This window comes from Amblyomma maculatum, chromosome 5 (genome assembly GCF_055883805.1).
Source record: "Amblyomma maculatum isolate TAMU_Amacu chromosome 5, ASM5588380v1, whole genome shotgun sequence".
Classification (NCBI taxonomy): Eukaryota; Metazoa; Arthropoda; class Arachnida; order Ixodida; family Ixodidae; genus Amblyomma; species Amblyomma maculatum.
In genome coordinates this window covers 51,632,758-51,704,846 of record NC_139348.1, presented here as the reverse complement: position 1 = coordinate 51,704,846, position 72,089 = coordinate 51,632,758, and the positions used below count along the sequence as shown (strand labels likewise).

General features: G+C 45.1%; 2 protein-coding genes across 2 annotated transcripts; one reads left to right on the top strand and one right to left on the bottom strand.

Annotated features, from left to right (window-relative positions):
• The first annotated feature begins 16,157 nt into the window (after positions 1-16,157).
• LOC146188301 (uncharacterized) lies at positions 16,158-18,060 on the top strand. The gene is made up of 2 exons (XM_084605024.1): positions 16,158-16,228; positions 17,469-18,060. Exons 1-2 carry the CDS (start codon positions 16,158-16,160, stop codon positions 18,058-18,060), a joined length of 663 nt encoding a protein of 220 aa, XP_084461150.1.
• A 10,422-nt stretch (positions 18,061-28,482) lies between these two features.
• Positions 28,483-35,987, bottom strand: LOC146188300 (uncharacterized). Its single transcript, XM_084605023.1, has 3 exons — positions 35,970-35,987; positions 29,432-29,591; positions 28,483-28,805 (listed from the first exon to the last, which is right to left on the bottom strand). Exons 1-3 carry the CDS (start codon positions 35,985-35,987, stop codon positions 28,555-28,557), a joined length of 429 nt encoding a protein of 142 aa, XP_084461149.1. The 3' UTR covers positions 28,483-28,554.
• Between the last annotated feature and the right edge of the window lie 36,102 nt (positions 35,988-72,089).

The following is a 72,089-nucleotide window of genomic DNA, read 5'->3' as shown; positions in this document are numbered from 1 at the left end:
ATCATCCACCACCACTCCTACTCGGAGCGCACGCGATCGGCAGGCGCCGAGTCACTGCCATTCCGAGCTACTCGAAAGTGCCGTTTTCGTCACATATGATAACTAATTGTTCCGCTCGGACGGTCCGCTGTCCAGTCCGATCGTCTGAACAGAGAAGGTAGTGAGTAGTGAGTTACCAGAATCATTTCTTTTTTTTTTCTGACGCTAGATGGCTTGCAAAGGCCTTTGCGAACGCCTTCATTGCGCAGCGGAGCGAGCGCTCGTTCGCCGTCGGCGGATCCCTAGAAATCGTTGCACCTTCTTTCGACGGCGCCTTCTCCCTGCGCTGTACTGTGTATGTACAGGATGGTGGCGATCTCGAGCTACTTGCTGGTCGTCCGCCGCACTGAAACGCTTGCGCATGATGTTTTCTTGGCACGGCCGGGGCAAGGGTATTACAGCATTTGATGACGCCAATGTGAAAACGGGAGAACTATGTGGCCCGTTGCGCACAGCAGCACTCTACAAGCACTCGTAGCACCATCCCATCGGCGCAATTGGCTTAGCTTGGCGGCTTGGCTCCATGGCTGCTGAAATCTTGTGAGATCTCGCGAGATTACGGCAAGCTGGACGTCACGCGGCATACGTCTCCAGAGTACGTCTCCAGCACCTGTACGTATCGGCAGTTTTCACGCATGCGCAGTAGGCGTCCGATACGTCTACGTCTGTACGTCTCCGTGAGACGTAATACGTCTCCGGTAAGCTAAATCTCTCTACTATCTATTGGCATGCATACCGCGTACCGTTCTCACGTGCTCGTTCTGGATAAGGTGGTAATTATGCTTTGCTTCCGCTGTAGACGGTTACTCAAAAGCGTTTGGAGAGGAGGGAGCATGACACAGCAGACGTGTATTCATAAAAATACTTAGTCTGAATTCACATAACGATTAAAAACGAAAGGTTTGAGCAACATGCAGAAGTGAAAAAGTAACTTGTATTCATACGTCTGGTGAACGTTATCGGGTACTGGAACGCCTATTAGTACGCGCTGAAAAGTCCGGCCCGACACACGGTAGAGAGACATATCGAAGTAAATAAACGAAACACAAACGTGCGTGTTTCGTGGTGCGCACCCACAGGACAAGCATTCTTGTAATTTTTTTCACTGCCTGCATGCCATGTCAGTTGTAGAACGGTTTATTGTAGCCTAAATTTTCAAAAAACATTATTCGCTGAAGAGAAAGCGCAACATCAATTTCTTCAATCGCTGTTTTTTTTTTAGGGGGGGGGGGGCACTGCTGTTGCATATGGTTATGAACGGTATAAAATCCCTTCTCAGCAGATCATCAGAAGTGCCGGAATTCGCTTTTCTTATTTTTATTTTGATCACTTACAACACTCAGCTTCTATGGTCAACTTTGCAGAAATGCTGCCGTGGACCGTACTGCACTGCGTGGAAATAACAGTTTCGAATGCAGACAACATAACATAAGCAAAGCGACGCCGCTGAGAGAACAGCTGGGAGCATTTCAGTGCGATAATAAAAAGACAGCATAGCAGAGAAGCGCTTGCCTAGAAGTAAACAGAATTACCGGATTCCTTCGGCCCACACGCAGTGGCAGTGATGGGGCTGTGTGTGTGTGTGTGTGTGTGTGTGTGTGTGTGTGTGTGTGTGTGTGTGTGTGTGTGTGTGTGTGTGTGTGTGTGTGTGTGTGTGTGTGTGTGTGTGTGTGTGTGTGTGTGTGTGTGTGTGTGTGTGTGTGTGTGTGTGTGTGTGTGTGTGTGTGTGTGTGTGTGTGTGTGTGTGTGTGTGTGTGTGTGTGTGTGTGTGTGTGTGTGTGTGTGTGTTTGGGAAGGGGGGGGGGGGGTTGATGTATGCAAGAAAATCGAGCAGCAAAGTACGTAGTGAGTACAGCTTCTCGGACTGCAGTTGCAAGACTTTTGAGTCACTTCGATTCTTTTTGTGAAAAAGGCCTGACATTCATACTGACCATTTCTTATCATGCGCATGCTCAACAATTTTCAGCTCCCATACTTGCTCACCATTCCAGGCGAGAATGGAGAAGTTCGCTTCAAGAGCTTTTTACGAAACGTTTCCTTGATCATCGCGCTGACAAGTTGCTGGAGAATAATTAGGTGCAGCGAAAGTCCATTCCAGGCTTTCAGAAATGCACATCGTGTCTCTCCGCCTGTACTTCTCAAGCCAGAATGCCTGGTCAGGTTTGCCAGTGTCCTTTTGTGCCAGAATAACATATAGCGCGAAAGTGCTCTAAGGTGGGTCCGCAGATATCTCACATGCCTGTGCGCACTCTAAATACTGGCTGGCAGGTTTTCGTGCCTCTGCAGCTGAAGGTAGGCAGGCGAAGGGAAACATCCCTTTGTCACACTGCCATGGGATGCATTGTTTGGAGTAGGGGTCGGGTGGGGTGAAAGGGGGACTTGAATGAGGAGAACCAGTCAAAAAAGGAGGAAGAGAAGAGATGTACACCAGGACAACTGAGGTAGCCCATTGTCCACGGGCAGGGACTGAGGCCAATGACCTTCGCAAAGCCCACCGCCCCTTTGTAAATGAATTTTCGCCAAGGTGAGCTTGGGCAATACAGCCGGGCAAGCGCATTTTGTAGTGTGTTTTATTGACTAGTCTATCCACCTCAGGAACAAAGTGATGCGCCAAAGCAAAATCTTCCCGAGGCAGGATAAGCAGATCAACAAAATTACTCATCATCATCATGACTATAAACAATACACAGTAAAAGTCTCTGATATGCTTCAGACATAATAATTTGCCTTCTGCATCAAAACGAGGGTGCATAGCCCTCAGGACGAAGCGGCAGTTTGAGCCAGTTGGTAAAACAAATGAAAACAGGACGTAATAGGAACACAGCTTGTCTTGTGTGCCTTTCATGCCCTTGTTCCTTTTGAGCTAAAACTCCCTCTAAACATAATATATCAAGCAGGCATGTTTAGCCGCATTCGTGCTACAAAATGTGTCAAAACGCGCTCTGAGAAATGTCATTGTTTTTGTGAGGGGACAAACTTCTAATAATTTCAAGCTGATCAGATTGTTGACGCGACTGCTCCTTCCAAAATCTATCTCAGCCTGTGGCAGGCTGAGATAAAACTTATGTATATGCATGTAATGTTTCGTTTTTTCTTTCTTTTTTTTTGCAGTACGAAAGCAAAACCTTCATAATTCAACCTTACAGAACCGCGCACCATGTACACGTACAGCGCAGTGGTCGCCGATAGCCTACATAATGTCCTTGTTTTCGGTAAAATGAGCCTGGCAAACTGGAAATTTCTTGCTTGTTTTGGTAGGGTATGTCCACACCACTAACCAGGCCGGCTTACTCTTTTTTCAACTCTGTCCAGGAGACGGTCACAGGCGCTAAGGCTAACGCAGGTACGCCTCGGGGCGTTTTTGCGTGCTTTTGTTGTGCAAGGTTTTACTGAGTTTTATCAGAAAATCATTTTCCGTTGTTTGAAAGAGTACTGAACAAGGGTAGAGAGGGAGCCTCAGTTCCCAAGAGCAGCCAATGTTCCCACAGGTAGACTTGTGCAAAAAATCATTAGTACTTTACACATTTTTTTTTTCATAGGGATAGGAGCAGTGCCTTTCCCAATGGTGCAAATCTTTTGTTAGTATAAGTATAGTATACAAGGGCCACATAAATATTTTCCATCATATCGCACCTTTCTATTTTTGGTATCCACTTGAGCTATTGTGAATGTATGTCGACGATGTATCATCAACTCGCTCAAGCTTCCACTCTATCAAGAAGAGTGAACAACAATAAAACGAGGTGACGATCAACGTACTTTTCATTTACGTTACGCACATGCGGTCATGGCCGAATCGAGCGGCGGCGGTCCGCGTCGCTGCTCAAGGTCAGCCCTGGTAAGGAAAGCTAGCACCCCGCAATCCTGCTATCCGCTGTAGTCAAGCTAAGAACAGGTGAACCCTTCCCCCTGCGCACGCGGGGAGAAAAATGGGGCTTTGAAAACCCACCCTCCAACAAAAGAAAGTTTCTCTACAAAGCAAAGGTTGGGTAGCTCGGCCAACTGGGGGCAATGCCGGCAGGCTCTTTCTCAGTCCTGAAGCAGTGGCATAGCCTGGTGACAGGATTTGAACAAATACCAAGATGGCCGCCGTGGGACCCCCGCCTTAACCCACGGCCGGTCTCGAGAAAGAGCGCGCTCTCTCCCTCGAGACCGGCCGTACTTAACCATGCTACTTGACAAGCTGTGTTCCGCAGAGGACCTACTTTACGCTCTGCTTTAGTGCCGCCGCGAATTAAGCCCGGCATAACCCGTGTCGGGTATCCCCTCCCCCCCCCCCCTCCCCCGAGAATAACCCAAAGACCCCAACCGAACCCCGTCTTCCGTACTCCTCCATCCCCTCCCAACCCCTCAGCAGCAGAAGTAGAGGGGATGCGGCACGCCGGCAGTTCCGCTCGGACGAATGGACAGAAGCGGATGGGTGGATTTCGCGCAGTCGGCGCAAGGATCTGCGAGTGCTGGGATGCCTGTGCAGTGCGATGCTCGTCGAATTGGCGCCGTTTGTTGCTCGACGTGCGCCGTGGACTCCGTCGCCGATACACGTGCGTTCGCTGTCGGAGCCGTAAAGTGATGACCTGGCGCAGCAGCTAATGCCTCCTACGGAACACACAGGATTGCGCCGTGCTCCCGTGACTCTGCGGCATCTTCCTACGCTCTCCTCACGTGAGTGACGACACTTTTGGGCACGCTCATTTGTCCGTGCCAAGCGGTAATATCATTTCGAATGTTTTATTCTGTAGCCCGAGAATTATTTCCCGCTCGCGCTATGCGAGAGCCCTTTCCATGTTGTTCTTTTTTCGTTTGTTTAGTACGTGAGCGGATTTGGCTTTTCGCAACCAGATCATGGGGCGGAAATCCAGATGGTGCCGTATATATGATCCTGAAAACAGCGTCAGCCAGAGATAAGCAGGTTGGAATTCACCCTAACTTGTCTCCGCTTCGCTATAAGACGCAGCATGATATTTTTCGGAGGACACTCCTGAATTAATGATTGCTTAAGCACGACGTATAAAACTGAGAGCTTGTCCACGCACTACGTTGTTGGCAGCACTGGCGTGCACTCGCGCGTTTACGGGATACAGTTTTCAGACATTGTTCCGTCAAAACAAGGTTCCAGGGACGTTAGAAGACATCTGTCTAACATAGGAGGTCCTAACCTTTACGTCCCCTTTTTCATATTTTTTGTCTTATCATCTTCGGAAGAGGCACGTTCACTTTGGGCCAACATGGCGATTTATTCGTGCTCTGGCACGTGTTCCCTTTTGCAACGGTGTCTGTCGGGTCGTCTTAACTCTCATCCTCGCGACGTTCATCATGTTTTCCGTATATGATGTCCGTGCTTTCATTACAAGCACAGAAGCAGCGCCTATTAAGAATGGTTGCCGTAACACTGTTGACGGCGTGTCCACCTTCGCGTCATCTTTTCATTATTTTCGTGCGCTTACCTCGCGACAATGCGGGACAGTGTAATCCTAGCATTTTCTTGGCTATAGTAGCCATCCTAGATTCGAAAAAAACTTTCCACGTGGTGATTTTCTACATGCCTGTGCGAAAGCTTGCGTCAGGTATGTTTCCAGGGGCCGTATTACGGGCCGCTCTACAACTGAGAGCGCTATAAAACGCCCGCTCCTATTGGTCGCAGTTGCCATCTTGAAAAGTTGCGTCACGGGATGCTGCGATTGCGTCGCGGAGGCGAAAAAACAGATGACGTTGCGCATCTAATTATGCCCGTGGTTTTAGACTAGAGTGCGCGTGGTATAGAGCGCGATGAGGCGGCCATAAACGCTTTAGAGCGAAAATGGCGGCGGCGTTCGCGGTGTAGTGGTGTGAGTGGTGGCTGTGGCGCTGAAGCGGCAACGAAGGTGCGAACAACGACGAAGGGTGGCGTGTGAGAATGTGTTCTACTTGTTCGGCGAGTTGTTTCGACTCCTATTTCGACTTGAAAATGCGAAAGCGGAATTGTGGTGCGACGAATGCACCGGTGAACTGTGATGAAGCTCGCAGTCGACCGCTCTGTCTGTGCGTCTGCCATGTGTGCTCCGATTTTTTTTTTTTTGCCTCCGGAGGTTTTCAAGTGTCTGAAGGCAATCGGCCTCTGATAACTGACGGCGAGTAAGTGCGTGCATCAAATGGCTGAACTCAACTGCTGTAAAGTTGGCGCTGAAGGGTGTCTCCGCAGTACACCAAAAGCAAAAGGTGGGAGCGAAGACGACGTACAGTACACAACGAATGAAAACGAGCGAGGTTGGTAGTGTACGCTCAACCGCGTTGCTTTTCCCCGTGTTCGTTCTGACGGAACCAATTGTGTGTGAGACGTTCGTGTGGACATGAAAGTTTATTTCGCCTGTGCTCCGCGGTGATTCTTTCTTTTGTTTCTGTTTCTTAAAGAAAAATAAACAAAGCCACGATTACACTGCCTTCGATATAATTTCTCCACGCATTTAAGACAATCACACAGTACCTTGACTTCAGACGATGTGCAAAAGTCGGCACTAGCCGTGGAATCAGCTGTTTTACTGAAAAGAGCCATTTGCACGGTTTGGATGGATGGATGGATGGATGTTGTGGCCTTCCCCTTTGTAACGGGTGGATATTACATTATAACAATATCCTGGCCTGGATCACTTTCACCTACTGCACACTAACACTTACAGGTACATAGATACAGATTAACATTTTCATCTACTATTTTGGTCGCACTGTCTTCCACCACTCTCTCAAGCGGCACTTGGTCTTGGCCACCTCTTTGAATTGTCTTGCGCAATCAGAAGCGCCGCGTATACTGAAGCCAAGTGCCTGTGGGAGTGTAGTGCCCTCTGTCGGCGCTGGTGTGAGGCCCGCACACTCGAGAACCAAGTGGTCGATAGTCTCCTCACTCACTCCGCACACTCTGCACACCGTACTTCGCACACCAGCATCGTAGCGCTGGCGATAGATCTGAGTTCGGAAGGCTCCGGCTCGTGCCTCGAAGAGGAGGCTGCTAGAGATGTCGTTGTCATAGAGGGGTTCTCTCTAGAGCTTAAGTGTGAACTTTCCCTCCATGGCCTTCCTCCAGCGCTCAGTTTCCACCTTTCGCACCTGAGTCTCAACAGCACTCGCCCTCTTTCGCTCCGTCTCCTCTTGTACTGGCTGAGAATAGAAACCGTACTTCCTGTGGAGTTGCTGCAGTCGCTTCGTCCATCTGGTGCGGATCCCATTACGGTGGACGTAATCGAACACTTGTCGCGCTAATCGGTGTGGACGCATGAGTCTCAGCCTGCCGTCATACGACGCCTTGCTTCGCGCTTCTCGCGCCTCAAAACTAGACCAACCAAGGTCGCCTTGAATTGCCTCGTTTGCAACGTTCCCATGGCAGCCCGGAGCCAGCCTTCCAACAGTACGTTGACTGCGTTCCAGCCATTCGCGGGTAGGTGCTGTAGAGCATACCACCGCATTGGCAAAGGTCAGGGCAGGGACGTGAACCGCCTTCCACAGATCCCGCACCATAAGAAAACGGTTAAAGCCCCACAAGCATCTCCTGCGAAGGATGTTGCCAGCCCGCTGGGATGATCTTCTTAAATGTAACTCATGCCCAGCAGTATAGTCAGATTCAATCCCGAATGTCACTCCGAGGTAGCGGTACTCTGTAGCTTGAGGAAGCGGCGCACCTTTTGGCAACATCAGGGGACAGGAGGGCTCCGGCCCAGAAAAAGCAAGTACGGCCGATTTTTTGGCATTGAACTGCAACCCAAGAGGTGCCAGTGCTTCAGCAGAATCGGTGACGAGGGCTTGCAGGTCTTCCGCGTCCCCTGCCAGCAGCACAATGTCGTCAGCAAACACCAACGCTGGCAGCACTTGTCGTTCCCTGATGCCTTCGTTCATCCGCTCCACTAAGAAGCCAACACCCGACGCCAGTAGCCGCCGCTCAACACTCGCCGTATATAGCATATATAACAAGGGTGACAGTGGGCAGCCCTGTTTCAGACCCCTACCCACTACCACCTCGCCCGACCAGATGCCATTGAGGGTGGCTTTCACCGTATTGTTGGCATAGAGACGTCGGAGCATCTCTGTCCAGGGTTTGGGCATTCCAATTGTATCCAGATGTTGCAGCAGTTGTTCCTGGGGGACGCTGTCATAAGCCTTCGCTACGTCCAGGAAACAGCTCACCACCCCTCTTGCCTCTTTACGCGCGATCTCTACGCATTGGCTTAAGACATACAGATTGTCTTCTAGGTGGCGGCCACGTCGGAACCCATTCTGCAACTCGGTTAAGTGGTTGCCCTCTTCCGCCCACCCGGTCATCCAAGCCTTCAGGACTTGCGCGAAGACCCTGTACAGCACGCTGGTTATAGTGAGAGGCCGATAGTCGCGCAAGAGACCGGCATCACCGCCCTTTTTTGGCAGCAGGATCACTCTGCCACGGCGCCAGTCTTCTGGAATAGGGCTGCCTGCCAGTATATCTGTGAAGATACCGGCAAGCTGTGCCCGCGCCTCATTGCCCAGGCTTTTCACGAGCCCCGCAGGGATGCCATCTAGCCCTTGAGCTGTGCGCGCGCTAATCCGGGCGATTGCTCTATCGATGGCTCCCAACGACACTGACCAGGTTTCTTCTTCCCTATTAGCCCTCCCTGGCTGCTCACAAGTTGGGGAACTCATGCAAGGCTCCTCAAGTGCTGGTGGTGCCGCGTATAACTTGCGTATATGCTCGGTCAATGCATGATGAAGATCAGCCGTCTTTGCCCCACTTGACTCGTCTCGGATTTCTGCCTGTGCCGGCCTGCCATCCTGTCGTGCCACATACATCCAGAATTTGGACGCTTCTCCCTTCCCAGCGCTCTTGATGTCCTGGAGCGTCTTATGGTTGGCTTCGGCTATTTTCCGCTGCGTAATGGCCTGCATTTCCCGCTTTCGAAGCAAATATTCTTGCCAACTTCTCTGAACATCTTCGCTGTCAGGATTCCTAACCGCCCGACGGTGCTGTCGGTTGGCAAGACGAAGGGAACACAGCGCTGCTCTAACCTCCCCATCCCACCAGTTTTTTCTACAGACCCCTCGACGCGCATTGGTTATCTTCACATGCTTCTGCATAATGCGGCGAAGTTCACTGATGTACTCTTCATACGAGGCTGCCTCTTCTCGGTGGGGGCTAAGCTCAAATTCGTGGGCCACTTGTTCTTGTTTACCTCTGCCAGCGCGCCCTCGTGGCAACAAAAGCTACCCACGAGAGCGTTTAATTGCAAAACTGTAGCTGCTTCTTGATTTTTTTAATGACGTTGAACATAAAATGCGGCTTCTTGAAAAAATAAAGCTTTAGTTCATTTATTCACACGCTATGTGCATATAAAGTTAGCAAACGGCTCCTTGACATGCGAATACACCTCTTGCCGTGAAAATAAGCGGCCCGGGGCGGCACCCTGGCGATCATTGGTTGATTCCAAATCTCGTCACGGCGTTGTCATTTTGACGTCACGCTCTAAAACTATAGAGCGAGTCCCGTAATTCGGCCCCAGGTCACTTCTGACGTGTTGATGCTCATCTGACTCTCCTCATTTTATTCATTGGGCACGAAAATCTTGTCTGTGCACCAAGCTAGAGTTAACTTTACACCAACCATTCCAACCGGTCACAACGCTACATTGTCGTCGCGAAGAGAGCTTTCGAATTTTTTCATGGACTGTAAACTCACATTCCTGAAGAAAGAGGAATGCGGATATCCGCGGGCACCTATGCTGTGTTCCATCCCTGACCATGGGGGTCATACTGAGGAATATTTTGTTCGCACTTGGCGCTTAGGTACAACAGGAAAATAATTTGAGACGAGAGAAAGCGGAGATAAGGACGATGCTCCGCTCAGGGGAAAAGAGACGGAAGAGCGTTCTCGAGGGGGGAGGGGGTTGCTGTCAGCAACCCAACAGGTGCGGGAGGCAGCCGCCTGCAGTCCAAGCTCAGAAATGCTGCTTGCTTTCCCGCTGGTCGATTGAGGCGGCGTCTTCAAAAGACGAAGTCTGTCTATAGGGACCGGGCGCCCGTTGTATGGCGCCACCGTCGCCTCGGCGGAACAGCGCCGCCCGCGGCGGAGTGCCAAAACAGCGGAATGCCGAGGCAGCTGAGCGGCGGAGTCGTTTCCGTTCTGCGAGGCGTTTTTGAGCCTGTCCGTATACCCGTCGTTTTGCGGTGTGGCTTTAAGAGCTTTGATCTGCTTTGAGTATTCGCAAGGAGTATTTTTTGACCGGGAAATCTTGAAAATGAAAAGGGCCGTTCTCGGCAGGGCGTGCGTGTTTTTTTTTTTTTTTTGAAACCGCCCGGCGCATGGTATTTCTGTTATATACTCGTAAATGCAGCGCGCGTGATTTCACCATGCGCAAGGAACACCTTCGTTAGGCATTTGTAAAGGCAACTTCGAAGACGGGAATTGCGCCTGCACTGCGCGTCCATCTTATATTAGGTCTAGTCGAAACCTGCCTGAAGATCAAATACCGCCGAACCATGTAGCCGTGGCGCCGTATTAGTGGTAGTTGTAATGGTCAGCATTCATGTAAATGAAAGATGCTGCACCTGTCTTTTTTGGTGACAGTATAGGCTCAAACGATTCAGAGTAGAATAATAGCAAATGACATTCCAGTTTCAACCTCGCAACGAGAGCTGTAAAAGGAGAAAAATAAACAAGCAAGACAACAGTAGGATCATATTTATGGTTGGAATAGCAAACACACATATACTTCCAGGACCTCCTACACAATTACGCTACAATAGCTCACTGAACCTGGCCTTGAGACTATCAAACTTAATCATAATATAAGCCAAATGAGTAATACCACCTCAGCATCATTTTTTCATATACGACAATGCTCTTGTTGAACACGTCAGAGCTGCTACATATAATTGACTTAGAAAATATTATACTATACATGCCTTTCTCCCGACATGCTGCGGAGGTTGTGAAAAGAAAAAAAAAATTAAATTTCCTGCTAGCGTTCTCTCAGCGCAGGAAGTTCAATGCGATTGACCGCACCTGCCTTGAACACCTGAAGGCAATAGTCCAATACTGTCAAACTGTTAAATACAATCGAAAAAAAAAAAAACACGCAGTGTGATGTAAGATAAGCCACCGACAACTAAGAGGGCTTTCTATTGTTAAATGAATCCCTCTGACGGCTCGTTCGCTAAGATGGTCTACTTTCTCAGCATACCACGAACTTGCGGGGCCGATACCTACCTGACCTCGATACCTGATGTGTGTAAGGGGACACGACCATGTATGTAGTTTTCTATTTGCACGTAATGGAATCCGGATAACTGAAAGCCATTTCTTTTACAACTTTGTCACTGCAGCTTGCCGGACTGCTGCTAAATCTGTGTACATTGGCCATAGAAGGAATTTCTGAGAGAGGTAAAACGGTCTTGTCATACTACGCCACAATCAGGAAATCTCACGTTCACTAAAACGCCGATGAGAAACACATGTATTAAGGCGGGCCAGGGAATGGACGCTGATGAGAAAATACGTAAAGCCGTGTCAGGTGCAACGTGAATGCGAAAAAAAAACTGCGACACGGCCTTCGAAATTAAAAAAAAAATGCTACATTTATGCTCGTTTCCACAACTTAAATTGTATTTTTTTTTCTTGTTCGACTTTATATGAAGCCGATAGCAGATTTTGTGACCATGCGGTATTGATTGAGCTGTGAAATGAGTGATTTTATTAGGCGAAACGGACGTGCCACAAACAAATGTTAACAAATTCCAAGAGTATCAACGCAGAGCTCTCAGCGCATTTTCATTAGTTGACAAACGAAAAGAGAAAAAATGACAAGATCATGGTAATATGAATCGTTCATGTCTCCTATCTGCTCTTTCTGTTAAGAGAAAAAAGTAAATTATCTTTGACTATGTCAGCGAAAGTATCTGCACAAACATTGTCTCTGCCCATCACTGAAGATCGTAACGCAGCCCGAACGACGATGGTGGACCTGCCTTTTCTTTTTCCGTGCTGGGGTTTTCTTGTACACAGGCGGGGAAATGCTAGTGTTGTAACTTACGCTGTTGGGTTACTTCGATTTCTAATTGTCAATAAAGTGACTACAGATGAAGGAGTGCGGCTTCGACTCCGAGACTCTCGTGACGTCACTCCTGGGGAACAGAAGGCACTCAGCATCAGGTAGCAAGCGGAATTTTAAAAATTCAGCACTTTCCATGACCACACAGTAACCAAATACGTAGATTCGTGCCTTCGCCTTTCAAAGAACCATGCTTAGGTCACCCGCCACTCATGCTTCTGTGGAAACCCGAAGAAATGAATCGATTTAAAAACATCCGACGAGTTTGCGTAGCTGCCAGTGGAGCCAACAACGCACCACGTTTCGCCAACCTTGTTTGGCCAGACTTCATTTCACTGGACATATTCATACAACTAGCCCAACTTTCTGTTTCTTTGAGGATATATTCACGCACAACGTCATCTAAACCTTAGGATTTCCAATTTCCACGCAAACCAACGACAAACAGTACGCACCAATGCGCTGGCAATGCGCCGGCAGCGATGCGTACTGTTCCATTCCAGAAGAGGGCGAATGCAGGCTGTTTGGTACATGTTGAAGAAGAGAATAAAACAGGGCGAGGCAAGACCGGCCAAGTGAACGACAGATACATGCGCTGTGTCAACGCATGTGTTTGTCCTAGAGCAATGCACGGGCCTGATTTTACAGCCCGGACCCATTGTTTGAAGCCTGGGTCTACGCTGACATGGAGCAGGCACGAACAGAGCCAGCGCTACCAAAACTCTGCTCAGGTCCAGCGGTCAGTCTGCGAGCACTGTTTAAAAATGTACAGGTGATACAAGGAACCATACCCGCTTTTTCATTTCATCATAAAGACCTAGTTTTGATTGACATGCAACCATATACGAGAGAGTCCCCATCCCGAATAATTGCAAGAAAAATTTCCAGCATGTAAAAGAAAAAAAAATTTTCCCAAAAGACTGTATGTAGCATAATACAACATTTTGGGCGAGTTTTTTTACATACATTCATTATTACAGCGCAAAGACGGCACAGAACAAGAGGAGGACACAACAGCGCTGACTGTCAACCGAATTTAATTCGAGGCCAGTAGGGTTTTTACACCGCCTGGCGATCAGAAACGGAAAAAAAACAGGAAAACATGCAAAATTAGCAAAAGGAATGTGCAAGGGTACAAGAACTGAGGTTGGCCGACACGTATCAGATTTCACATTCCAGATATTTGACCTCTTTCTGGGACAATGCCACTGATGGTGCGCTTATGCAATCGTCCTGCAATCTTATAATCATACAAGCTTCTATAATCTCTCTTGTTAATGCGTCTCGGTGTTTCCCTATGACACTGCATTGCCTGTACATAGGTTCACATTGATCGTCACTATAATCTGCGCAGCAGTCCCTGCAATGTTTGGCTACGCGGCCTAAGGTAGCAACACGTGCGACATTATCACTGTGCTCTTTTAGCCTTTTGTTGAGACAGCGGCCAGTCTGCCCGATGTACTTTTTACCACAGGAATCCTCAAACGTACTAACAAGGCTAGAAAGGTGCCCAGGTGTATACAAAAGACCATTTGAGACAAATTTTTAGCTAAACTCTGACCTAGCATCGGGCATAGGGCAGTCTTGTTGGTCACACGTCTGGTTCAGGCCTCACAGCATGTCTTTCGCTGCATCTTACGAACTGCATATTCCGCCATTCAATAAACTAACGGGCTCGAACTTTTCCTTATGTTATAATTATGCTCTTCCTGGAGTAGTAAATTCACTGAGCCTTCTTAAACTTTCAGTCATCGACAAATTTGTCGAGTTGTGCGGCTCTGAACTTGTGATACTGAGGCTTGGCACAGTGCACTAATCATCTCAGAGCTACAGTTTCCGGTGCTAGGCGGGGGCGCAAGGGGATAAAAATAAAGCGCATTAATAGTGTGGGGCCCCACAGCCCCTTTTAGTGTTTCAAACCGCGCGCGCTTTTTCCTGTTTGTGTTAGTGTCCGCCCCGGCAGCGCGAGTACGCATGAGCGAGCTGCCCGGAGCGGGGGCGGCATGTTATCGGCGCGAGACCGAGGGTAGATAAGCGCGTCGGAAGCATGGCTCGGGGCATTTGCATTTTCGCCGGGCGGCCGGCCAGCAAAGGGCGGCGAGGCAGCGCCCCTGGCCGGCGGGATGTACGGGGACGACGGATCGGGGTCCCGCCACAGGAAGACGGAAGCGGTGCCTACAAGAATGCCTTAGGAGTATTAGCGTGAGTGCTGCCACGCAAGAAGCAATGCTTTTGTACCGTCGTCAACTCTTTGGCCCTATTACTCGCCCTAGCCGCAGTGTGTTTTGTGTTGCCGCAGTGAAGCCCTGACCCATGTTCCGTTTTATTGTGCATAGTCCATTGTCGCGCACTTCGACGGCATGTTTCTAGCGCAGTTTTGACCAACGCTGTTGCTTTTTTATTTTATACTTTTCTGTTGATCCGGAATAAACCGGTGTTTTTAAAGAAAGAGTTCGTTTTTCACTCGTCGGGCGAGACCATCGCTCGCGGACCCGTATTCTAGAAGGCGGAGCCTTCAATGGTTGTTAAATACTGTGCTGATGTGGGGTGGTCGTTTGCTTCATTTCCCTTCCTCACATAATCGAAGGAACTTTCGAATTTACCCCGAGAGAGATGCGAGGTCAGAATATATTTGAAGCTACATTTATAGCATAGGTAATTTGCAATCTCCATTGTTTGTGGAATTTAAGGTCACTCGTAGTCCTTCGACTGCGCTGTCACTTAGGAAGCCAATTATTTAGTTCTTTTTTTATGCGTTCAGTCGCTATTCATCAAGGAAGCCCAAAATTATTTCGGGGATTTTCTTTCAAAGAATCGGGCTTTAATCCCTGCCCTGGAATTTTTACTTGTTTCAAAAGCTTTGCTATAAATTCTTCTGTCTCACTAGCTGAACCTTACGCCTTTTGGACCTCACTTCGATATAGAAAAAGGCTTTTTAGGACCTCTTGCCGTACCAGCTCTCATCTTTTCAAATCCATTTTGAAAAGGATGAATTCTATTAATGTGAGGCATAACTTTAAACGTTGTATTTTCATTGTAATTCTTCCATGCCTCTTTAATGTATCCCGCATGCACGCCACCGTTGGCAAGTTGAACCCTGGTTTCAAAAAATGCATTGCTCACAATCTTCACCAAGTGCGGCAAGGCCGAGAAGAAGTGGAAGGGACGAGTTTCATCCGCTGGATGTCGGCACTTCGACTTGATGTTTGCCAGGGCGGCTGTGCATCGCAAAAAATATGCGTTATTTCAGATAACTGAATTTCAGAACAGGGAGCAATAAATGGTCGCATGTTCGCAGATATTTGCTTTTCATAAATGAATGGACGGTCTTGTGGCACTATGAATATATCTCTCTGGCTTCGCTAGGTTATTTAATATTTTAGGTGAAACGTTAGGGGGCCATGCGCACTTTTGTGTCGACCAAAATGCGTTGGAGCTTCAATATAAAGCTAATTCCTAATCAAACTAATGTCTTTGACACTTCAAAACCTGGACATACAAGAGATGTAACAAACAGAACCATTGCAACTGGGCTTCTGATATATTCCAATCTTTTTCTAAGCGTGTGTAATACCTCTGTCACACAAGCAAATTTAATGTCATTCGAATCGAATGACATTCGATGCATCGAATGTCGTTCGTTTTCATTTGGTGCTACACGGTGAAAAATAATGTCATTCGCAAATGATGGCAATGACGATCAAGAACTCTAAAAATGTGCAGTTTAAAAAATTAGGTGCGCTAGAAAATTGTTTAAAAACTTTCTTAGTATTTTTTAAAGGAAGGAAAAAATATTTATTGAAGTTAACCGTCAAAAATCCCCATCAGTTCGATGATTAAGCCAAGCTTTGACAAAAGCCAATCATGAGCAAACTACAGATCCTACAGATCCGATAAATGTCAACAACCAACATGGCTGACATGGCGCTGTGCGGAGGAAGTGCGGTCGACGCGGTTGATATGCAGAAAGTGAAAACTCTTGTCGCCTCTTACTTGTATTTCCGAGTTAAACGGAAACACGAAGAGGAGGTGCTACAATTAGCAATAGAAGCCCAGTCTAAAATCAACGAAAGCGTGGCAATGAGGCTGGTGAATAATTCTTGTGCCATTGCTGGAATAGTAGCTGCCGACCGTGTAGTTCACCGTGAACGGTGGGCATTTCAACGGAATGAACGCTGGTTCGAAGACACTTTGCCGCACCTTGGAGAAAACCACTTTAAGCAAGCGTTTCGTGTGTCGCCAACGACATTCCGATATATTGTGGAGTCTTGCAAGCTCGACTTAGAGCGCGAAACCACAAATATGAGGCAGCCCTTGTCTGTCGAGAAAAGGGTGGCCGTTGGGCTATATCGGCTTTGTTCAAGCTCCGAACACCGTACGATTGCCCATCTCTTCGGAATTGGCCGCTTTCTGTGAACGTCGTGTTCCGAGAGGTGTGCAGCGCCATCATCAATCTACTTGAGGCAAAGTGGCTCCATATGGTCCGGCACCACGAATTGAAAGAACATGTCAAGGAATTCTTCTCCTTCCCTGGCTTTCCATAGGGATTCGGCGCTCTCGACGGTTGCCATTTCCCGATACCCCCGCCCAAAGACAACGCCATTGATTACCATAACTACGAAGGGTGGTAGGTACCTTGCAGACTTCTTATGTGGCCGCGAAATTTTAGTGAATTGACATTTTATTCTCGTTGTATCGTGATATATATTTCATAGCTAATCGTTACTGAAATAGCTTCACAAATAGTAGCTGTCAAATGCAGACGTTTCTGCAGAAAATGTTTTTTTTTTGTTCCTGCGGGAAGTGTAATATGGTGTATTTTCTGCGATTTCCCATGCTAGAATTTCATAATTACTGTTGTCCACTCTCTGTGTACCGTCACTGTATAAGTACGCATCGGCCTAAAAAGTTGGGACATTTTGCCGAATTAGCAGTTGCTTCCAAGCAACGTCCTGCTGTACAGTGGTAGTAGGAAGAGACTATTGCCAACACCAGCATGTGCTACTTTTGCCCCCACGTTGCCTAATTCCCCCCCTCCCCCCTTTGTTTATTTTTTTTGTCCCCAGCAACATAGAAATATTGTGATTGCGATGGAGAGGTCAAGGCTAAAGATGTTGCAGCAGCGTGCCAGTCTGTGCACATAGCCTACATGCAGTGGAGTGCAGGATCATGTGCCCATAGCATTCCCTTAAAGAAAAAACATAAGCATGCATGCATAAGACCACAGCTTACATGCTGTGTGGCCTGCACCTGTTGCTGAACTAAGCAGCTCTTTGAGAAGGACGTTTTTTCAGCATGCCTGTTTTTGGCAGTTGGGCACATCACAAATAGGACTATCCGCTGTTGCATATGAGCGATCATTCAATTGTTTCTATCGTTTCTTCTGTGCAGGTACAGTATAATAGTGCTGGCCTTGGTAGACCATCACTACGGTTTCCGCTACATCAATATTGGAGCCCCCGGCCGATGCCATGATGCCAACGTGTATGGACGCTCCAAGCTGTGTACACTTATCGATGATGGACACTTTGAATCGCCTGTGGCCACAATCGAAGGTGTTGCTGTGACACCGGTTATACTCTGCGATCAGGCTTTCCCCTTGACTTCAACATTACTGAAACCATTTCAGAGTACATCATCACCTGACACCTGCGAAGCCGCCTACAACTACAACCTCTCTAGATCAAGACGCATAGTGGAGAATGCGTTTGGAAGACTTAAAGCTCGCTTTCGTTTTGTGATGAAGCGGATGGAATGCAAAGTGTCCAATGCGAAGCAAGCCATCAGGGCCGCATGTGTTCTTCACAACATATGTGAAGCATTCAGAGACACTGTGGATTCGCAGTGGGAGCGAGACGTGCCTGCCTTTGATGCAATCTTCCAGCAGCCATCGCACACCACTACTCTGTCACGTGGGAATGGACATGATGTCCTAGCTGCTCTTGCTCAGTACTTCTGGAGGCGTGCTCAGCAGGCTACATGACCAGCAGCTTTGCACAACAGAACCAGAAGTGTTGTAGCCGTCACAATTATTTCCCCTCGTTTTATTGCTGCATTTTGTGTAAAAGTGTTTGCCTTTTAATGTAAACTGCTTTGATATTTTAACTACTCCAGAATGATATATTTGCATTCAATATTTATTCTAGTAACCACTTCGAAATGAAGTATTTGATATTTGCACACACTTACAATGTTCAGCTCTTTGAATAAATTAGGAAAACGGTAGGCTTTCACATTGCGCAGCTGATAGAGGAGAGCCAGTGATTCCTTCACGAGTCGGTTCGAAGCTACACTGCCTTCTATATAGCTTCATCAGAAACGGCAATATGTTTGTATTCTGATGTTTTCAGTTTAACTGAATAATTATTTCGCATTGAATAATCTTTTATGCTGTCCATTATTATTGGCCACTGCTTTCCTGTCACTTCAGTGGTCAAGGAATACAATGAGAAGTCTGGAAACTTGAAAAGTAGCTTGAAAGGTACCCCGGTGGTGAATTCAAGAGTAATCATGCTACTTGACAGACAAGACAGAAGTGGTTTTGTATGCAAGGAATATTTATTTTTTTAATATTTCCTTCAAGCATGAAAGAAATTGTTCTTCACGCTGCGCACCTTGCTCTTGCAGGGGAATTTGTTTTTCTTGAAATTCCTGTGTCTTCTTCATTCCTGTCTCTAGTAGTAGGCGCAGCTGCCGCTGCTCCTGAATAAGTTGTGCTAGCGCGTTTGCTTGCGACGGTCGTTTTGCACTCTTTTCTTGCGGCTCCGTTGAGGTCAGATGGCAGATGTTTGATTCCGCTGGCTCAATTGCCGTAGCAGACTGTTCAAATGCTTCACACGCATCATTCTCTACAGAGCAGGGTGCGTCCTCATACTGGCTGGCGGGTGCCGCATCATCTTCTTGGGTGCTGTACTCAGTCTCCATTTGGTGGATGAGCTAGAAAGCAATGAGATACTAATAATATCCGAAGCATTTTGAAGCATTCTTCAGTGCAAGCAAATAATATGAATCTACAGGCTACTGAAAATGGCAAGATGTAGTGTTACATAGCACTAGGAAATTGTGCTGACATGTACCTGCAGCATATTAAGCACTGCTCAGTGCTGCAAATAGGACGAAAGGTTTTCTTATAAGTAAATTTTGTACCACCTTGCATATCTTGCATTTTATAATGCCACTGTTAACAAATATAACTATACACAACAGGCAGATATGTGAACAAGGGAACTGTAACATTCCCAAAATGTCATTTATTTTTTATTACCAGTGAACATCTGCAGCAAAATGCTTTCAAGATGTGCACGTCTTACCTCCTCCACAGTGTAGCACTGGCTTTCTTCCATCTCTCTCTGGTTGTTCATCGGCAACGTATTGAGAAATTTATGTATATACCAGTAATAGGGCCAAGTTATCCGTCCTTGCCCTGTCCCTTTTTTTTTGTTGATGTCTCTGCAACAATAAAAAAAAAATTAGCTCTTTGCTAATACATTTTCAGCACGTATACAACTCTCTGCAATGTCCTTTGGCCCCGAAACAATAAATAATGTATATCAAGTATGCATTGTGTTGGCTGCATGATATAGTGCACGACACGCAGCTAATAAAGACGACTAAAGGTGAAAAACTGATTAAAATTTAGTGCAGTGCTTCTCAATCGGCCTGCACCGCTGAATGCATAGTACAATATACGACAAGCTATATCTCGTAGTGGAGCGGAAGCTTCGACCGCATGATGACTGCTTTCCGACATCGGCAGCTGGCTGTGCAGCTACGTGAAAACTTGTCAGCTGCCCCATTGATCCAGGATCGCACAAGGAATTTCATAATCCTCTAGTGAAAATTACTAAATTACCGTACTTTATACCGTGGCGGCTGCGTTTTCAAGCGAATTGTGCTGCGCGACGTCGGGGCACATTAAAGCGCAAGTGATATAATAATCATCCAAGGCTTTCCACAACGGCGTCCCTCGTAGCCTGCGTGTAGCGTCTCGACGTTAAACCGCACGTACTATATCATTAGACGCAAGCCATATCTGATAAGCTACCCGCGGCAATGTTTACAAAACAATGACACGTGCACGCGATACAGCTGTTTTCTCTTTGCACGGCTCTGGACCATGTATATCATTCCGGCTTAAGAATTGCTTTGGGCGCATGCAGAACATCAGTAATAGAGGGCGCATACGGGGAATGCTATGAACCATTTTTGAAATCACGAAAACGTTACTCAACATTGACATACGCATAAAAGGTATTTTCGCTCTCGGATCACGCATGCAAACCTATCTTTGAACAAAACGTATGATCGCTCCCTTCCGGAACAAGCCAAACCGTATACCGACCATAAGAACTAGGCTAAACCAGATAGGAAGATAACATGAAATTGATGTTCCTCTAAACACGTGTTTTTGCACGAAAAGGACGTTGCTGCATGGATGAAAACATCTCTTCAATGTAATTTTACCCTTGCGAAATACAATAAGAGCTTCGTGCCGTCAACAAGAATCCAAAGCGAATTAATGGAAGTGAAAAATAATACACTCATTTCGCAAATTTCTACGTAGATCACACCAAAACACATAACCGCGGTAGAGCAGCTGCCGTACAGAAAGATTCAGCCGGCCATGTCATCATCATCAACTTAAAAGGAAGTGTGTACAAGGCCAAGCTGTACTGTATGTTAAAGACGCTAGAAAAGATGAGTAGTGAATACAATAAAAATACCGTAATTTAAAACTTTTTCAAGTGCTATGACATCAATTAGATCAATGTTAAGAAACAAAACCCTTTAGGTGTATGTAATTCAAAAAATTCATCAGCTTGCGATACGCGGTTCTACTGTGCACTTTTACTAGGTTCCAAGTCCTGTAGGTATTGTAGGAAACGAGCTTGCTGCTCCACAACAGGAACCGCCGCCGTGAGCGACGTACGCAAAACGAAAGTTCTCTATAAAGACTAAACAATCAATTAAACTTCTGCTGACGTCCAAATTGCACCTCAAATCGAACCGCCAACGAGATAACAAACTGAATTTAGTCAGACACCAATAAAAGAACGGGATGATTGCCATCAAAAAATCGTTTTATGAGTGATACACCCGTGACTACGAATTGGGAACACACATCTTACACATAAGTACTTGCTTTAGAAACACAGCCACCGCAATGTGACAACTGTAGTGGCCTACTTTCAGTGCCCATGTTCAGCTTACGTGTCCATTTTATCAGTACATCGTAGCTGTCATTTTAGAAGCTTTTGCGAACATCATGCACCATTTTATCCTTCACTTTTAATACGGGATGTTCCCATTGTGACATTCGACGGCGTCGTGAACTATTTGCATAATATCCGAATTTTAAAGAGTATATATTGTTTTCATCCTTCGATGTTACAATGATTTGCAACCTGGCACCGAGCGGGATCGCGTCGTAACCAAGCACGGTAGGAGGAAACTCCTCGCTTTCTTGCTCGTGCCAAATTAATGCTATTAGCTTCGATTCACATTTTACAATAAAACGAAGACAAGCTAGTTGGTACATATGTACTAAAAGGAAGGTAATAGGAAGGGAACAGAGACTATCAACAGCTGGCTTCCTATTCTAAGGAGACGGCCGCTATCTACCGCCGCTTCTGAACGGCCATCGATCGTGAGCGACTGGCCGGTGACCGCTGCTGGCAGTGAGCCGGAAGGCACGCGATGTGAAGGAAAACATACCTCTCCCCCGTTTTCGTGCGCTTCTCTCTTTTTTTATTTCCTTCACCCCGTACGTGGTAGAGACACTCCTCGCTGTGATGCGGTTGCTGTGAGTGTTGCCGTACGTAACTGCTCGAGGTCAATAAAGTCAGCTACTAAACTTAGCTGAACTAAAGTCCGGTAGAAAACTTTTGAGGCGGTTCGAACACACACAGCCCGAGGCCGGGGTTAGTGCGACAAAATTCATATTTTTAAATAGGATGCAGATATAGAAAAACAGAAGTAGGAGTTGAGGCACTTTGACGAGCGTCCCTTCTGAAGCCCAGTTTGAGCGCGGTATCCTGCTGTATCTGCGGTATCCAGGTATCTGGTACTCCTGCTGAATTCTACCCTGGTGTGCAATAGTTTTCGGAATTTCACTGATGCTCGCTAGTAGCTACATATTTCCCTACTTAGTCACATGGTTAGCTGCTTTACATCGCGTCTACCGGCTGCTTTGTCAGCTCAGAAAAATGTGTTTACCCTTTCTGCTTTGTTTTTCTTCGGCGATTTATCTGCCCCTCTGTCAGCAAGCTTATGACTCTTCGATTGGGCCCACAGTTTCAGCATGCTTCAGGTTGTTGGCACTGAAGTCAGTAAGTAATCATACAAATGATCTAACTCAAATTATACCTGGCGGGTGGCGCAATGGTTAGGGCGCTCGGCTACGGTGCCCGAGGATGTGGGATCGAATCCAGGCCTCGGTGGTCGTTTGTGCGATGTCAGTACACGTTAAAGAGCCCCAGGTTGCCGCCATTTCTGGAGCTCTCCGTTAGGGCATCGCCATAGACTGAGTCGCTTTTAAAAGTTGAATCTCACAAGCAAAACCAATCAAATTATTATATTAAAAAAGACTGCCACCAAAAACTGTCACCTATGCGACATCGTACTCAATGTCGCACCCAAAAGAGTATCTGGGTTGACGATGATAATTTCAAGGCACTCGGTTTCCCTCCAACTACACGCAAACCAGTGGCTGCCTTAACAACAGGATAACTAGTGACAGGTTAAGTCACTTGCTCCAGACGGTATGCAATTATACAGGTACACATTGTCTGCAAGCACGAACAGTTTCACTGAGCACGGGCAATTTTATTCCACTTTCGCGTTCGCCGTCACTTTGAGTCAACGTAGGTCTCTACCAGTGCTGTTTGAATTTATTTCAATTTTCTGGCTTTATGATGTCTGCACAGGAGAATGTCTGCTATGCAATAGATTTTCATTCTTGCTCTCCTAGGCCTCTGAAGAGCAATATGCCGTGCAAAACATCCTTTCTACCTTTCCATATGAAGCAGGTAATGGACAGAAAGATTTCTGCGACCTGGCTTAGTACTGGCAATCTGCAGGCAAGTTTCGTCACAGATATATCATTCTAAACTTCGCATGTGTGATGGTTCCACCTTTTTGCCATCTTGCTGCAGGTTGCTGAAGATACCACTGCGTGTGTTCTGACATGGTCATCTGCGTTCAAGAAAGCATAATTCGTCTACTAATAAAAAATGAACGCATCTAAAAACAATAACACACAGGTAGCGCGCCGGTATGGGTCGCAAAAGTCGCACGAATAATATAATCCACCACGCGCGCGCGCGTGTCTGGTATGTATAATTTTCGCGATTTTCACTAAAATAATACAAGCAGTGGGGCGTGTAAGAAACTGACTAGAGGAATGCACAACATTTGAGTCTGCCTTCTCTTTTCCTCCACGAGCCTTCTAGCCACCATGTATGAGCAGCGTGCCAGACCTTCAGGACATATCGCTGCAAGTTGGACTGCTTTAACTCGGTTTTGGGACACAGCGTCTAAGCTGCTATATTTAGAGGCTCTACGAATGCAGGACCAAATATGTCATGCATGTGTCAGAAGGTGCTTTGTTAGGCTCATAAAGGGCCTGTCCTCTTTCGTCTGGACGCTTTTGCAGGTTGAAAAAGTAAAAGAAAGAAAAAGAACATTAAAGGAGCATTATGCATGACACCCGTGTACAATTACTAAACGTCTTCGGAGACTAATATAATCGGTAGAAGAAGTGGCACATGTTTGACATTCATATGTGACGATGGCCAGCGGGACAAGTGATGACGTCACGCCGCTTCCTTGAAGAACGTCAGTGGCTTCCCCCAGTGGTTTCAGATATTCCCGATACTTTGGTTCTTTTCTGTAGGGCGAGGGCTCACAAACACATTTGTTTGTCTCGTCATTTCTGTGCAGCAGTCTCTACAATTGCAATATCCTCAGGTTTGCTAAAAAGACACGTTGAAATAAGTGTGCACCTATATTAGAACCACGGTCTGTATAAAAGTATTATTTTAACTTGCCTCTTACAGGCTCTATGCAGCGTGAATGAACGAATTCCACCGTGTGACAGAGGACATAACCAGATTGTTTTTTTTTATTTTTTGTTCCGCGCGGCTGTCCAAAAGGGCGACCGCTACAAGTCCAGTATGGTGGCAATGCCTTTCACGCCGTCCAAGGCATCACTGTAAAAACGTAATGCGGTATTTATACCGTGATTAGAAGTGTATGCGAAAACAGGACAGGTACTCCAATTTTGAAGCGGGCGCCGAAACCAGCATCAAACTCGCGATCGCTTTCGTTACTAGAGCTTGCTTTGTCTTCGTCTTGATACGCGGCTCTGTTTTTCTGCAAAACACTCTTCAATTCCGCTGTTTCATTGTGTAGAACGCGCACCTTGACAGCCTGGATTATATTAGCGGCGTTGTCATCCATAACATAGCCAACCTTTCCTTGGTTCATAGCGGTAGCCTTTAACTCTTATCCAACTTTTTTCTCAATTTTCTCACCGGCATGCAATTGTAAAAGTAGCCAGAGCAGCCAACGTAGGTAGGAAGGTACATTTAATCATAGTGACGCGACAAGGCTGCCTGGAGCTCGAGGGAGGAAGACGAAGAACGCCGGGGTCACTAGCCAGCTAAAACGTCCGGTAATGCCGTCCGGCCATGGCGGAAGTAGAATGGTGGCGAAGGCTGGGCCCAAAAGCGGTTCAGCGGTACCGCGGCATAGCCACAAGTCGGGGGGCCAACCACTCAGATTAAGAAATTATACTGCTATAAATTAAAAAGTATCAATCAACATAAAAAGAATAGATATTTTGATAAATTCGCTTGTGAATGAGGTAAGGTATTTTATTAAGACGTTCATAATTAAAAACGAAATTTTGCAACACTCTTATCGCGGCCCCTTGATGTTGCATCGGTCGTGACGAAACTTTTCGGGCCTTGCTAGGTTTTTGCGAAGTAGGCAACGAGAGGTAACCAAGGCAACGGAGATAACGAAGCTGACGAAGTACGAAACGGTTTCTTATCGCTGTCTGCTGCTCGTCTGCTGTGGTGCGGCCTTGGTGCGCCCGGGAAAGCGTAATTTGGTTCGTAATCTGAAAATGTCCCTTTTGCGAAGATTTTGACGTCCTTGCTGGTCGCTGCTCTGTCGCCGTTTTGGTGAGATTTAATATCCCCCTGCAGCCGTGTTTTTTCTGCTTTCGTCCCCCTTCGTGGTGCGGGCAGTGCGAAGTCTTTTTGCAGCATTGTATAGCGCTTAGCGTTTTATCGCAAGATGAGCCCGCACAAAGTGAGGAAGCGATGCTCTGTGGCACGCTGTGACAGCGTGGACTCAACCGTCGGTGTCTTACCGCTTCCCGGCTAACTTTTACCGGTGAGCAGATCTGGAGGTTGCACACAGACTCAATGTATGCTCTAATGCTCCTGTGTTAAGCACGTTTCTTGATTCTAAAGCTGTCTGGACTGGTGCAACCTTGAAATTGCCTTGAAAACTGCTGTATACTTTCTACCGAAGAATTTAAATGTGAAGAGTAATCCCAGTGCTCTATGCTCCACGTATGTTTTGATGCGCCTACTTTCATGACATTTTTATTTCAATTGCAGCTGTCATAGCTTTGTTTTCTGTACATGCATGTTACTTATCTGGTGATGTTTTGTGGCAGGCACTTCAAGCCTTTTCCATGCCTCGGCTGTGATCATATTGAGATGATTAGCCCACTTAAACAGCTCCACTGTTTGTGCTGTTCGCGACATGCATTTTTATTGTTGTGATTTGGTGCTGTATGTTATTGGTTGATGCAATAAACCATGAATATGACAACTATAATCATTTACTTGGTATACACTGTTACGAACTGGGCACGACTGTCCTGTTGCACCAGTGTTTCTTGACCGCACGTTACTGTGCTGAGGGACAAAGTAAATGGCCAAAGTACTTGCATGACTTAAGCAGTATTTGTATTATGAATTTGCCTGCGTGGTCTCTCTTTCGAAGTGTTGCTGCCTTTCTATGCCGCCACCTTTGCCAACCACTTTCATTGTGCCGGAGCAACTGCTTATAAACAAGGGCGTAAACAACAGAAACTCGAGTTCTTTTAGATGGCAAAGGTTGGCGCGCGCTGAAAGGCAACAACCTTCAAAAGATTCAGGCTCGTCAATGCAACGCGGCGGTTTTTTAAAAAAACAACTTGTTTATAATTCGCGCCAAAGTGAACACATGCGTGACGTCATTTGACGTTATGCCCCTCGCCCCATTGTTATTGGTCGCTGGAGCACGTGAGCCCCCATGTTTTGTACGTATGGGCGTCTATGGAGCCTTCGCTACCATAGTATATATACCTTGGTCCGGCTGCGTGACGGTGCTACAAGAGTGATTAGAAATGCGGCATTAGTCCAACTCTTTCATAGGGGACGTCCTCGGCGCTAACCGTTGGCGATCCGAGCAACAAGGAACATCGCTAGTGTCGGGTGGCTGGGGCGAACGAGCGGCTAACGGGCGTTGTAAGGCTTCATTTGTGCGACGTGTACCACTTCGGATGTTGGCCGTCGAGAAGAACGAACAGTCCCCTGGGGAAGAACTTCATAGTTCACCTCGCTGAGTTGGCGGACTACCTCATATGGGCCAAAGTATCGCGGAAGCAGCTTTTCAGACCGCCCTCTCATACGGATTGGGCTCCACACCCAAACTCGTTGTCCGAGCTCGTAACTTGCATTTCTGTGGCGTAGATTATACCGGTGAGTGTCTTTTGCTTGCTGGCGCCGGACACACTGTCGAGTAAGTTGGCAGGTGGCCTCGGCAAGCACAACGAATTCATCAGAACCGATCACTGCGAGATTAGCACTATCAGGAAGCAGAATTGTGTCCAGCATAGTCATGGCTTCGCGGCCGTGGACTAAACGAAACGTAGTGAATGTTTCGTTTCTTGCAGCGCAGTATTATACGCGAAGGTGACATAGGGAGGTTTCGATGGTCCTCGTCGACATACATTAAAAGCATATCAGCGATTGTCTTATTAAGCCGAATTCGGTCAGTCCATTTGTTTGCGGGTGATAAGCTGTTTTTCTTCGGTGACTTGTGCCACTGAGGCGCATAACCTCCTGTATAAGTGCAGAGGTGAAAGCTGTTCTCCTGCCAGTTATAGCGAATGCGGGCGCACCGTGACGAAGCACAATGCTCTGCATAAAAAAGGTCGCTATTTCAGCATCTGTTCCACGCGGAAGAGCTTTCGTTTCACAGTATCAGCTGAAATAGTCTGACGGCGCTGGGACTTGTACAACCGCAAGCAGGTTTACAAATCCCGAAAGTTGTGTTGTACATAAAAGTTCATTCACTCTATTAATTTTGTTTATAACGTTTAAAACAATATTTATCAGCTGCTGCAAACATACTTACGGTACCACACAACCACTTTTATCCTTTTATGCTAAAAATAGAAAGACGTCTATTATTTTTCTTTCATTTTTCTAAAAAAATTTCTTATCCAAGGGAGGCAGTCACCACGTCAAGCTCATAAAGTCCTCTCATTCATGCACTATAGGCCATACATGCACCATGGGCCATATATGCACTATGGGCCATATATGCACTATGCGCTATACATGCACGAGCGCCGGTAACACATAACATACGTGCTGAAGACGAAAGAAACATACTGTTTCCAAGACATCCCCGACAATATCAGCCGCAATGCTGTTGATCATCTGTATTTCTTGCAGAGCGTGTAAGCAAACGTAATACTCGTGCATGGCACAACCGCGGTCGAACCAACGGCCGAGATTACCGGTAACGCTGGGTCATTTAGCTGATTTCGAATCACTGCCTATGAAGGCCTGCGCGTACATAGGTAATTTTCCGAAAAGAAAGATTAGCATCCCAAGCAGCACACCAACAATGGACCAGCGCTGGCGTAACATTGGTTAAAAACGACACGAAAGTCGGACCGTCATTGGCATTTAGGCCAAAAGAGAGTTTTTCCAACCTTGGGCCGACGTTCATGCCACGGTTGGACCACTGTCCAGCCTACATTTGTCCGACATTGTGCCATAATTGAACCACTGCACTGCCCATATACTCATGTTAGCCCGCCGTTCACCCATGATTAGACCACTGTTATGCCGATGTGATAACATTGGCCCGATATTCATGCCACAATTGAACCTGCATTCAGCCAGTCCACCAAAAGTGGACATGCCACAATTAGACCATTGTTTAGCATATCTGTTAAAGCTGGCCCAGAATTCATGCCATGCATTTTCAGTGCATTCCAGCTAATGTTTGCATTTTACAAGCCACATGCTTTACTACTGCCAAACTGCAAGCACCCTTTATATACACATGCATAAAATGAGGCGCAACAAGAATCAAAGTGTGACCATTTATTTAAAAATAAAAATCATCCCTGGCTGGCACACCAGGTACAGAGAGGCAACTCCACAGATTGCCGGCAGGCTCAGGTGCCAGCAGGGCCCTGCGAGGCAGCCCTGGAGGTGTGGGCCGGGTGAGGCAGCGAGGGTGCCATACTGGATGTCGCCGAAGCACAGGGGTTCGGTGTGGTTGCCAGGCTGGCGGCAGAACTTGCATTCAGTGTCGCGGCAAAGCGCCGCTTTCTCTCGCCACCACGGTCCACTGACCCTGGCAACCACTTCTTAATGAAGCCGTGCGCTTCGGCAACATCCACGCCTGTCTTTTGGCAGATGGCATCTGCACAAGATAAGTGGACATTTTAGGCCAACAGGAACCCTTTGTTGGCTCACAGAAATCAAGCTTATGTCACTGAAAGAAAAAAAAAACAAGAATAAAAGGTAGCGCAAAAGGACGAGGACGGAGGAACCAGCCCAGCAACAAGTTTTATTGAAAAAAAACAGAAGAGGACACACAAGTAAATGTTACACGGAATGAGCCTGATAATTCAAGGACTAGGCAACCAAATACAACTTTAGAAAAAACTCTCGCAAGAAAGCCCTTCTAACGAACTGTATATAGCTACTATGACACTATGGTCCACCTTTCAAGGACTAGAGGGGGAACAGAAATAGCTGGCCAGTGCAACATGACTGAAATGCTGCGAGAAAAGATGGACTTGACTGGTTTGAGGGCTTTTTCAAAATACATCAGCTGTTCATTCTTTAGATGCCCACTGAGGAGAACTGCAACCAGCCCCACAAACAATTGCAGTAACAAAATATTCATGTTATAAAAAAAGAAGTCGTAACCTGGGTAAAGTGGTAACGGATTTTACAGATGAAAACAAAGTGCAGCAAAGCCTTTTACATGTGCTTTCGCTCATGCTTTAAAATTAAAAGGTACTGTAATTAATAAAAATAGACCTGTGACCACCTTGCACAATCTTAGGCCGATAAAGGAAAGTTTTCCTTTCCGGCCGTGGAGACTGTACAGGCGTTGTACCGACACCCCCATGATGGCCGTCATGGCGTTGGCCGCCACCTTCTTTAGGCCTCTTCCCCCCAGGCGGAGCAGCTGCTGTCGCTGAAAAGAAAGAAAATCATAGTTGCGCAAATGCTAATAGGCATAAAATAACAAGTACTGTTAGTTTGTTTCTGAATAGAATAACTGAGATAACTGTCAAGATACTTTGTTGGGCGAGTTGGTACTTATTCATTATTAATATAAACAGCGCGAACAGGAAACAAGGGACAAGAAACAAGAAAGCCACAGTACATGCGCTGACTCACAACTAAGCCTAAGCCGTTTACTCCAAGGCCCAGAAAAACAAACATGAAGAAAACGAAACAGTCACGTGAAAAAACCCGAGAAAAAACCGTGAGAAGCACCTTTCCTCGTTGACTTTATCAGACCCTCTAAGGCTACCTAACTCTGAAGCCCTTGTCGTGTTCTTCAAAGAACACAACCCAAGATATTGCATCGGCTTCAGCATGGATGTCAAGGATTTATATTATAGCCTTCCCCATGACTGCCTCCTTAAGCGAGTACAAATGTGCATTACAGAAGACAATAATGAATGTGACTTCATTGACGCCTCAGGTGTTAGTGTTGAAAGTTTCCTTGAACTTTTGAGGTTCTACCTGGAATCCACGTTCATATGATGGAAGAACAAGCTGTATACGCAGAAGGCTGGAGTCTGCATTGGATCGAGTGTTGCACCGGTCGTGAGTGACATCTTCTTAATGTACGTGGACAGACACCTGAAGGATAACTTGGAGGGCTTGCATTATTCCACCTTCAGGTATGTGGACGACTTTTTAGTATTAACAGACCGTGAGGGATTCAATCAACGAATGAAGGACATTATGGATGTTTTTACTGAGTGTGGATCCGGCCTGGAATTTACTGTTGAGAAACCAGTGGACGATCAGTTACAGTAATTAGATATATTGATTCAATTCGGTGATGATCATGTTTGTTGGGAATACAACCCGAGATCGATGAAGCCGTTGCTAGGCTCCAATTCAGGACATTCCAAATTAGTAAAGAATGGGATGATAAACACTTGCTTATTAAATGCCTTGACGAAATCTTGTTACCACGGCATGGGCAAGAGTTTTGAAAGACAAGTGAAGAGAATTGCAAAGGCTGGTTATCGGGGGTCAATTATTATTGAGGCCAGTTGCCGGATACTGAAGAACCTTAAAAGAACGAAAGACTGAAATCCCTGCCCAGTATGGGTGAGAGGAAGAGGAAGGTTGCCGTGGTACCGCATGTGCACAGGATTTCGCATGGCCTCAAAAATGTAGGCAAGAGGTATAATGTGGACGTCGCACTGACCGCCCCGCTCAAGATGAAGAGGATCTGCCCGGCTGTTCAAAGGGAAAGAGAAGAGAAGAAGCAAGAATGTGGGGTGAAACATAGAAACCCCTATGTTGGATGCAAAACAGGTGTTGTGTATAGGCTTCCACTCTCTTGTGGAGCCAGTTATATAGGACAAACCGGACGGTGTATAAATAAGAGACTACAGGAACACTGTAACAACTTGGAAATTGGAAAGGACAAAACGTTTCTGGTATCCCATTGCCAGTCATGTGAAATAATGAAGAAGGAGAAGAAGAAGTGCACTCCTAAGTTTGACAGTGTTAAGATTTTATATCGCCACAAAGAGAAGATAACAAGAGAGATAGTGGAAGCGTATTTTATTTCAACGGACAATAAGTGTGTCAGCAAGACGTCTCTGGCTCTTTCAAGCAAAGAGGTGTCTTTTTTAAGTGATTTTTTAAAGTAATTTTTATGCAGCAGGTGAACCCAGGGGTTTTTTCACGTGACTGTTTCGTTTTCTTCATGTTTGTTTTTCTGTGCCTTGGAGTACACGGCTTAGGCTTAGTTGTGAGTCAGCGCATGTACTGTGGCTTTCTTGTTTCTTGTCCCTTGTTTTCGTGTTCGCGCTGTTTATATTAATAATGAGATAACTGTGTGACCAATTGTCAGTAGCTCATACAATTGTGCCTGCTATTTAATGCATCATTCTTGTATGATGCAACAGCTCTCTATCACTACAAACAGACATTTTTCTTTCTAATTTGCTAGGAGCAGACAAATTTAGGTGCTGAGCAAAAGTGGTCGCTCTTATCATGTTATAACTTGAGGCTTTTAGCAGATATGTGTGCTGGATGTATTTGGGCTGCAGTCCCAAAGGAATTCGGGCTAGGAGCATGCTGTAGAAGAGGGGTTTGCAAATTTTAACCATCTGGAATCCTTAACGTGCACTGACATCGCACAACACACGTGCACCTTGCTTTTCACCTCCATGGAAAAGTGGTTGCTGCAGCCAGGTTTGAACTCTTTTTGGGTTCAGCAGTTGAGTGACTGAGCCACTGCCGCGGGGCCCATTATCCCGAAACTGAGCATGATCTAATATTATGTACCCCAAGCACATGAGTAAAGCTGCATGCCTAGCAACCACTTTTCTTTAAGCAGTCTTAACATTCCTGTTTTTGGCAGCAGATCAAGTAATGAAAGAAAACATGATATGGGCAAGAGAGGAAAAAGTGGGGATAAAAAACAGCTCGAAAACAACGACTTGACACCACAACATAAACAAAACACAGAGCTGTTTTCCCGCTGTTTTTATGCCCATTCTTCAAGTACCAACTAGCCCACCAAAATGCTCTCTTAGGAAAAAGAGGGAGTCAGAAGCTACCTCCTTACCTGGAAAACCTAGCATACATGAAAGAAATGCTGAAGAAGGGCCAACCCTTTTTTTTCACAAAAATTCATGCAATATGTATATAATTAAAAGCTCAGCTTCATGTAAAATAGATGTTACATCTTTAGTGTTAGAATATAGAAGCTGAAATATTGATTTGAATGTGTGACCTCATGTATTACATTCACTTAAGGCTAAATGCAATTTTAGTACATTACACAGTCCAGTGGTAAACTAATTTAATATAGCACTGCAATATAGGAGCCAATGTAAGAAAAATTAGAATTTCTCATGAAATATCTTAAAATATTTGTAAAATAAACTCAAAAGGAATATATTTTACATAATACAGAAGCAAAAAATCTTGCGTTGGGTATGTTCATTGAGTTCACCAAAGCCTTTGATTACCTTAACAGAACCTTACTCCTCGAAAAGCTAGAGCATTACGGAATTCGCGGAAATTCATGGGAATTAATTAAATCATACCTCTCTCATAATTATCAATTTGTTGAGGTCAATGGTCACCCTTCACATTTATTAAAAACGCACTCTGGAGTTCCTCAAGGAAGTATTCTCAGTCCCCTTTTGTTTTATTTATACTTAAATGATATTGTCAGTCTTGATGATTTTGCTAATTTTGTAATTTATGCCGATGATACTAACATATTCTTTCCTTCCGATGACAGCACTGAATTGTTTGATAGCCAACTCCGTCCTCGCTAAGGCAGCTGCTTGGGCACAGGAAAATGGCTTAGTAATCAGCATTCCTAAAACAAAAGCTATTGTTTTCTGTCCTAAGACCCGACAGGTTCCAACTAATTTAACGCTTAGTTTAAATAATACGGAGATATAGAAACAGTGAGTGAATTTAAAATTTTGGGAGTGATCTTTACAAAACATTTATCCTGGGGCAGACACATAAATTACGTATCAAGTTAGCTTGCTTCGATTAACGACATTTTGTACAGACAATGAGATTTCCTCCCTAAGAATATTTTGTTACTCCTATATAGTTCTTTGTTTGTCTCTCATTTACATTATTGCAGTCTGGTCTGGGGTACTACTACTCTAACATAAACAAATTGAGCATATACAGTGAAGGGTTATTTGAATTATTACACGCTTTCAACACGACTGTGATATATACTCTGTAATGCAAAACCTTGTTATAATACGTTTTGAAAACATGTACAATTATTACCTATGCCTTGGGCTTATCAGGGAAAAGAAAGCTAAATTCAATAGTTTAACAAGTTTTGCCAAATTATCTATGAAATATCCATCACGCTACCCTACACGCAATCTCAAGTTTCGGAAAGTGCATTCCTTCTGGAGTAATTATAGATTTCAGACACTTAACTATCCAATTCCTAATATACTCAGCACATACCTAAAGGGTAACATTGATATTCTTGATTTCAACCCAAATGAATTGAAATTTCTATTCCTGTAATGTATAGTTTTTCTCATGTTTTGCTACCTTTGTATGTTTTGAATATTCTTTACTTATATGTAAGCTGCGCCTAATTCACTTTATGAATGCATACATTTGTGAATGCCTTCTTAAATATGAACTATCAGTCAAAGTCACATTTATGTCACTGTATTAAAATTCTGTGCTCCTTGTAGTGTATTTACATTGTTCAATGCCTCCTTGTCTGGTATTAGTACCTAATGTTCCTCCGACTTCGACACTTCTATAGACCTTGTTTTTTTTATCTTTTGCATGGAAAGAAGTGCGTTCAGTGCACATACCTTATTATCAATTTGTTAATAAGTACATAATTTATTTGTGCACAAGCCGTACTTTTTTTTTCGTACGAGTGGTACGTTCTATACTTTAATTTATATATATATATATATATATATATATATATATATATATTTTCTTTCTTCTCTGTGCAAGGTTGTCGGCTTGTGCTGCTGCTGCTTTGTAGTGGACGAGGACTTGTCAAGCTGCCATCGCAGCTTTTTGCCTCGCCTCCCTCATCTTTGATAATAAATGGAATAATAGTAATAGATACATACGATAGAAGCCAGCCAATGACAAGCAGAAAAGTGTAAGGGCAATGTGAAATAATTATGCAAGTATGAATTGATGAGATGAAAAAAAAATGAATACTGCCAGTGAGATCCACACCCATGATCTCCAAAGTTTTGGCTACAGAGATGGCTGTTCAACCCTCCACTTTCAAAAGCACTCTTGTTGCACGTAACCTATACTCATATTTAGTAGAACACAGCATAAAAAGTCGAGGGACAGAAGCACCTGTCTGTGTGCATCTTGGTCAATTCGGTTCGTTGTCTTTTTTCACCGTGTTCTACTAATATCAATCATTACCAACTAGCCCAAATGACCATCCTACTACAGTAACATATAATTAAGAGGGTTCATAGCACCACCCTCACTGATATCAGTGGACATCCAAAGTCCGGTGGTACGAGCTTCACGTGGGACATTATCTAATAGGAAGGGTGGGAGCTATGTGACAACACTTTTATGCTATGCCAGATTCGAGGCCCTCGTTAAACTAGACACCAATTTTTGCTAGAGAAATGAGGGTCTTAATATGGAATGCATTTAAAGGGAGCTAAAGCCACTTACACCAAGGAAAGAATATTTTTTTTTGTTGATCAATGTCAAATAGTAATGTAATCCTGGAAACTGATTAGAAAGCATGAAAGCCATATCCTGCTGGTGAGATTCGAACACCAGTGATGCACAGTTCGAAGGTCATGAGTTTAACTGCCCAGAGAATGTTAAGCCTATGTGCCCTCGAGGACACAGAGGTAGTGAAAACTGAATGGCAATGACACATAGTGACATCAGGTAGTGACTGCTCCAGAATAGCCGATGACTGCCCTGCCAAATACCAAATGTTATGGATGCAACAATTGATACAGAACAAGTGACAGCTTGGCTTGACGTATAGCGCTTCTCGTTTGTATGCTCTTATGGGATAGCAGTCCTGCAAGTGTTAGTTTTTTTTTTTTTTGTCATTGCATGGCTTAGACCTGATGTCGCAAGTGGCACTTGCCAGAACACACATTGTGAACGCCACACAGTCAGCACAGCACCGCTACATATGAGTGCAAGAAGTTGAAAACAGCCAACTGATACGCCTAAAGAAAGCCCCCTATTTTTCACCAATGATGCAGTTTTTGTGAGCTCTGCCATTGGCTGGGTGTCGAACACTGCTTTTGCTCTGAACAGTAAATCTCGTCATACAAAGTGTGACAACAGGGTGTTTTAGAGAACACTTTCAAAAATTTGTAAAAAGTACAAGTTGGAAATGGAAAAAAAAATTCAAGGAACAAACTCTCTTTAGTGGCTGACACAATTAATAGCATATATTTAAAATATACAGCCCATTAACAAAACTCACTAATTAGCTTAACACAGTTTTGGTGTATCTTATAAAGCATTTGCAGCACACAAAAGACAAGGACACGAAAAAACACCCACGCCCGGACCAACTTCCAACTAAATTTTATTTAAAAAAACAAGCTTAAGTACAGTGCTATTATTGCCATATGGTAGTCAACCGTGTTTGTCCAGAAAAGCCATTTCATTATCATGCAGAAACAATGAGGGGGTGCTGACACATTAATCTCCCGCTTTTCTGATATGATATACCTCAACAATCTCTCTTTCAATCTGATCTTTCCCATGCCCAAAGAACTTGTTTTTTTTTTAAAATGGGCTTAAACTTAGTTTCTGCATTCAGTGGCAAGATAACTCCCTTTACCGTCTTTGACTTGATCATATTGCTCCTTGGCTCTCTCATTAAAACAGTGTCCTGTTTGACCAATGTAAACTCTATTACAAGTGAGTGGAACACTGTAAACTACCTGTGAACCAGAGTTGATGTTTGATACTATAATACGGCTTTTGCTCTTTCACCATTATTGGACAAATTTTTTAGAGCTTACTTGATGCGGAGAAGAGCATGTTTACATTGTATCTTTTTGCAACCTTTTTAAGATTATGGGATACGTTGTGAATGCACGGAATGACTTGTGTTGTCAGCCTCTGATCTTGGTTTTCTTGCTTCTTACTGATCTTTTTCTTTTTTAGCAGGCTGTCTGCAACTGCTAAGTATCTGGAGGATAGCCAGACATGTGCAAGCGCTGTGTTTGTATTTTAACACTTTGAGACATTTGATGAGAACATAATTTTTCCAACGCGTAATTGAGGCAATTCATGGCAACTGCTCATTTTACTACCTTCGAATGAGCACTACTATAGGGGAGGAGTGCCTTTTGTGACCTAGGATTATACATCCAACATATGTGTCCCGAAATTGAAATTCTTAGGTCAAGGAGCTGTATGTTGTCTTCATGTGGGAGTTCATAGGTAAACTTTAACCAGGTTAGACGTCACCAGACGGTTGTCTAACCTTCCTAACCTATGCATGTAAATGTCACCAGATAGTCACTTAACCTCCCTAACTTACGCATTTTTAGATATGTGGACTACTACCTGGTGGCAATGAACAAGCCGCATATTTTATCTATTGACGACGCTGTTGCTGATGTTCTCGCTTCCTTTAAAATGGTTGCAAAATTGTTAAAGTTTACCTATGAACTCCTGCAGTAACATGTTTCAAAGGCTAGGAGCTACACTATAGTCATCTGCAACATCACTAAGCCGAAAATTTAGTTATGATCAGACCTCTAAGCAGGTAATCTTGTTTTGCATACCTTTTATAAAGTAACTGCGCAAGCTGCAAGGTACCACTCCTAGGCTTTCTTTTTGTTTATGCACTAATCTGAGGTCAACAGATAGCATTGAGGTCAACAGATAGCATTGAGGTCAACAGATAGCATCTCTTGCTTGTTGGGTCTAGTATGTTCCGTAAACGTGCTTCCCTTTGAGTTTCCTGTGTCTGCGATGTCCGTGCATTTTAATCTTCCTTCTTTTGCTAGCTCCCTGCTTCCTCCTCCATAGCATGATCAATGTATTAGCCCAAGAGTAAAACATTTGCTGCAGCTTTCATTCTCTGATAACCGCTATTCTTTTTTCCTCCAATTTAACTTCTCCTTGAATGACTTCATATCAGAATGTTGCCGAGAAAGCATTCTCACCACTCATCTGCAGCCTAAGGATGCATGGAGCCATCAGAGCGAGTAAGTGAGCAGATGCATCTGAGCAATTGTTGGTAATACAAATACGGAATAACTTTTACTTGCCTACAAGACATTGGTTTGTTACTTGAGCTGAGCTTGGTTGCACATTGCTGTCGTTGGCCGGGTGAAGCCAGTGCTATACTGCCAAAACTGTGCAACAGTGGTGTCATATAGTGCATGTTTGGGATGAAAGTGGCCAGTTGTTGATTATGTTCACTGTAATTCCATCAGGCTGTTTTAATTCCAATGCAAGGAACCCACATTGACCAAAAGTGTTTAAAAAAAACCCTGGCAGTAATGAAAATATTTTCTCATGCTGCAAAAATTAACACTACAGTGTCAGGAAAACAAAGATGTATAATTTTAATTCGCTAAAGAAAGTATAAAATAAACAGAGGTGCTATGCATTCATGAAACCTTAGCATTATTGTATGAAGAACTGAACAAGGGTAAATGGGGTACGCCTCAGTTTGCAGATGAGCCAACGTTTCGACAAGTGTACTTCTCTTCGTCTGGGCAAAGCGATCATCACTGGCTGGGGTTTAAATATGCTTTTTCTTCCGAAGAAGAAAAGCTGGGGAGGGGAAAGTGGGTGCGAAGAAAATGGGTCATGAAGTGAAAGAAAAAAGAAAAAAAAATCTTCAGTATGTATTTATCAGTCTGGAACCAGGGATTCTGTGGTCTGCAAAACAAGTACAAGCGGCAGTAACAGGAAACACTACAATACCAGGTAGATTATTAGTCACCACTTAAGCAGGTTTGGTGCAGATACACCTTACAAAGGGACAGGCTATGCAAAGGGCCCTGATAAGGCATAAATTTAAGGGGGACAATTCTTAAAACTTTCTGCAAAGGGGGCGGGGAGTACAAAGTCACAGGATAATAACCGCACAGAGAACCGCAACTGACATGAAAAAAAAATGTTTGAGGAAGAATGCAAGCAGCAAATGATAAGAAGGAAATGTGTTTAGAAGAATATGTAAGGTTATGCTATTGCGGAAGGGAATAGAGTGTGCATGCGTTGTGAATAAACTGTACAATTAGCGCTATGTGGGATTGTTTTCCCGAATAGTCATGATGCAGAGGGAATATACCTAAGGGATTCTAACGCTCCCTTAGATATATTTATTCCTGCTGGTTCCAATGTTCTAAATTTATGAATTAGATTTGCCTCTCTATATTTTCTGTCCCTTGCAGATTTAAAGCCTGACTAGAGAATAAATAATTTAATTTCTTCGAACTTATGGTCTTTCTGATTGAAATGCTGCAAAACTGCTTTCGGGAAGTATTTGCCTGCATCTGCCCGGCGTCCATTAAGCCGTATGTTCATTGGTTGCCCTGTCTCTCCGATGTACTGTTTATGACAGAAGGAGCAATCTAAAAGGTAGATAGCGTTTGAAGATGTGCAGTTAAAGCCTGATTTTATGTGAAAAGTAAAATCGCTTGCAATACTTTTAACCGTGGTGTCTTTTTGTATATGACTACACATCTTGTATCTATGTCGAGAGCAAGGGTGTGGTTGTGTTGGATGCTTGTTGTCGAGTTTAGAATATACTACGAATATATCTGAGGTTTGCGTTACGCTTGTATGTTTCCTTTGTTGCTTCTGGAAATATTATCTTGAGGCGTTCATTACAGGTTATCATGGAATGTTATTTCCGCAGAATATTTTTTATGTCTGAGAGGGCATTAGAGTATTTAGTTACAAAGAAGGCTGGCATTCAGTGTTGGCCTTTGGTCGTTTCGTGAGCACATCGTTGCGGTTTAAAGTGCTTGCTTTTTCGGGGGCCATATTAAGTGAGTTACCGGGATAGTATCTCTAGATTAGTGTTGCTTTCAATGAGTGTAGTTCCTTTAGGTAGTCACTATCATCGCTGCATATTCTTCTAAGCCGTGTCGCCTGTCCTACAACTGTTCCTTGCTTACAATGTCTCGGATGATCACTAGTGAACTCTAGTATTGTTACTTATCCGCTGGTTTTCTGTACAAAGAAGTTTTAGGATTCATTTTCCACAGACACCGTGGTGTCAAGAAAGTTGACTTTTAATTGCGACGACTGACAAGTGAATTTAATGCTATTGTGATGATTATTAAGGTGATTTTTTGGTCAGTTGTGGTCCACTGTGCAGTTATTATCCTGTGACTTCGTACTACCCCCCCCCCCCCCCCCCTACGTTTTAAGAATTGTCCCCTTATATATATGCCTCATCAGAGCCCTTTGCATAGCCTGCCACCCTGGTGCAGTAATTGGCCACAACCTCCTATGATAAGCTCCATAAAACCTCGGCCCTCAGTCACCAGCGGCTGCGGAACAACTGACCACGGCGGCGGTCAGACCTGTGATGCAGCAGGGGGTGCTAAGAAAGCCTGGCTCCGCTGGACAGGCCGCCATTGGAAACTGACCCTGGCAACGTTTAATGCTAGAACCCTAGCTAGTGAAGCTAGTTTAGCAGTGCTGTTAGAGGAACTAGACGGCATGAAATGGGATGTCATAGGGCTTAGTGAGGTTAGGAGGCCGAATGAGGCATATACTGTACTGAAGGATGGGCATGTACTGTGTTATCGAGGTTTACCAGAGAGGCGACAACTAGGAGTAGGTTTCCTTGTCAATAAGTATATAGCGGGTAATATAGATGAATTCTATAGTATTAATGAGAGGGTTGCAGGCATCGTAATTAGGCTTAATAAGCGGTATAAACTGAAGGTTTTACAGGCCTATGCACCTACATGTAGTTATGATGACCAGGCAGTTGAAAGCTTCTATGAAGATGTAGAATCGGCAATGCGAAAAGTAAAGACGCAGTATACTGTACTAATGGGCGACTTCAATGCCAAGGTAGGGAAAAAACAGGCAGGAGGCAAGGCAGTAGGTGACTATGGCATTGGTTCTAGGAATAGCAGGGGGGAGTTACTAGTTGAGTTTGCAGAGCGCAATAACTTACGAATCATGAATACCTTCTTCAGCAAACGGAAGAACCGAAAATGGACATGGAAAAGTCCTAACGGAGAGACTAAAAATGAAATCGACTTCATAATGTGTTCAACCCCCGCCATTGTGCAGGATGTAGAGGTAATCGGGAAAGCTCGATGTAGTGACCACAGGATGGTGAGGTCCCGAATTAGCCTAAATCTGAAGAAGGAACGCAATAGATTAGTAAGAAAGAAACCCATCAACGAATTAGCGGTGAGGGGGAGGGCAGAAGAGTTCAGGATCTCGCTACAGAATAGGTATTCAGCTCTAACTGAGGATGGCGACATTACCCTAGAGGCAAGGAACAATAATTTCAGAGATATCATTACTGAGTGCGCGGTAGAAGTAGGCGGTAGGATAGTTAGAGAGGATACCGGTGAGCTGTCTAAGGAGACGAAAGATTTGATTAAGAAACGGCAGAGTATGAAAGCTTCCAATCCAACAGACCAGATCGAATTGGCCGAGATATCAAAGCTAATCAATAAGCGCAAGGTGGCCGATATAAGGAAGTATAACATGGAGAAAATTGAGCATGCTGTAAAGAACGGGGGAAGCCTTAAAGCGGTAAAGAAGAAATTGAGCATAGGCAAAAACCAGATGTATGCGATAAGGGACAAGGCGGGCAACGTCATCACTAATATGGACAAGATAGTCAAAGTAGCCGAGGAGTTCTATACAGATCTCTACAGTAGCCAAAGTAGTCAGGACCGTAATGAGATTGGCGTCAGGGAAAAACAGTCAGACGTTCCACCAGTGACGAAGAACGAGGTCAAGAAAGCACTAGAAACTATGAAAAGGGGGAAATCAGCTGGAGAGGATCAGATAACTACAGATTTGCTGAAGGACGGGGGGGGATATCGTGCTAGAAAAACTGGCCACCCTGTATACGCAGTGCCTGGTGTCATCGACGGTACCGGAAGCATGGAAGAATGCAAACATTATCCTCATTCACAAGAAAGGGGACTCTAAGGACCTTAAAAATTACAGACCAATCAGCTTACTGTCTGTTACGTATAAGGTATTTACTAAGGTAATCGCTAATAGAATCAGGACAACCTTAGACTGCAATCAAGCAAAGGATCAAGCAGGGTTTCGGAAACGGTACTCTACTATCGATCATATCCATACCATCAATCAGGTGATAGAAAAATGTGCGGAATATAACCAGCCCTTATACATAGCATTCATTGATTACGAAAAAGCATTTGACTCAGTTGAAACCTCGGCGGTGATGCAGGCATTGCGAAATCAGGGGGTAGACGAGCCGTACGTGAAAGTGCTGGAAGATATATATAGTGGCTGCACAGCAACCATAGTTCTGCATAAAGAAAGTAACAAAATTCCCATAAAGAGAGGTGTTAGGCAAGGAGACACAATCTCCCCAGTACTATTCACAGCTTGTTTAGAGGAAGTATTCAGAGACTTGGAATGGGAGCAGTTAGGGATAAGGCTAGATGGAGAATACCTCAGTAATCTGCGATTTGCTGATGACATTGCCTTGCTAAGCAACTCGGGAGATGAACTGCAAATAATGATTGATGACCTAGACAGGAAAAGTAGAAAGGTAGGCTTGAAAATCAATATGCAGAAGACTAAGGTAATGTTCAACAGCCTCGGGAAGGAACAGGAGTTTACATTAGGTAGCGAAATACTGGAAGTAGTAGGCGAATATATCTACTTAGGACAGGTAGTAACCGCAGATCCGGACCATGAAAAGGAAATAACAAGAAGAATAAGATTGGGATGGAGCGCATTTGGCAAGCACTCGCAGATTATGACTAGCAGCTTACCGGTATCGCTCAAGAGGAAAGTATACAACAGTTGCATCTTGCCTGTACTCAGCTATGGGGCTGAAACGTGGAGGCTAACCAAGAGAGTTCTACTTAAGTTGAGGACAACCCAGAGGGCTATGGAACGAAAAATGGTAGGGGTAACATTAAGAGATAGAAAGCGTGCAGAGTGGGTCAGAGAAATAACTCAAGTTAACGACATTCTAGTGGAAATTAAGAAAAGAAATGGACATGGGCAGGACATGTAGTGCGAAGAGAGGATAACCGATGGTCGCTGAGGGTAACAAACTGGATTCCAAGGGAAGGAAAGCGTAGCAGGGGGCGGCAGAAAGTTAGGTGGGCGGATGAGATTAAGAAGTTCGCAGGGGTCAAGGGGATGCAGCTAGCACAGAACCGGGTTAAGTGGAGAGATATGGGAGAGGCCTTCGCCCTGCAGTGGGTATAATCAGGCTGATGATGATGATGATGATGATGATGATGATGATGATGATGATGATGATGATATATGCCTCATCAGAGCCCTTTGCATAGCCTGTCACTTTGTAAGGTGTATCTGCACCAAACCCGCTTAAGTGGTGACTGATCACCTACCCGGTATTGTAGTTTTTCCTGATACTGCCGCTTTTACTTCTTTCGCAGGCCACAGAATCCCTAGTTCCAGGCTAATAAATACATACTGAAGATTTTTTTTCTTTCACTTCATAACCCACTTTCTTCTCACCCATCCCCTTCTCCCCACTCCTTCACACCTACTTTTTTCGCACCCACTTTCCCCTCCCCAACTTTTCTTCTTCGGAAGCAAAAGTGTATTTAAACCCCTGCCAGTTGATCGCTTTGCCCAGACGAAGATAAGTCCACTTGTCGAAACATTGGCTCATCTGCGAACTGAGGCGTACCCTATTTACCCTTGTTCAGTTCTTCGTACTGTGCAAACCATCTTCTTCCTTTCGTTCTACCTGGATGCTTATCATTATTGGTGTGCCCGACCATGTGGCCGCAGCTCTGTGAAATATTGCTGATTTGGGCACCGCAGACTCAATATTTTCTTGTGTCATAGTTTACCGCTTCTCCAGTGACATTTCAATGCAAAGCTGTGGTCTATTCACATTGTCAAAACAATGCATTGAGGTTTTATGGCAAGGTGGCATTGCAGTTCTTTATATGACCTGGATAAAGCAGTGCCCATGATCCACTAAAGTTTTCATCAACAGGGCATACGTCACTGTACCGTAACAATTTCAAGCATGGGTACCCAAACGGATGTCGCTCTTTACAAGAGCCATCTAATTACTATCTGACAGGTCACATCAAATTTAGCACATAAATTTTGCTGGCATGTAGATATATTCTGATAAGCTTTAGTTGCACTTTCTGAGAGTGGTTCCCAGAATTGCAATGCATAAGAACAGTTTATCGCTAAATCTTTTGCAGTGTTTCTTTGTATTATTTATAGAGTTAAAAAGTCATACCTATGTTACGAAAGCAGTTTTAGGTACCATGCATTTGACTGGCAGTTCAGCTTTCCAATTGTTGGGCTGGACATCATTTTTCTGCAGTTGTTCTACACAGTCAGCAAAACTGTTCAAGCTCTGGGTCACATGATTATGCTGTGTGTAGGCAATTTCTGAAAAAATGCTTGAACTCTAGTATTGTTTACTTTAAATATTCATTCCATGCTTTATTTCATTCAATTGAAATTTATGCTTAAATGTTGTGCTTTGTGTATGCCATGGCTGAACATCACACAATGTGAAGTTGATCCAGTAGAAGCATGTTTAACTACACTGCTCAGCTGACATTCTTTAGGTGCCAAATTGAGTGTTTGCGCTCATTCGATTAGTGAAAGAGGCAAATTAGGATTTGTACTAGTTATGGCGGCAACCTATCACTTGATTTGGATTTGGTCACAGTAAAGAGAACTTCTTGTTAGGCTAGTTGGTGCCTGTTCATTTTAAATTTAAAGGCACCAAAACCACGTTCACACACAAAAGGTGCTCTATCCGGTTCTTTTCTTGTGTGTGAGCTTGTGGTTTTCCACCTTTAAATTAAAATAAAATTGGCCAGTGTGATGGCTTCATTGACCTCAATAATATCAATTGACCTGTTTATCTCAGGCCAATGACTTCAAACTGGTGTGCAGTTCAGATCGCAGTGGCTGTTGGCGTTGCAGTTTAATGCCGCTAACTGCTATTCAGTTGAAGAAGTGACAGTGAACTAATGTGGTGTTCAAGGAACCTTGTAATAGAGGTGTAAGTCTTCCATTCTACTGGAAAAATTGGGTACTTAAAATACATTTGTCAGTTCCATTTTAATTTACTGATACAGAAAAGGGAGGGATGAGGGGGGGGGGGCTAAATAACACCGCTGGATGGAAGGCGCAGTTTAGATACAGATAGTGCTAAACCAGGCAGAACATGAAGTAAACGAAGCCGAGTTGCATATAATATAATTTAAAATAAATAGCATTTAAAAGATGTTATATTCACTAGAAATGAAATGCTCTTATGTGCGCATCAAATTTTCAGTGCCCGGGTATGCTTCTGGGACAAGTGAAAGCCCCACTAGCAGCGGCAATCTTCCGCAGGCTCCATCTGCTGCACTCGAGCTGGAACCAGCAGGTATCAACTTTGTATGCATTTCAGATTCTCTTTTTTGTTCACCTTAGTGCAGAATTGATGTTAACTGTAGCCTTGCTGCAATTTTAAGAATTTTATGTTACAGCTCTAAATTGTCCACACTAAGCAGCTTGAAATGTACAGCCTTTGTCAAAAGTTTGGCGCCCAAGGGCTTGGCTTTCGAGGCTTGTAGTGGCACTGAAATAGCATTAGTAGAGGTCCTCATCAGAGAGAGTAAGACAAAACCTCTTCTTTCCGTTAGATATTCAGAACACTTGAAGTACATACAAGATGCACGAAGTGACCCAGAAGCAGACCTTGTGGGCTCTATCTACCCTTTTGACAAAGACTACATTACTGCTGCTGTTCTGAACAGGGTCCAGCCTAGCCAAATTGTTTTTTCATAAACTGAACGAAGCCTTTAGGAATGGAATGAAGTTTTTACTTTCACTAAAAATGAAATGTTTTTATGAGCTCAACAAATTTTCAGTCCCCAGCCATCCATCTGGGACCACAATCAGCAGTTCCATGCAAGCTTGACCAACTGTGATACTGTGAACTGTGATACTTTTATGCATGTCAGACATTGTGCTGTTCACCTTAGTGCAGAATTTTTAACTGCAGCCTTGCTGCTATTTTATTTTTAATGTTAATGCTTTATTGTCCTTTCGAAGCAGTGTGAAATGTACATAATTTCATAACTTCACTGCCATCCAGCTGCTGCTACTGTACTAAGTGGAGTGCAGCCAAGCCAGATTGATTTTTCTTGAAATGAATGGTTTTGTCACTGACTATTGTCAGGTAGATATTCTCATTGAAATTACTGCAATTGTTCATACAATCGTGCCTCGTTTGTTGTACACCTTGGTTCCCAGGAGAAATTATCCATCAAGCAGGTCATCCGTAATAGCAATTCATGAAACAGAAAGCAGTATTCAGGGGAAAAATGCTGTTAATGATTGGTATATCCGCTTCTGATCAAAGCGGTGGGCAATGAAGGGGCAATCAGAGGAAAATGTTGTTTATTAGGTCTTCAAGCGAGTGGAAAAACATCCGAATCATCTGAATGTTGAGTTATTGAATGGCTCCGCATGACTGCCGAAATTTGTTCACGCAATAAGCAATTTGTTTTGTGGGACCTAGGCAACTGTTGTCTCCTTTCAAGACAAACACTACTTCACAACAACAGTCTCTCACAGTTCAATCAAATGTTTTATTTCGTTCTGTAGAAACAGAACTCCTCCACAATGGCAGTTCTCTACGGCTTCTTTCATAGTCGAAAATGGTTGCACTTGTTCCACGCATGTGGCATTGCATGTGAGGAGGCTTTACCGCACAAACAAGGAGCAGCGCGTGACAAAGTTTCGGTACGCTGTAAGAATGAAAATGCTATGTGGACAGATGCGGGGGAAATCTACATTGGCTGTGGCACAGCAAGATGCTACGACGCATGTGATTTCCACCCTCAGCCATCACTGTGCTTGTATAGACCCTTTACAGTGCGAGTGCATGGGCGCTGCCATATTTGATCACGTGACCCTTTCGCCATCACCGGCCTTCTGGTTTGATGGCTTCCGGCGCGCTGGTACTATGCTGCACGGTGCGGCGTACCCGCTATCGCTGGGCGCAATGAGCTTGTAGACGGCCAAAAAGTTTTATGTGAATGGCAATAGTGTGTGTAGGTTCTAAGAAATGTTTAATTTAACCACGTAGTTCACTTTCTGCGTCCTCCTAACTGTCTGCATTGGCTAGAATGTTTCGACAAACCCGTCAGCTTCGACTTTTTTTTTATCTATTCCCTCTCTAGCGCTCTTTGTGAAAAATATGATTTTCTGTTTACAAACTCGTTATTCCCTCAAACATATTTTCTTTTAAATTTTCTTGCGCAAAGAGCGAACGCATGTTCAGACCTTGCTGGCTGAGGAGCATTAAGAATGTTCACCATTTAACAATGTTCACAATAATTACTACTCTATATGGACGCGCGTGTAATCCCTGACGAATGATAAGGTATAACTTTACCTCCTGCAAACGTCCTGGCTTCAAAAGACTATTGAAGACCACTTCAGGCACTCAGTGGTGTTCACCTGTGCTCGGGCAAAAGTGACTGGAAACTGCACAGGAATTCAGAACCCACAGTAGCTAGCCCAAGCAAGCGGGGATATAAAAAATCTTATCATGGTAAATTTATCATTGGCCCGTGCATTAGTTTTATACAAGCAGCAGTTATTGCATGTACTGCAGCAGTGCTTGTCTAAGCTTGGTTTGGTTTGTGAGGCTCTGGCAGTCTTGAAACCATAGGTAGTGTAAGAGGGTTCTAGCACAGCTTCCGCCCTCGCTCTAGATCCCGTTCTACGTCCAGCGCTATGGTTGAGGGTGGCGCTGGTGAACACTCTCAAGGTTCGTATACAGGCAACATTAATGCCCAAGAAAGTAGCAGGTGGGACAGCGGCCGATGTAGCTCAGTTGGAAGAGCATCGGACGCAATATTCGGAGGTCGTGGTTTCGGTTCCCACCATCGGTACGGTGTTTTTCCTTCTACTTTGTGTTTATCTTTCATTTCATTTCATTTCATTTATTTTTCCCTTAAAGGCCCGAGGGCATTACATAAGGGGGGAGCAAACTCAATATACAATGCGAACAAGAACAGGAAAACATAAAAATAACAAGAAAAGAAAACAGAAACAAGAAAAATAGTGCAAGGGTTAGACGAAATAATTTAAAAAAACAAAAAGAACGAAATACCGTAAGTAAATGGCGCCGAAAAAGTTATACAAATTTGCATGAGAAAAACGCTTTCACGGAACTGGTGAAACTTGAGCCGGTTGGTACGTCATCGATGCAACGTCAGCACAACTACAAACACACGTAAAAAAAGTCAAGACAAGGTAAGCGCTGCCTCCCCCGCGGGCCCACAATTCTGCCGACGTCATCAGCGATTTCTTTACGAAAGATGGTCGTTTAATTTTATCCTGAATGATTTGCGATCAGTGCATGATACTATGGTGTTTGGCAGGGCGTTCCACAGTACTATTGCGTCCGGAAAAAAATGAAGAATTTAATGCTAAGGTGCGACAGTTGATACGTGCAATGCTATGATTATGGTTTAGGCGGCTAGATGTCCTGTGGGGGGGCTGTAGCTTTGCATGTCTCGTACGGGGATGATAATAGAAGTGATGTAGAAGACATAGGCAAGATATGATACGGCGTGACATGAGCGATGGAATGGCGATGGATTGTCTCAGTGCTGTGATAATGGTTTTCTTTGAATAGCAAGATGTTATAAATCGGATGGCGCGATTCTGTACGGCTTCAAGGTCGGTGGCGAGATACGCTTGTGATGGATGCCAAACGGAGGACGCATGTTCTAGTTTGGGGCGAATGAAAGTTATATAGGCTAGTTGCTTTATTTCCGGGGATGCGGCCTTCAAGTTACGTCGCAGATAACCGAGTGTGCGTGAGGCTTCAGCGCAAATGTTTTGAATGTGGGTTACCCATGCTAGTGATTGTGTTAGGTGGAGGCCAAGATATCTGTAGGATAATGCGGGGTAATTAAAAGTGAGCCAATACTATATTGATGCTGATTCACAGTGTGTTTCTTCGTAAAAGTCATGGATTTACACTTGCTAATGTTTAAAGGAAGGAGGAATTTATTAGACCAAGAGGCGAGTGTATTAAGATCAGATTGAAGCAAACATGAGTCGTTGGTCGTCCTAATCTATCTGTATATGACGCAGTCATCCGCAAAAAGACGTAATTTTGATTTTATGTTACAAGGGAGATCGTTAATGTAAATTAGGAATAGTAACGGTGACAGTCCGGCGCCTTGTGGGACTCCCGATGTTACATTGGCGGGAGGTGAGTGGCTATCATTTGCGGAAGTGAACTGCTTGCGTCCTGAAAGAAAAATTTTAATCGAGCGGATTAGGTTGGCGGGAATTCCTAGGGATGAGAGTTTCTGAAGTAAATGACTGTGGGGAACGCGATCAAATGCTTTGGAGTAATCGAGGAATATAGCATCTATTTGAAGGTTATTGTCCATGGATTCTAGTAAGTCATGTATGAACTCAGCAAGCTGTGTTTCACATGAGAGATGCTTTCTACAACCATGCTGTTGAGGATAAAAGAAGTCGTTAGATTCGAGGTGTGCCATTAGGTTCGTGGATATAATGTGTTCGAGAAGTTTGGATGGGACACTGGTTAGAGAGATAGGACGGTAGTTGGATGCTGATTTGCGGTCACCTGTTTTGAAGACTGGAATGATTTGAGCGATTTTCCAATCGTCCGGTATTTCCTCCGATTGCAAAGACTGGGTGAAGAATAATTGTAATATATGTGACGAGGTTTCCGATGTGTTTTTCAGTAGTTTGCTATAGATATGGTCAGAGCCTGCCGATGAAGACAATTTGAAGACGATGAAGACAAGACAATCACCTAAACATATTACATTACTAATTTATGCGATTACCGGATTACCGAAGTAAAAACAAAAAACGTAAAGTACAATCCCCAATGCTTTCCTTGGCTTCGCCAACTGTTGGCTTTTTTTCTTCATTAACAACCCAAAGTGACTCAGGTTATAAGTGGAGTACTGCGGAAATTCTCATCCCCTGCGGTTCTTTATTGTGCACTGATATTGCACAGCACACGGGCGCCTGGGTTTTTGGCTCCAGGGAAAAGCAGCCGCCGAGGCCGGGATTCGATCCCGCAAATCTTTGGGAACAGTACCTAATTAAAGTAAGCAGATTCACTGATATGACCACACTGAGTTTCCTTCTCTGCCCAATCAATTCTTATAAATGCATAGACGTTAATAGCCACGTCAAGGTACCTCTTAATGCCCTGCGAAAATATCGCGGCAGCAGTGCAAAGACGCAATGTACAACTACCCAGAAAACGTCAGGGTCGTTCTTGCATTCCCATGGGTACTGCTGGTGCTAAAATGAGCTGGTGCGTCAGGTATAGTCTTTCTCTACAATTCACAGGCACTTTCTTGTCCCAGAAAGGAATATGAACTCGTGATAGACCTCCGATAAAAACAGTGGTCTAGGCCATGATGCGAACCTTATGTAGAAAGTATCGTCTGTTCTTCCGCCAATAAAGAACAGGGTCATTAGCTCCACTTCCTCGCAGAATACTTCGACAATACAGATGACACCTGCATCAAAGCAGTGGTGTTTAACAGTCAGCCGGCATTCTTACACAAGATGCGTCGTAGCACTCTGCACTGCACGCCGATGTGTTCCGAAGGCCAGCAATGACAGCTGTCCCAGTGGCTCTACCTGCTAGGGAGAGTGGAACTACTCTCTGTAAATGGCCTGTATTGCGACGATGTCGTGGCTGCCGGTAGTCATGGCCGATGGGGAAAGCTTGGGTGGTAGGCCTCGTTGCCTGCGGCTGGTGCGGTGAACAGGCGTTTCCTCGAATATATGACTAGCACTCCTGCTTAGCGGAGGGGTATGGAATATCAGACCGCACCTCCACCAGATCTGTCACGATGTTGGTGACTGGGGCTAGCTTAACTGAGCCGGTAGAGGTGAAATTCGACGGTCCGAGTTCCAGGTACGTCCTGCGAGTGGGGAGCCGATTCACTTCAACGTCTTTTGCTCCGAGCTCCACTTGGCATATTTGCCCTCTCCACACCTCCAAAGTAACAGTACAGCCTGGCGAGCGTATTTCTTGGTGTAGTAAGGTAGGTGGAGCTAGTGGAGGTTGTTCATAATGGAAATACATGAGTGAAAACATAACGAGGCACAAAAAAAAAAGAAAACACAGGACATGCACCGTTCTCACAGCTGGTTTATTGACAAAGAGCACATTTGTTTAAATGTGATGAGACAAATAATAATAAAATAATTTTTGTATTTGATTGCGTCACTAGATTTAAACCAATGTGCTCTTTTCCATTAAACCAGTTATGAGAATGGTGCACGTCGAGTGTTTTCTTTTTCTTTATGCCTCATTATCTATGCACCCACATATTGCCAAAATTCCTTGGTTTCCTCATGCGCAGGCAACCCAGATTCAGGGGTGTATAGTTCATTTCAAATTCATTCATTCAGGCTCACATTAATGGTCTATGCTTTGCATTGACTCCTTTGAAGCTTGCGCAGACCATGTCATGCAGTTCGGATTATCTAGAAATTTCAATTTATGAGGTTCAAAATAACGAGCTCACTACCCCTAACCCCAATTTCCCCCAATAAAGTTTATCAATCAATCAATCAATTCTAACCCTACTTGGAACAAAATATGATTTATGTTGTCATGCCATTTTTCATCTTATATTAGTTGCATACGATGAAAAGCCTAAAAAATGCAACTTATGCACTAGAAAATGTTTTTGTATATCTGTGTCAGAAGGCTCTTTCGGCTGCGTCAAAGTGACCTGAGCCAGTTACATCACTGCGTCTTTATTAAGGGGCGTCAGGTGCACAATATACATTGATGGCTTGTTTTCATAGTGAAAACATTTGTTGGCTTGACAGGCGACGGATAATTCTTGCCACACTGGCGAGTTAATTGAGGCCATGTGAAGTGTTCTGTCACTTTTAAGATTATCGTGTTACTCTGACAAAAAGTGTAGGAATGCTGTGCTACTGCTCCTCATTTGAAAAGTCCTTTTGTGTGTAAGATATTTCAGTGCTCAGGCTAATGTGTCATTTTTGCTCCATGAACAGTAAACATCCCGGGGTGCGAAGCTCCTTTCGCTGCGAAGTCCTGCCCACAGCAGGGAGCAAGACGGTCGAAAGGTATGTTTCTGCTCATAATGTGCTGAAGGAAACTTGAAATAGAGCTTAGAAATATGTTAAAAAGTTTTTTTGTGTGAATTTATTCCAAGCTTCCTTAACCAGTAATAATGCCTTGGAAATAGTAATCAAATATATAATTTGAAGTGTGGTTTCTCTGAATACCAAGATGACTGCGAACGGGTTCACTTCTGATTGGATGTTGTAGTCTTGTGGGTAACCTTCTGAACATGTCCCGACATGAAGGTGACCTCTTGGGCATTCAAGGGACATCTTCGCTGCATCATTAGTGGTTATCTCATTGACGTGCTCTAATACAAATTAGGAAAAATGCTCGTCAAATTCGAAAACTTGCAGCTTTGTGGGGTGTGTCATGGAGGTTTCAAAAAAGGCACAGTTCATATTTCTCATAAGTGATTCAGACACCAGAAACGATTTATGCTCACCTGAAGGAGTACTCATTGGCGGCGGCTCAATACACATTTCAGCTATTTGTGCGACTATCTGTCCAAGTGGTTTTAGACTCAAATCTGCATTTTTTTGTGGTTGTTATGCGCCCCTTTATTTTTAGTGCAGCAATCCAGAACATGATGTCCGTGAAAAACCACTTAGTCTATTTCTTCACAAGTGCGCCTCTTCCAGAAATATATGCATCATACCCTCTCCTTTTCAGCTTGTGCAAGATATACCGTATTTACTAGCGTAATCAACCCACCTTTGTCAAGAAAAATTGATGACAGATTTGGGGGGTAAGGTTCATTATGTGGGATTTTTTTTGCGAGTTGTCCATTGTTTTATTATCAGTCATCAATGAAAGCACGCAGTCAGCTGCAATTACAACACCTTGAATTATTATTATTATTATGATTTTTCGCTTCAAAAGGTGTTTGCTGCTTCATGCGTTCCAATGATTTGTGGCAGTGGACAGTGCCCACCGAGCCCGATCGTGGCATGTACTGACACGGCCGGTCTGAATGCAGCGGAGAGTGCCATTGCATTCAGTCCGGCCATGGTGATGGAAACCAGCAGCTTGTGCAACCGCGAGTAGGGAAACGAAGAGATGCGCACTACAGCCTTTTTTTAATTCTCAGCGGCAAAAGTCGGTGGTGGGTTCCTGATGCGAGTCGGTTCATTACGCGAGGATTTAGGGTAAATATATTTGTGGGAGGGGAGGGTGGAGGCTGTTCGAGGAAAATCTCCCCCTGGTAGAAGTGAGCGATGAGCACAAAAGAGCAAATGAAGCAAAGGAAATAAGGAAACGATGGTTTGGTAATAATAATAATAAAGAGGGTCAAGAAGGGGGGGCGGCATGTGTTAAGCTACGCTACCACACCGATTGCTCCTTACACCCCAGGACACCACTGATAGCAATACAGCTGCGTGATCGGTGAAAATATATGGAATATTTGGATTGCTCTCGCAATCCAAACATCATTTCAACAAAGCACGATGGTGTCCCACAGGTCACGCAAAAAATCTCGATCCATGGATGTGGTGGGATTGCAAAACTGGGAAGTGGGGCAGACATGGGACTTTGAGAAAGGGGAAGCATGATGAGTGATGCATCACAAGTAAAGAAAGGAAGCCTGCTCTTCCACTGGAGCAGGCAGTTGAGCACATCCCCCTGTGGCCAGAGTTTTATGAAAGCAGAGTCCTCAGGTATTTTAATTTCCGTGGGCTCAATTAGCTGCTAAGTTAGCAGTCACCAAAGCTTTTTATGGATGTAAACCCAAAAAATAAAGCCAGAACAAAGTTTTCCAGAATGCTCTTTAGTGCGTTTTAACTGTGCGCACAATCAGCCTACTAGAGAATTCTGTTGAAAGCCTTTCACTGTCTTCCAGACCGCTATTACCACCATGTGAATGTAAGCATAAGCCAATGGAAAAGAGTGCCTGCTATGTACTGGATCAAATGACGTAGCACTTATTGATGCAGTCTTTCCAGCCCATAAAAAAAATCATTTTTTTATGATCTTTCTTATTTTTGTGCAGCTCTTGGGCCTGCAGCACAAGAAATCGACACAACTGTTGGGGACCTGAATTATGTAGGAGAGGTAAGTAGTATTGCCAGTTTTTTTATCTTCTACTTTGTTGTCTGTGAAGGAGAAGAAAAAAATTCTTTCTTAGGGCATATAAAGTCAGCCTTCAGAAGCATTGAAGTTTTTAATGTCAAGGCAAAGAGTGTAGTTCATTGCTTTCGCCATGTGGGTTATAGTCAACCACCGCCTTCTTCCTCCGCCCCCCCCCCCCCAAAAAAAAAATGCATATAACCTGCACCCCATTTTTAAAAACTAATTTTTTCAAACTTTCGTGTGGGCTATAGTACATGAATATTATGGTATACGCAATACCTTACCGCAGCCAACGCCAGGTGTGAAATTCTGAATCCATCCCCGTAATCATTGAAATCACTTGCAAATAGTACTATCTTTGTCTATGCATCAAAGAAGGGGGCTGGTGCTGGTTATTTGGGTCTGAAAATATAAATGTTCTCCAAAAACGCACACATATCTCAAGGCAAAGTGGAACCCACCTGTCCTTGCCCCACTAATGCCCGCTTCGTCTCCCTCACCAGCTTCATTTCATTGCATGAGGGCAGGCAACCAGCAAAAGTTTCATCGGTCGCTCCTCTTATGCCAGAACGGCATGTGATACGTAAAAATGTGCTTGATGTGGTCTCATGTGTACATCAGTTACATTACCTGATTGGAGAGTAGAGTAAACAGCAAATTGGTTGTCAAATGAACAGCTAATGGGCTTGCTCTTTGGTTGCAACAGTGCTCAGCTCGACTGGTGCCCTTCACTGCCCAGCAGCATTGCGGTGCAGCAGCCATGAGACAAGCCCTCCCATAGCGTTACAGACGAATTTCATGACAGTAAGCATTGAAGGACTCTGCTGTTACTCAGAAATCGAATAAAAAATTACAAGGGTTCAATGCTGCTGAACCAAATATTGAGTGAAAGCATTAGCTGCTGGTGACTGAGAATTCTCTTTTTCTTCTTCCTCAAGCCCCGCTCTAACCAAGCAGTGTGAACGTGCCTTAGTGGCCTATAGAGGTAACGTGAATGCTAGGGTCCTAGCAGGCTGATTCTGACATAACCGTCCCATGTGAAACGAGAGACCAAAGTTGGCAACTCGTGCCAGCCCGTGTGTCACGTGGGGTGTGACGTGGCTACCGGGAGCGTTACGCTTAAGGCTCGAAACCTAGAGTAGTATTTCTTTCGCAATAAAAATTATACTTTCTATCTTCATTCATTCCTACACTCTTTTTGCTTTACCTTATAGGACACAAACAGAGGTATGCTCGTTATACAGTAGTTGTAGGTCAGATGAGTTCTGGCATTTAAAACAATATTACAAAACATTTGTACTATGCTCATATCTGTTCTTCAGGTCCATGTGGGTCATGGAAATTACCTCAGCAGTGGCAAATGGGAGCAACTACAAAATTCGCCCATGGACTCCACCTTCTCTAAGCAGTTGGCAGTCTGCCTGTGGGGCAGTGAGGTGCTCGCGGAAGTCTCACAGGCACACTGTCCAACAACGCTATTTCAAAGGGGGCGACGAAGACGTGCCCACCACTTTCCCCCATGAAAGTGGCTTCAGTGTCATGTAAGCCAAAAACAGTTGGTCTAGCCTATAGTGCACCGTGTATTCTAGTAAATCTACTTTCAATTGCATGCATTTTATTATCAGTTCGCACCAAGTGTCCTATAGTTTTTGTTTAGTTTAAAATGCGATTCATTGCTTTGTATATTAGGTCCCATGCTGCTGATATAAACACACCTGTACTCCAACTTCTACTCCAAGTAGCTCTCGAGGCCTATTTTGTGTTTCAGAAGCCAGCCTCCAGTCGAGTTACTCCTCAAGTTAAGGGAAAGTGTCAGGTTTTCGTTGAGAACCTCGAAGTTGCAGCAACACTATCTAGACCACCAGTTTGCCTGTAGTTTTGTTAGACTTAGCAGTGTGGATTTTGTTCAATCCGTAAACAAAACTTTCACAAAATGCATATACATTATGGATGCAGGGAAATGTGTGCCGACGGCTGAGTGACGGCCTCAGTTCGTTCGGCACGGAATTTATAGCAACATAGTGTTCTGCGAGCATGACTGCAGATAGCCTCTGATGTGCGCACCTGCCACTGCCACTGAGCTTAGTTGTAGCTGATCGATGCCTTCATTCTAGTTTTTTTTTTCGAGTTCATCGCACTGCGCTTTATATGGCACTATTAAAGGGGGACGCGGGTCCTAAACTGATAAAAAAAATGGGCGATGTTGTTTTTCAGCTCTGTTGCCGATTATTCCGCAGTGGCTATAATCTCTAGCTTCTCTTTCAATGTGAAATACTGCTACAAAATCGCACTCATGGTGCCAACACAAAGCATGTCAACTGTGCAACTGAGTTGACTAGTGTAAAACAGCACCTGTCAAATGCGCAACAGCCGCTGGCTAAACAAAGCGTGACCAATGGCGTGGAGAATAAAGAGACTATGCTCTGGGATGTGGTTTATTGTTGACTACCGCTTGTTCCTCCTCCCCCCCCCTCAAAAAAAAAACTGCCTATAACTTTCACACCATTTTTAAAAACTCATTTTTTCAAACATTCCTGCGGACTATATAGTCGACGACTGATTTTCCGGACTCTCAACAAACCGCGAAAATGTCCGAAAAAACAAGTGTGCCCCCCCCCCCCCCCCCCCCAAAACTCAAATATTTGCCTATTATTTACTTTGAGGCCTGAAAAAGTCATGAATGCTTTTCCGCACCACGCTCCGTTTCCGTGCTAACGGGTCCGCCTGAATTTCGGCGAGAGTCGCAGTGTCGCCATAAGCCGACGAAACGGATGCGACCGCTTGCATCAGCTCAGCTTGCGTCGGCTGAGCTGCTGCAGGTGAGTCGTCGTCATCTCTCTTAGACTCCACAAGCACTTGGTGAATATTTTCTGCATCTGTGAGGCCAGCGCACAGTTCCAACTCGTGGTCCACATCTCTGAACTCTGAAAACGAGATGGTCGATGTAGTTTCGACACCTGCAGTGTGAAGTGTTGCTTGGATCTCGCAATCCATATGTTTTTACTGACACCTCGTCTGTATTGCTATCAGTGGTGTCCCGGGGTGTAGAGGGCAACCGGTGTGGTAGTGTAGCTTAACACATGCTCCCCCCCCCCCCCCTTTACCCCTCCCCGACCTCTTTATTATTATTACCAAACCATCGTTTCCTAATTTCCTTTGCTCTTTTGTGCTCATGGCTCACTTGTAGGAGGGGGAGATTTTCCTCGAACAGCCTCCACCCTCCCCTCCCACAAATCTATTATGCGAAGCATATTAACATAGGTTTCGGGCCTTCGCGCGACGCCCGGCAGTGGCCACCATTGACCCTAAAATGGGGTCACGTGACATGACGTCACGTGATGACGTCACACCAACTGCAGATGGGGCCTCATATCACGCTGTCGGTCGCCTCCCGGCGGTGGCCACCATTGACCTTGAAGTGAGATCACATGATGTGCCGTCACGTGATGACGTCACACCGGCTGCAGATGGGGCCTCATATCGCGCCGTCGGACGTCGCCCGGCGGAGGCTCCACGCTTCGGTTCGCGCCGTCGCGCGCGACGCGGCGGCGGCGTTACCATCGCTGCATCACGTGATATGTGACGTCACGCCAGGGATGAAGCGGCGCGCGTCCGCCGTCGCGTCAGTGTCTGTGCCCGCAACCGCGCCAGCGTCTTTGCGCTGGGCGTGTATGCGGAAGTGACGTGCAAACCAAGAGTCATGCATTTACGGACCATAAGTGTGTTTGTCGTGCTGCAAAGAATAAAGTACGACGATTAACCTAAAACCGCGTCTCCGTTACTTAGCCCCTTCCACACTGAGGCAGCTGCTTAACATGCTTCGCACCCACTGGGCTTAATCTTGATAAGCCTCCAATTTTTACCGTAAATACTCGCATAATGAACCCACTCGCATCATGAATCCACCGCCGACTTTTGCCACTGAGCATTTAAAAAAAATTTATAGTGAGCATCTCTTCGTTTCCTGCCGTCGCAGCCCATAGAGCATTTCATGGCAGCGTACCAAGATGCTGCACAGCGATATCATCCAAGGGCATATCTTTTGAAGTAAGCTCTTGTATTGAAGGGGGGGGGGGGGGGGGGGGGGGGGGCTCGGTAGAGTGTCAGGGTTCTTGACTTGTAAGCTAGCAGCTACTCGCGGTTGCACAAGCTGCTGGTTTTCATGACCATGGCCGGGCTCAATGCAATGGCACTCTCCGCTGCATTCAGTCCGGCCGTATCAGTACATGCCACGATTGGGCTCGGTGGGCGCTGTCCACTGCCACAAATCATTGGAGCGCATGAAGCAGCAAACACCTTTGAAGCGAAAAGTCGAGGTGTCATAATCTCAGCTGACCGCATGCTTTTATTGATGACTGATTAATTGGGGAGTGGACAACTCGCAAAAAAAAAATGCCCACATAATGAACCTTACCCCCCAAAACTGTCACCAATGTTTCTTGAAAAAGGTGGGTTTATTACGCTAGCATGTATAGTATGTGAGGACGACATGCCTTTGAGGAAAATGAAGGATGTCACTGGGTATGGGAAGCGTTTAGCTATCAATCCATATAATTAAAAACAACAAAATGCAATGAAAAAGTTCATTAAAACTGAAATTCTGTAAATATGCTCTGGGTTTTGTTTAGATAACTTTGTATCTACGGCAACCAGCTGAATTATGATTACACTTTTGAAATCAGTGGAGCAAACCACATCTGTGTGCAGAGTTTTGTGAGATTCTAGCCGTAACTAAAAAATTTAGTTTTAAGACCCTCATCCCCCCTTAGAGAAGCGGGCTTTTCAAGTGCATTTTAAGTTCGAGCTCCCAGCTGGTTTCCAACCATAGTATGCTGTTTGCTTTTGGGCAGTCTATTTCACTATTGCTGCTGCAGTGTCTCAGTGGTACGGTGCTTGCCTGCTGGCCTGAAAGAAGCTGGATCGATCCTAGCCGTAGCAGTCGCGTTTCAATGGAAGCAAAATGCTACAAGCGTCACAACCTACAGAACACCAGATGGTCGAAAACTGTCCTGTACCCTTCAATATAGCATTCCTTGTAGCTTGAATTGCTTTGGAATCTTAGGCCCAGTAAACTTTAGTTGTTTCTCGAAGTTCCTTTTTTTTTTTTATTCTCGTTGCTGATGGTCCCGTCTCCTTGCTTCGCCGAGACAGTTTTCCCAATGGGCCGAATTAAATTAACAAACTTCTTTAATTAACATATAAAGGTTGGCCAGGTGAACACGTACAACACAATCGAAAAAGAAAAGAAGAGACAAAAAGAGTTGGGTCGCCCTCCGGCTTACTACAGTCCGTTGTCCCAAGTGAGCGTATGGGAGAACGTCCGTCTTCTCCCTCGCTCAGGCTGCAACTCCCAGGCTACCCCCACAACTCGCCGTTCTCGTGCAGTCTCACTTTTCTGCGAAAACGTCCTTGGCGTCCCACTGTCACTGTTCACACAGTTTCATGGAATCGCTAGCCGAGATAACTTTCGCCTAAGTGTCTCAACCCTGGCCTTTCTACCACTAGCATGACACTCTCGAGGACATACACGAGATTTGCGGCTGTCTCTTACACATACCAAAGAAAAAAATGTACGAACGCCCAATGGGCACTCGACGAGGTCCGCCAACAGCGCTCGGGCCCTCGCGCACTAACCAACAGGCCGAACACAGAACGGCCAAACGCTTTTCAATGCGTGAAACGCCCCGCCCCTCAAGAAAGACATAAAACAGACAACGCGCACACGCAGGGACACTTCACACAGTAACCAAAAAATAAGAAAAAGGTCTCCCCTCTGTGGGTACGTGTGCTACTCCACCCGCACAACGCGTGGGCCGGCTCCTCGAAACGGGAGGAAACACAAATACACACAAAAAACCCGAGCAAACGTGCACTGTTGGCGACCTTACAGGCCCTATAAACCGACAGCAATTTCAATCTTCAGCTTTGTCTCTGGTGTCTGCAAGCAAGAAATTTCGCTAGAAATCTTAATGGTGGTTTTTCAGACTATTCTCAACACCTACACAGACACTGCATCAGCAAAGCTGGCCAGATGTGCAAGTATTTCTCGCAGTATTTCACTGCCGCTTTGTCATGCAGCATGTTAAAGATGTTTTACTAAACTGCAAACGCTGTGGTTCATTGTGGAGGTTCTTGAAATGGTGCAGCTTGACAAAATATACATTTAAATAGAGAGTGGCATGCTATTTCGCACCTAACTTTTCGCCCTAATCTCATCTTTATATACCATTCACACTTCCTCGAGTGATGGTTGGAGAAAGGTTCCTGACGAACGCCTTGCCAAAAGAAATGCTTAGTGGCGTTCTTGAATCTCAGTTGAGTGTAGGAGCGGTTTTCTCCACTTCACAGGGTGTAGGCAGTGCGGCGAGTCGAGGCACGTTGGTGAATTTGGCAGTTATCTTGTTAAAGGCAGCATAGACGCACAGTGTGCTCATTTGACTATTTCTCACCCTTGCTCATCATTCCTCATCACTGTACTCTGTCCTTGTAAATCCTTTTTATCCCATTTGTCAAGTAAATCCTTTTTATCCCATTTGTCACGCAAATCCTTTTTATCCCATTTGTCACGTAAGACTTTAATGCCTGTTACCTCAAATTTGGGGGCTGAATTTTTTCTATGATGTACAATTAGCTGTACTTCACCTTCCATTTTTCCTGAATTCCCAAACCTATGCAGAGTAGCAAGTCAGCGAGTTTTAAATGCTGCAGGGCTTCTCTTTCTCTCTTGTTTTGCTGGGTGTATCTTAAATATAGTGCTATACGCAAATGTGTGAAGCTTCGTTTCAAGAGCTATTAACCCAGAGTAATATTTTTTATACTCAGCCACACTGACATACATTACTTATTGTCCTGTCTGCAGATTCCTTCTGGCACTATGTAAAAAAGAAGGGCTGCTCGGGTGAAGAGCTTGAGAAGCGGCACAAGGTGGTGACCCGGTATCTGGCACAAAATTAAGTGCTGCGACTTGCGCCGGTAAGTGTCTATTTAAGGAAATATTCTTATGTGCATGAATAGATTGGGTAAGCTCATGTGGTCGCATACCTTGTAACCTTGGCTACATTTCCTTGCAACAAATTAAGGCTGATGACTGGGCGAGTTGGAACATTCAGTTGGTAGTCAGCCTTGTCCTGTTCTCTTCTTCCCTGTGTCTCGTCCTTTGGCTGGTTTAAAATGAAATTTCCTTACAATCTGTATGGAATACTCATGCCCTGGAATACACTGCACGTTTTCGCTGTCATTTCTTTTATTTGCCTAGTATAGTGATATTGGGCGCGAGCACATACCGTGGCGCTGCCTCTCCGAAGCGCCCATATGACGAAGTAAGTAGGATGACACACATTCAAATGCTGCCATAGGATGCTTTCCCGGGCAGTTCAGTCGCGCGTTAGCATTGCGTTCATTTATTTATTTAATATACACCTCGGTCTGGGTCTGCATAAGCTTATTTTAAGTTTTGAGACCCACTCATTTGACGATAAAGCACTTCATCAAGTCAGTTATCGAAGTTGGCGAGCTGCTTTACTGCTATAAGGACGCACACCGGTTTCAGCAATTCGGCTGTTATGGAAAAAAAAGCTGAAGCTACCACACAACCAGTCAGATGTACGCAGCTAGTGCACGGGTAATGGGATTCCTGTGCAAGAGGCGCTGACTGTCAGGAGCCTGGCAGATGTTGAGCGTCTTTCGCATAGCGCCGGCCGAAGCGGCACCGTTCACCAGCTTCCTTGAACGTAGTAGAGCAAACAAGTTTGACTGTGGGGATGACATGGATTAATTTTTTAGCTAGTTTGAAGACGTGCTTTGCACGCAGTGAATTCTTGCGCATTGACTACCGTCATTGGCACTCTTGGTTAGAGCGAATATTTGTTTTCCCCGCGCACGGTACGACTTTAACATATCTCGATCAGCGCATCACAGCATGCAGTGCTCTATCTTTCCTTTATTCAGAGATGCTACCTGAGACAACTCACCCATATTTGCTTCGGGAAATATGGGGTGAGGCGCACACACGGGTGTGGCCCCTACATGCGTTTGTACAATATTGCATCGGGGCGCTGTCTGGTGACACCTAGCCGCTCCTTACTCATTAGCTATTGTCACATTTCCTGTGTCCAGTGTTTCAATTTCGTTATGGCAAGGGGGGTTCCACTGCCAAGCATCCATTGAGAGTTAACCCTCATGGTTGTCCATCCTAAACAATGCAATGAACCGCAGTTAAAAAACATTTCTCTAATTAGTGACTTCTTTAAAGTTTACATGTGGTTATTGTGGGCTTACAGTGTCGCTTTTTCTTCAGCTAGAACTCTCTGCACAAGGAGTCCCAGTACAAGAAGGACCTGGTGAATTGAAGAGGGACCTGCAAGGAGGGAACCTGGTTGTATATATGGGCAAATAAATCTAGTCGATTAATGCTCCAAGTAAGTTGTTTTTTCCCTGCCCGTACATGGGAGTGAATGGAATGCTCAGAGCCAGACTGCTGCTCTACAGCTGCATGTTAATCGACACCAGCATGACAGTGACTGCAGGACTAACGAGTACAGCACAAGACAGACTACAGAATCACGACACAGCAGAAGACAGACTACAGAATCGCGACACACTACACAATCCAGACTACAGAATTGCGACACACTACACAAGACAGACTATAGAATTGCGACAGAAGATGGACAACACAAATACGACATGCCAAAAATACGACACACTACAAAAAATATCTGTCGTAAATTCCTGTAGTGCATTTTGACTGGGAGTTAACGCAGCCGACAACTATAATTATTTTCCTGACTTTGTGATTAATATTTTAATAAACACCTACCACTACCATCGAGGTGGCCGAGTGGTTTGGGCGCCCGTCTCGGCTGCGGGAGGTGGTCAGTTCGAAACCCGCCGCCGGACACCCACCGGTAAAATTGGGTGTCCTTTTCGTTTGTTCGAAACTTTAAGCCCTCGAAGGAGCACAGCAGGGTTAGCAGAGCCTCTTCCAAACGAACACCCCTGAAGGAGCCGGGCGCCGGGTCGGGGGACGCTTGTACCAATTTTGCCGGTGGGTGTCCGGCGGTGGGTTTCGAACCATAAGGCCTGAACGCCTACAAACAATCTCGGCAGGAGGCATGAACTTTATGCAAGCACAGAGAAGGGAAGAAGGAAAGAACTTTATACTCTGACCTCAGTAGGTCCGCCAACTTTTCCCGGAAAAGAGGCATCCGCGGACAAAGCTTGGAACGACCTTTGTCAAAGCGGAAGAAAGAAATGTAATAACCGGATTGAGAAAAAGGTTCGCGCTCTTTGCCGGCTGATACGAAAGTGTATGTTATCGACGAATCAGTTTAAGAAAAAAAAAACGCTAATCTTGTAATAATTGATGCAGTGCAATTCGAAAAGGCGCTTTGAATAATTAAAGGGCGCTGTAGAAGACAAAACGTAACACGCAATAGCTTCCTCTCCTGTCGGACTAGAGGCGATGAGAAGTGGCTCGCTCATTTAGACGAAGGCCCGTAAAACCAGCTCCGTTCTCAAACGAAGATACCTTGTTAAGAGTGGTTTAACGCGGCAGTGGTTATTATATGTGGGGATGTATTGACAGGTCGTCCCAAGGCGGTCGCTTGCTGTCGTCATTCGTACTCGTCAAGATGTGAAATTGATGGACTTTTCAATTGTCACGCTCACAACAGTAAGCGATCAAATTGGCAGCGCAGCATCATATACGCGGATAAACGAAGTGTAGGAAAGCGCCAGACGAAAGGAAGGACATTTCGTGCTATCTCGATCTTGCAGTCAGCGTGCAACAAATGTTAGGTGGGGCTAACCGAACAGGGAAGAAGCCTGTGGATCGGTCCTCAGCACTTCGAAAGTGGAAGCGAGTGCCTTTTAGGTCGGTCATGCTGATCGCTATACAGAGCCGTGGATGCTGAAAGAAAAGGGGCCAAACTAAAATGGGGCGCTGTCCAGTTGAATGGTTGCTATATTCTATATTCTAGCAGGAGCTGTAACTACACACCAAGGCAAGCCCCGAGGTTGCCAGCTGCGTCAGCAAATTATATTTGGCATAGTTCGCGGCTAGATTTCCGGCCTCACACAGCACAATGCAACGCAATCCAACGTTGGCGCCTTCGGCGTTTATCGAAAAAATAGCATTCATGTAATTCATGTAATTATTCCATACGCCAACAAATTTTAACACGCTTTATTTCGGACATCGGTGCTAACGATCCGCCGTGTCGTTCGCGTACGGAAAGCGGGAGGAGGGGCCACAGCGGCGGTGTTTACGGCGGTCGAGGAGGTGCTGCCATCGTGCGGTGCTTGACCGTGCTGTTGACGCCTCGTCGGACAACACGCCGGTACTCCTGAATCCACTTTATATAAATAAGATATTTGTAAATGCAGCTTCGTTCTGCCGATCACTGCATCGCTTCGGTTGTTGCATTTCATGGGCAATGGCCGCCTATCCGATAAGGGCGGCGAGCTGTGTAACAACAGCCCGCACTGAGTTCAAGCAGCGCATGAGCAGAGGACTTTCGCAGCTTCCGGAAGTGTGTCAGTGACGACATGACTGCAGTGGCCGCAGCGAATGGCAGCTTCTAGCAAACATTGCCAGTCAACTCACCCATGATGTCACGGCTTAAGGAAATAGTTCTATGCGACACCTCCAAGCGACAACCTGTCTGCCCGCGAATTTCCAAAAACGCTGTTTTTAAAAATTAATAGTAAATCGCTGGCTTTGTTTCAAGGAGATATACTTTGCGTTATTGCTCAAAAGGATTTGTTCTACACACTGAAGACGTTTATCAGTGGCTTCTTAGAGGCCGTTTCTGTAGACCTTTAAGCGCCACTTGTCCCGTCAGGTGGCCTTCTGAAACCCAAGTTGGACTCCCCTGATATACGCAGCTGACGCCATACACAAACAGCCCCGCTCAGGCCCTCACATTAGCCTTGTAATGCTAGCGCAATAAAAAGCAAGGGCAAACCAAGATGTAATGACCCCCAGACTACGGATCCTAGCTGCCCCAAGGGAGAATAGAAATGAGTATTAGGCGCTTAGCAATTGACAACAGCACTGAAAGGGCATAAACTTGACTGCATTATTTTGCCAATTTATGCGGGTTACACCAGTCAAATTTTGATGATTAATTAGCACGTACACGAGTATAAAGGTGTTTTAGCCGCATAGCGTACGTTCGGTTTAAACCACTCGAACATAGACAGTAAACGTCCGTTGCGCGCCTACGATCTCCATTTCGAAGGCGATGCTTTGCTGCTACTAGCATCTTTCTTCTTGCGCTGGCAGTTCGAGAGGTGCGTACCAGCCGGCAGACCTCCTCTACAGTTTGAGCGGTTTGAGCCGTTCAGCGGAAGGGCGCGTCTACCATGGCCGGTCCGTTCGCGCGAACACACTAACACTTGCACGTCCCCCTATGGCAGTCGTTTTTTCCGCTCGTGCTGCCCGCGGCCAGAGCAATGTAACCGCGCTCTTGGCGCTTGGGCTGCTAGCTTACGCTAACGTATCATACTCTTAAAGGCGTGGCTTGAGTGTCCCCCATAATGTTCCAGACTGCCTGACTTTGCGACCAGGCCAGCCAGAGGGCCTTCCCAGAATTGCGCTCGCGGCCAACTGCGGTAACGGCGACGAAGAAAGGACGGCTGGGAAAGAAGGAATCGGTGGAGCTCGGGAGGCCGTAGACAAAAGTGAAAGGAGAGAAGGGAAGGAGGACTCGGATGGGAGCGATGGCTCTCAACAAGGCGGCGATGTGGAATAAAGGTGGGTTCAGTCGAGAGGACCGGAGCTTGATCCGCACGCGTCAGCACGGATTTGGTGCCACGTGACCACGCGTCCGCGCGTCGATCCGTCCGTCGAGCATTCACACGAAGCCAGCGGACCATTCGCGTGTACTCTCCTCCCCATCGGTGGTAGCGCGCTGACGAAAACCTTTCTACCGAGAGTTTCAACATGGACGCCGAGCGAAACCGTCGTCTCGCTGCTCTGACTGTTCTACGTGAAGTGTGCGAGCACGACGAGAAAGCGAAAAATCGTTTATTTATTGCAAGCGTTCTTTACTGCAAGCATCGCCAATATTCTATATTGGTGGGCGGCACTCAACGAGCGCTAAAAACGTGACTGTCGCTTCTTCACTGAGGGCTTCGTTCGCTACTTCACTCATAATAAGAACTAGAAACCGAGTAAAGCTACAACTCTGGCACACCCACAAGCACAAACACAAAAAACGATACACTGCAATGAGGCTCCGTGCATAGCACGTATCTCCAGACCCTAGGCCTTTAACCGAAACGCTCGGTAGGAAAGTAAGGGCTTGTAGAGTGGCTTCTCTGTGTGAGTTTCTATTTTCTTTTATGTTACAGTTGTCTGTGTGACTCTGGTTGCTGTAATTTACAGTTTGCCAATGTATGCCATTTTTCTTGTGTGAATGTAATTCTCCTCTTGACTATCAGTGATTATCGTCTACTGCTTCTTTACTGCCGAATGACCACGTTTGAAGAGGCTTCAGCCCCTTCGAAGATTGGCAACGAACGAGCATAAAATTACTGGCGCAGCACAACAGAATTTGGCAACCTACGACACAGAGCCGACATCGTCCTCATTCAGCAGTTTCCAGGCATCACGAGACGCCCAGCTGGTAGCAGTCGTCCGGTAGGCCTGGTAGGAGCCGACCTCAGAGTACCATCAAGGGAACAACGAACCCTGGCGCCCCGATCCTAAGGCGTCGTCCATCCCGCAGCCCCGGTCAAGGCGACAACGGAGAAGCAACGTCAGCCGCTACCGACACCAGCACGGGTGAGCAGCATTCCTTACATATCATTGAGATGATTATGGCTCAGGCGTAGAACGGGCGTATGGTGTTGACAAGAAGCATGATGGCGAGCTCAGCTGGCAGACAGACAAAGCCCCGCAGGGGGCATCTGTTAAAGCAGATGTTTGCGTGTGCTGTGCGACACCACGGACCCCGAGCACCCACGCTTAGCCGTGCGTGGCATCGCCGTGTCTGGGGAAAAGGGGATCCTGGTGGTTGAGCCGATGCCGAGTGTTTTGGACCTTTAAGGCCCCTCGGCGGAGGCAACACACCACTTTGGCCCACGCTTCCCACAGACGGCACCTCCGGGCTGACCCACCCGGGGGAAATCGGCAGTCACCTTTTCCTGTCCTCCCCTCCATCTTTCACTTTCCTATCCCCTCTCTTACAACTTTCCTGTCTTCTCTTACCTTTCTTCGTTTCTTCCTACTTCCAGGCGGCGAGGGTTAACCTTGTGTGGCTAACCACCCTGAGTTACGCCATATTGGGTTATAGTTACGGTGTACAGCTGGCGTGGGCAGGACTTGATTGCCAATTCCTGTCCCGTCCCCTCGTTGGGCTCCATGGTGGGTGGCTGGCACCGCAGCCGAACAATATACATTTTTTATGGCTTCCTCTTCTTCTTCAACTGATCGCCCTCCTTCGAAACGAGGGCGCACCGACCAAACTGCCCAGTTCTTTTTGAAAACGAAGAGCACCTTCCCACACTTTTATGTAGTTCATAGTGAGCACTCAGAAAAGACAGCAAGACAAGCCTCATCGTTCATTGTTGCAAAGACACTGACTGAAGCTATAGGCAAGGATTACAAAATCAAGAAGCTTGCAAATGGAGACCTGCTGTTGGAACTTTTATATCATCATCAGTATGAGAAACTCTCAGGAGTCAGCGCTTTTGGTGACATTCCTGTTGTGATTAGCCCACATCGTTCTTTGAATACTGTTCGCGGTGTTCTTTCTGACCAAGATTTAAAGTACATGACAGAGGAGGAATTGCTGGAAGGGCTGAAAGAGCAACACGTGACAAATGTATACCGAATAAAAATAAGACGTGACAACAAAGAAATCGAGACTAAACACTTTGTCCTTACCTTTGCACTGAGCGTACTCCCCGAGTCTGTGGAGGTGGGGTACACAAAACTGAACCTGAAACCATACATTCCGAACCCACGACGTTGCTTTAACTGCCAGAAGTACGGTCACGGTGCTCAGAGCTGCCGAGGCCGACTCACTTGTGCAAAGTGTGCTGCACATGAGCACCAAACCGATGACTGCCAAGCTCAACCCCATCTCTGTGCAAACTGTCAGGGCAACCATCCTGCTTATTCGCGTAGCTGTCCGGTGTGGAAGACTGAAAAGGACATAATCACTCTAAAGGTAACAGAAAACATCACGTTCACCGAAGCACGCAAACGATATTCAATCCAACACCCTTCCTATTCCTCTGTGGAGCAGCAGGGCGCGGCACCACAGGAGTCTTCAGCACCTACCCAGGCCACGAAAAATGAGTCTGGGGTGGTGCCATCCGCGCCCCTGGTGGAAGTAGCTGGTGCTGCTCCACTACCCCCAAAACAGGCTGCGCTGACCCCCAGGTCAGCGGGCCCGAAGGCCTTGTCCCAAGGGGCAAGGCCTAAAACAAGTGCACCCGTGCCTTCTGCACGAACGTCCAACACATCTGAGGATGTGATGGACACATCTCCTTCCTCGCCGCCGCGTCAGCGGCTGCAAAACTCTCTCGAGCGAAAACGAAGGGACAAAGTCCCAATAACAGGTCCAAAGGACCCAACTGCCTAGGTTTTTAAACCATCCTCAACTAATGTTTTACTATGGCATTTTTAGTTCACTGGAACTGTCGTGGACTTTTAAACAATTACACTGACATAACAGATATATTAGGTTCTTTTTCCCCAGTCGCATTGTGTCTCCAGGAGACAAACCTTGGACCACAGAATAAAAACATCCTTAAAAAGCATCAAGTCTTTCATTGCGATTGACAGAACCCAAGCAGACTCTCAGGTGGCACTGCTATTGTGGTCCAAGGTGGTTTTCCAACCCGAAAAATCGACCTTAAAACCACATACGAAGCAGTTGCAGTCACAGTGCTCCATTTTAAAGCCATAACAATATGCTCCATTTACATTGACCCTCATCTAACCGTTACACTTCATGACTTAGAAACTCTTTTAATACAACTACCAGAGCCATATCTTTTAGTTAGGGATTTTAATGCTCACTCCTATTTTTGGGGAAGCAGACAAACTGACATCAGAGGTCAGGCTTTAGAAAGTTTTATTCTGTGCAACAATGTCTGTTTGTTAAATACGGGGAAACACACATACTGCTCTCCGAGCACTGGCAAATTCAGCTGCCTAGATTTGTCTTTTTGTTCACCAAGTGTTTTTACCGATTTTAAATGGGACGTCCTTGACAACCCCTATGGAAGCGATCATCTTCCAGTCATTATCAGCCTAGCATCGTCACCATCAATCACCCTAACAAAACCACGGCGCTGAAAGCTAAATTTGGCCGACTGGGCGCTCTTCCGCGAGGAAGCTGCCCTAGAAGAAATCTTTTCGGACAGTTCTGATGTGGATAAATTAAATGAAACTTTCACAGCACGTATTATTGCCGCCGCTTACCTAGCCATTCCACGGACTTCCGGTGTGGTGAGACAAAATCGTAAAGCATGGTATACGCAAGATTGTAGAAAGGCAAAAAAGGAACAAAAAAAAGCATGGGGAATTTTACGCCGCTACCCAACACATGAAAACCTAATAAATTTCAAGAAGGCAAAATCTAAAGCTCGGTATATCCGCCGCACAGCTGAAAAGCAATCATGGCAGAGGTATGTATCTTCTATCAACAGCTCAGTTACATCCAAGGACATGTGGGAAAAAGTACATAAACTAGATGGAAAGTACTCCCCCTTCACAGTTCCATTTTTCACAACCTCTGGTGCACAAACCAGTATAGAGGAACAAGCAGACATATTGGGAGAATATTTTGCTGCGCTTTCAAGCTCTACGCACTATACACAATCTTTTTTAAAGTATAAATCAACAGTTGAAAAACAAAAACTCCCAATGACTGGTAGCATAAATGAACCTTTTAATGCTTTAATTACACTAGAAGAAGTACATAGAGTACTGTCAGCTGGCAAACACACTGCGCCAGGACCTGATGATGTGCACTACGAAATGTTAGCCCATTTATCAGAAACCTCTGTAGAAGCATTGTTAAAACTGTTTAACAAAATCTGGATATCCGGAAAAATTCCTGAGTCCTGGAAGAAGGCCATTGTAGTGCCACTTTTGAAGCCTGGAAAGTCTCCAAATTCTCCAGGTAGTTACAGGCCAATAGCCCTGACGAGCTGTCTTGCAAAGTGCTTTGAAAGTATTCTAAATATAAGATTGATATTTGTCCTCGAATCCCAAAAACTGCTTGACACTCACCAGTGTGGCTTCAGGAAAACATGTTCCACTACTGACCACCATGTCCGCATCGAAAATACAGTTCGAGAAGCGTTTCTACATAAGCAACACTGCCTTGCCGTCTTTTTTGACCTTGAAAAAGCCTACGACACCACATGGAGGTTTGGGATCCTGCGAGATTTGGGAGAGCTTGGAATTCGCGGCAGGATGCTAAAATGTCTAGCTGACTTTCTACATAATCGATCCTTCCAAGTACGTCTTGGTTCCGTACTTTCTAAAAACTTCACACAAGAAACTGGAGTGCCCCAAGGGTGCATTTTAAGTACCACGCTTTTCATAGTAAAAATGAACTCTATAGCTAAAGTAATACCGAAATCCATTATGTATTCAGTTTACGTAGACGATTTGCAAATTGCGTGCACATCATCAAACGTAACTACATGTGAGAGGCAGATTCAGCTAACTGTAAATAAGCTGATATCATGGGCAGATAAAAATGGTTTCAAATTTTCCACGCAAAAGTCTGTGGCTGTTATCTTTTCTCTTAGACGAGGACTGCACACTGACCCCACCATCTACCTAAATGAAATCACACTACCAGTAAAACACGAACACAAATTTCTAGGTTTAACATTTGATAGGAAGCTCTCTTTTCTTCCTCACATAAACGTCCTGAAAAAGAAAGCTTCCAAATCTCTGAATATACTCAAAGTCCTCTCACGCAAACACTGGGGGTCTGACCGGACGTGCCTTTTGCACATCAACCGCACAGTCATTCGCTCTTGCCTAGACTATGGCTGCATTGTATACGGATCAGCAAGACCTTCATATTTGAAGCGCTTGGACCCTGTACATAATTCAGGCTTGCGTCTTTCTACTGGTGCTTATAGGACATCACCTATCGCAAGCCTTTATGTAGACACCAACGAACCATCCCTAGAACTTAGAAGGACCATGCTCACATTTTCATATATCCTGAAAATACGCTCCCTACCAAAACATATATGCTACCCCATTGTCACTAAATGTGCCTCCAGAATATTGTCCAAAAATAGGCCTCAGTCAATCAAACCCTTGTTACTTCGATTTGAGGATAAATGCAAAGAATTAGGAATACTAAACGCCCTCCCCAATATTGCATCAAGACAAAATTCACTGCCACCATGGTACAGCCTTCCTGTTGTGTGCGATTTCACACTAACTCAGTTTTCTAAACATAAAACACCACCTGAACACATCCTGCAAGAATTTCTAGCTCTTAAAGGAAAGTACGACAATTGCACACAATTTTACACGGATGGATCCAAGACAACAAAACACGTAGGAAGTGCAATAGTGCATGAAAAATGGGAAAAAACTGTGAGATTACCTCAGTGTGCAAGTATTTTTACAGCTGAATGTTATGCTCTGGCAGTGGCTGTAAGCAAAATAGTAAACGAGAACATTACAAACAGTATTATATACACAGACTCCTTAAGTGTTCTCACAGCCCTTCACCACAAAAATGCAGTACCACTACTCGGGGAAATCATACACAACATATCAACAGCCTCTGCTCGAGGACATAAAATAACGTTTTGTTGGGTCCCGAGTCATGTCGGCATTGGAGGCAATGAGAGAGCTGACTTTTGCGCTGCCCAGGCGCATGGAAAACGAATAAAGAACATAGACATGCCATACAGAGACTGTATGATGCTGGTGCACAACAAACTAAAGGACGAATGGCAGTCATCATGGAGTAAGGAGGTAAATAATAAACTGCAGTTGGTGAAGCCCACTTTAGGGGAATGGAAATCATGTCGCAATCAAGAACGTTTTATAGAAGTGATTTTATGCCGTCTCCGCATTGGCCACACGCATTTGACGCACAATTTTTTGTTGAGAAAAGAAAACAAACCTCTGTGTGAAGAATGCGGACAGCAACTCACCATAAACCACGTTTTACTTTCATGCACAAGATTTGAAATGCTAAGGAAAAAGCATTTTACTCGATTTTACGATGAACACATTCCTTTCCATCCAGCTTTGATTTTAGGTGAAAGCGGACTTGTCGATCTATCATGTGTTTTTAGCTTTTTAAAGGAAGCAAATGTTTTACGGAAACTGTAGAATAAATAGTGTACGCCATTTACAACCTTGTGCTTGGCGCATGATAGCCTGAGCTGCTTATGCGCCATTAAACCCAACACAACACACACAGACAGACAAAGAAGAATGTGTCACAAAAGAATGGTTTAGAGGGCAATGGTCCACCGGCTGAGGCATCACAACTGGATGTGACGGCTGGAGCAGCGGAGGAAGCGGCGATT

Excerpts from the sequence above, each read along its gene's own strand:
- LOC146188301 (XM_084605024.1), top strand. The coding sequence starts at position 16,158 with ATGAGGCTGGTGAATAATTCTTGTGCCATTGCTGGAATAGTAGCTGCC. Across the intron at positions 16,229-17,468 it reads CGTGTAGTTCACCGTGAACG|GTACAGTATAATAGTGCTGG; the intron begins GTGGGCATTTCA and ends TCTTCTGTGCAG.
- LOC146188300 (XM_084605023.1), bottom strand. Across the intron at positions 28,806-29,431 it reads ATTGTGCAAGGTGGTCACAG|ATGCCATCTGCCAAAAGACA; the intron begins GTCTATTTTTAT and ends TATCTTGTGCAG.